General features: G+C 42.1%; 1 protein-coding gene across 1 annotated transcript; it reads right to left on the minus strand.

The window, feature by feature from the left end:
- Nucleotides 1-6,428: 6,428 nt before the first annotated feature.
- On the minus strand, nucleotides 6,429-59,444 carry LOC121856646 (motile sperm domain-containing protein 2-like). Its single transcript, XM_042352317.1, has 5 exons — nucleotides 59,185-59,444; nucleotides 27,621-27,798; nucleotides 22,412-22,575; nucleotides 6,807-7,012; nucleotides 6,429-6,597 (listed from the first exon to the last, which is right to left on the minus strand). The coding sequence occupies exons 1-5, from the start codon at nucleotides 59,414-59,416 to the stop codon at nucleotides 6,454-6,456; spliced, it is 924 nt and encodes a 307-aa protein (XP_042208251.1). The 5' UTR covers nucleotides 59,417-59,444; the 3' UTR covers nucleotides 6,429-6,453.
- Nucleotides 59,445-69,047: the final 9,603 nt, after the last annotated feature.

Raw genomic sequence — 69,047 nt, forward strand, 5'->3', positions numbered from 1 at the left:
ATTAATGAGGCGACCCTTTGGAAGGGGAGGCGCGGTCACTTTTACCCCCCAATTTACCCTTCTCCCTCTCTTCCTTACAGCATTTGTTATAAAGTTTATTTGTGTTAAAGAAATGAATTAGATACCATAATGATCCTCTAGGAAATGTTTCCAATATGATATCCTTAAATGACATGTTGAAGAATATGTTAAAAATAAGTATTTTACTGTATATGAAGGGAACTGGTATTAATAAGCTCAAATTATTAGTTTGTATCCCCAAGTCTCTTATGTACAGAACTAAACAAAGAATTTATTTGAAATACTCTGTAACATTCAATACCATAATATCCTGACCACTGGGGCTAGTTATAGACTTGTCCCTGTGAAAAATCCATAATTTTGAGCAGCATATTACTGTACTCATTTTGTACTCAATGTACTGTGCTAAAGGATTAAAATTGTTATCTCTTTTGCAAACTATGAGATGTTTTTACTGTATTCATGTTAATTGCTATCAAACTGCTCATTTATATTCCTTGAATTATCACAATCTCCCTAAAAATACTTTAGCTTTTGTGTTTATTCAAGAGACATGAGAACCCTCTAATCCACCCCTTTGTTCGCTAACTCCGAGGTAAGTGAGACAGAGTAGACCGAGGCAAGCCAGGAGAGGCAGCCCGTGGCAGAAACACTAATGGACACAGTGGAGGCAGCGCGCTCAGTCCCAGCACCAGGATTTTCAGGCTGAAGATTTTTCAAGAAATCGTTGGTCAACTTCAGCAGCAACTGACAATTGAAGAAATGTTGGAGGATGATGAACAAGAAGAACAGCAACCAACATAAGAGGGCGACATTAAGCCTGGTGAACCTACAACATGCCAGCTGACTGAGTTGCTCACAACCATCGCACGTCTCAGTGAACAGCTAGAAGAATACGATACCAGGCCTCATCCTCGGAACCTTATCTGCTCTGTCCTTGATAAGGGTATGGAGGAATATAAGGCCTTGTACACGTCCCGTGTTAATGCTCATCAGCAGGCCCATATTACTCGGTACCTGCGCAAGGCCCAGCCTGATAATGCTTTGGAAAACATTGCTTTAGGAGATGATGATGATGATGATGATGATGGCACCACCGATGATGATATTGAAGTGTTGGGTGACTTACTGGTGGAAGGTGCTACCTCAAGACTTTGAGGGATTTGATGCTGAGGTGTAGAGGAAGGAGCAGGGAGGAAGCAGTAGCCGGCCCTCCCTGCCTCGGAACTCATCAACTAGCACCGTCAAGCATTTCACTGATTCTATCAAAGTCAGTTATTCTACAGTATGACTGTATATAAATATTGTTATCAACAATACAGCTCCTCCCTTACTTACCACCTACTCGACTTACGACCACCCGCACTTACGACCTGCCTGTCGCACCAAAATTTTGTCAAATTACGTATTTTCGAGTCCCAACGTCAGTGATTGCACTGTGTACTGACAAAATTTTCGTTTGTAATTCACTTTAAAATGGCTGGCAAACTTAAAAGTGAGAGTTTTATGGTGCTGAGAAGAAAAAGAGACACCCATTTTAGATTTTATATGTATTATTTAAGCATTTTCGACTTACGGCCTGGATTTGGGTCCCTAACCCCATCGTAAGTTGGGGAGGAGCTGTATGTACAATATAATATGTATGAATACATTACTGTAATGTCATTTTCTTGGTGCGTTGTAGGTCATTATAGGGGGGTTTGGGTGACACCACGCAACTGATTAGGCTTATTTGCATGAATTTCAATGTCACTCATTTTGCGATTTTAAATTTTGCGACACTAAAAGCGGTACCACTTGGAAGCAAAACTTGAGACCCTACTGTACTCTAATGTGGCTAAGAAATAAAGAAATTTCAATATAAAACTATAAAAAAATTAAGATCTTTGGTGTGTAATAATAATAATTAATGGTTTATTGAAAGAGCATGGCAGCCATAAAGCTAAAAATATACAGTTACTTAATTGGGAAATGAGTCACTTGATTGACAAATAATATATTGGTAGCATAAGTGACACAAATACAGTCAACCCTCACTTTACGCGGTCCCACATTCCGCGTTTCCACGTTTACGCGGTGCCCTGCCAGAACCCAGGATGCTCACATTCCGCGGTGGGTGTACCCCTTTACACGGTGAAGTATAATTTTTTTATTTAGCTCATAAAATTCATACAAATTATCCGGCCAGAATATAATTTACATTGCTGGAATTCTTACAATTTGATGATCATTTTGAATATAAACATCATAGATTTTGCATTAGACATACAAATTTTAGATATAATGTTTACTCTTGAGTAAATATGTTATCTTTTGTGCAAAATATATGATATTTATATTCAAAATATTCCTGGTCTTACAAGGAATCCAGCAATGTCAATTATATTATCCTAACTTTAGTCTGATTTATTATTTATTACTAAAAAGGTAAACAGTCTGGTATTCCCACACATTTATCTAGTAGGGACGTTGGTGGGGGGTGGGGGGGGAGGGAGGGAGGGACCGGCGACCGACCATCTGTTACCGTGTGAAGAATATTTTTTTTTTCATTAACTGAAGATTTTTATTTTAGCTCATAAAATTCATACAAATTACCCGGCCAGAATATAATTTACATTGCTGGAATTCTTACAATTTGATGATCATTTTGAATATAAACATCATATATTTTGCATTAGACATACAAATTTTAGATAAAATGTTTAATCTGAGTAAATATGTTATCTTTTGTGCAAAATATATGACGTTTATATTCAAAATATTCCTGGTCTTACAAGGAATCCAGCAATGTCAATTATATTATCCTAACTTTAATCTGAGGTATTATTTATTACAAAATGTTAAAATTTATTTTTTTCACCCAACCTTTCTCTTGAAGGGAGGATTGGTGGGGGGTGGGGGGGAGGGTTGGGACTGACCGCGCGGTTGGAAGAGGGGGGGAGGCAAGGTGGGGTACTTTGATTGACAGATAGTGTCGTGAAGAATATTTTTTTTTTTTATTAACTGAAGATATTTGTTTTAGCTCAAAAAATTCATACAAATTACCCGGCCAGAATATAATATACATTGCTGGAATTCTTACAATTTGGTGATCATTTTGAATATAAACATCATATACTTTGCATTAGACATACAAATTTTAGATAAAATGTTTAATCTGAGTAAATATGTTATCTTTTGTGAAAAATATATGACATTTATATTCAAAATATTCCTGGTCTTACAAGGAATCCTGCAATGTCAATTATATTATCCTAACTTTAGTTTGAGGTATTATTTATTACTATACCTGGTTTTCCCCCCAAAATTTCTCAGAGGGAAGAGCCAGCAGTGTAGTGTGAGAAGAGGGGGAGGGAGTCGTGTCCATTATTTGAATGGACATTAACTTGGCGACTGTATTTCTCTATTTCTCTTAAGTATTAATTGTGTGCATGTACCATCATAAAATTAAGATGTTATTTTTACTAGAACATAGGTATTGTGTTGGAAAAAGTGGAGTTTGGGGGTCAGCTGGTCTCTATTTCATTTAATCCCATATGTTATGTTATTCACTTTACGCGTTTCTCACTTTCCGCGGTACCCTGTGGGTTACATTAACCGCGTAAAGTGAGGGTTGACTGTATGATATATAATAACTAGGTGGGGAGAAGGTTATACTACAGGCCATTTCAACATAGTGACAGTGCAAAAGGTCAGATTGACTGGGAGTGAATACACTGGTTGATTACGAGTTGTTGATAATTTTTACAATGATTGGGACTGGGCTGTTCTTATAGCGATTAATGCGTGCTCACATGGGCTGGATGCGGTTGTAGTGTTGAACAGCAATTCGCGGACCAGGGATCTTGGGTAGAAGTAGGAGCCGGTGTCGAAGATGGTGCAGAAAAGACTCACCAAATTTGCAAATAATATGTGGGTGTTTCGGTTGTGTGGCATTTTGGGAGGATGACAAATTTGAGCTTGGGAAGTATGAATGTTGAGTAACCAGTGAGAAGCTCGGGAAGACATGACTACCCCAGCAGACTCCCAGGGGTGTGCAATATGAATTTTTGCCAAGACCCAAATTTGTATAAGCAGGGGAAGCTTTCGTATCTCAAAATAGTAGAGTCAATTCAGGAAATTTGTAAAAGCAAATATTGTATTTCAAACGTTTGGATCTCGAGGGATACAGTATTTTCTCGATATAACGAACTATTTCGAGCCACCCCTTTCGGTTAAATCAAAATTTCCGCTAAATTGAATTTCCGTTACCTTTGCTCGATTTAGCAAACTAGTTCGCTAAATCGAACATGATTCCATTAAATTTTCGCTAAATCGAATTTCCATTATTTTCGCTTGATTTAGTGAACTAGTTCACTAAATTTAGTGTAATTCCATTAAATTCCATTCCAAATGCGCTGCTTGGCACGTGGGGTTTGTTTACATCCACATAGTCTGTGTCCTGCCGCCACTACGTGTGTTGTTCACTGCTACCTCTCGGTCTACATCTCGGTCAACTAACTACTGTGCTTAGACACCATGCTGAGAGTCTCTCAGAAAGGAAGTGGTGTGGGGGAGAAAGTCAAAAGAGTGCAGCTATCATTTGGAAAAAAGTTTGCAAATTATAAAAAAAAATTGAAAACAAACACCGAACCCCCTAGTTTAAGGTAAGCCATGAATAATGTTTCTGATGTTTATAGGTACATATCATGTGTCTGAGGTGTCTCTCCGTAGGTGTGATCGTGTTAACAAAATTAATCTCAATTTAGCAAACTAGTTCACTAAAACGAATGAAAAATACAGTATAGTCTCCATTTACGCGAATTTGGTTTACGCGTTTGGTCATTTACGCGGCACCTTGCCAGACCGACAATTTTTATTTACACGGTTCATTCCATCATTTACGCGGGAAGCGGCGCGGGCAGGATGCGCACAAGGTCGTCGAGTCAACAGAACATTACCGAGTTCTTCACCCGCCACCCACCACAGCCAGCCCAAGTCAGTGATAGTGAGGATATGGACTTTGAGGGGTTTGACAAAGAGGACCTGCAAGCCTCTGTGGTGGATAGTGATACAGGTGAGGGCCAATAATCTGCCCTCTGCCTCAGAACCAATCCCAATCCCCGTGTACCCAGCCATTTCTTTTACTAAGTAAGTGTTAAAAAACCTAATATTATTGATATGTCTCTTAAATATTAATTGTGTGTGCATATCATCATAAAATTAAGATGTTATTTTTCCTACAACGTAAGTAACGTATTGTGTCTGGGTGAAGTATAATTTGTTTATTTACTGAAGATATTTGTTTTTAGCTCATCCAATTCATAGAAATTACCCGGCCAGAATATAATTTACATTGCTGGAATTCTTGTAAGATAGTGAGTAATTTGAATATAAACAAGCTAAAATTTCATTACACATCCAAATTTTAGATCTAATTTAAGAATTTTATTAGAGAGCAAAAATTTTAACTTTTGTGCAAAATATATGACGTTTATATTCAAATTATTCGCAGTCTTGCAAGGAATCCAGCAGTCTCAGGTATTATTTATTACTAAACCTAAAAACCTAGTGTTTTCACCCAAACATTTCTCAGGGAGGGAGGGGAGTCAGCGAGCGTGGGAAGAGGGGGGGAGGGGGAATTGAGTCCATTATTTGAATGGACATTAACCGGTGACTGTATTTCTCTTAAATATTAATTGTGTGTGCATACCATCATAAAATTAAGATATTTTTACTGCAATGTACGTATTGTGTCGGAAAAAGTGTAAAGTGTAGTTTGGGGGTCGGCCCAGTCTCTATTTCAATTAATCCCATATGTTCTGTTATTTCGTTTCCGCATTTCTCGGTTTACGAGGACCTCCACGTGTTCAATTGACCGCGTAAATCGAGACTATACTGTATGGAAAAAATTCCTTCCGCTATATCGAGAGTTCGTTGTATCGGATTCCGTAAAATCTAGAGCACTGGTTCCCAAACTGGGGGCCATGGCCCCCCCAGCAAAATTTAGGGGGCCATAAGCTGAGGCTATGTACACATAAAAATCCCAAGCCCCACCACACTAGAACAGCCAGTCAGCAGCTGACCCAGCCAGAGATATGGATTGGGAGAGGGGGGGGCCATGGATAAGGATCATATATGAAAAGTGGGTAATGATCAGAAAAAGTTTGGAAACCACTGATCTAGAGTATACTGTACAAGTCTCTAACATTCAATGCCACCATATCCCGACCACTGGAGTCTGTTAAACACCTTTTGTGATCTTTGCTCTGTAATACTTTTTGCACAATAAATAACACCCACTCTTAAATCTATACAGTACAAATTACTGGGGTATTGTATTACCTTACTGTAAATGCTGTATAATTATAAAGAAGATTGAGAAAATATATACTGTATATATTATTGTAAACAATGTTCATGCCCAGTCCTCCCCTCCCCCCTGGGTCACTGTTAGTAAATATCAAGTGACAGTAACCCAACAATTACTGAATCAAAATAAAACTGACTTCCATTGGCAGATGCTGCTTGGCGGACCTTTGATTTACCCTTCAATGGGGAAGCTGGAGGAAGGGAACTCCCTTCTGCAAAGTGCACCTGAAAATATAAATTTTGAGTTTTTTAATCAGTAATAAACTAAGCAATATATTGTAATCAATTATTTTTTTCTTCTTAATTTAGACAAAATAACATTATTCCCAGAATTATATAAGACTCACTTATTGGTACTGTATTCAACATCACTAAACCAAATTGGCTTCCCTCCCTTTTCAATAACAAACAATCCTAAACCAAACCAGTCTCACTTTGCGGAAATCAACGTCGCCATTCAAAACTGGCTCATCAAGTGGTGTCACCTCTGGTTCAAACTTGTACTCATAGTTGTCAGTGCCACCCCAGTTGATTAGACATTGATCAGGATCCACAAAATCCTTTAATGATTTCTTGTCAACAAATTTGATCTTCTCTACCGACTTTGGAGGCAACCAAGTTTTGATGATTTTCCACATTGCTGAAAAGTAAATATGTAAACTAAACTTTAATTCATATAGAGTAATAAACTTCTTTACTTCATATGCATAAGACAGATTTTTAGCTAAGTAAACACTGAGAAGCAATATAGAACATATTTTTTTTTCTATTCAAGCATTACCATTCAAAAGAGTTTTTTCTATTAATCATTAAATCAGTTATGGAAAGTGTAATCATTTGCCTGGCAATGCAGTATAGTACTGTAATGTATTCTGTAACTCCTACAATGCAGCTTTTCACTTCATAACAATGGCTGTAATTTTATATGTTTGTGCATTGTAAATCAATTTTATTACAAATATTTTTTAATCGAGCATTAATTTATTTCTGAAAGTGTAAAATCCGACCATTTACCAACATACGTATGGAAGTTTGTGTATAAACAGGAACAGAGTAAACAGTAGTTGCTGCCTGCCAGGTCAGTGACACTGAGTGATCAGCTGAGTGAAAGTTTACCCGACATCTCACGAGGGTTGTAGCGTATGTGGCCAGTTGTCTAATTTTTCTCTGTGTTTGTCTATTTTCTCTTTGTTAGGCTCACATACATACGTACATGTAGGAGATCTCAGAATAAGAATGGAGGTGAGAAAAGAAGCTCACAATGGCATTTTCTATATATATATATATATATATATATATATATATATATATATATATATATATATATATATATATATATATATATATATATATATATATATATATATATATATATATATATATATATATATATATATATATATATATATATATATATATATATATATATATATATATATATATATATATATATATATATATATATATATATATATATATATATATATATATATATATATATATATATATATATATATATATACACAGTCATGTAGTTAACATCCTAGGCTCGAAACGTGGCAAAATGGACGTTGTCCGATCATCACAAACTTTTATTTATACTTATGTGTATGTGGAATACTATATACGATACTATACACTTTCACTGTTAAATCACTACTGTAATGTGATACAGGTGATTAATTTTTATCTCTTGTGCAAAATACATGGCGTTTATATTAAAATTATTCACCGTTTACAAGGATTCCAGCAACACCGAGCAGATGGGGGAGAGGTGGGAGCGAGCAAGGCGTGGGGGAGGGGAGGTAGTCGTTTGACAGTTGGCACAGGCCCAGGTCTAACAGCGTGTATATTAATCAGTTCTTAGGTGACTAAGCTTCTCTCTTATAAAAAGCCAGTGAAATGACCTGGGTGAATATAATTAACATAGCTGGGATTCTTGTAACATACTGATTAATTTGAATATAAACATGCTATAATTTGCACTAGACAAAACAATTTTAGTACCGTAATCAAATTAGTACATGTGCACTCCAGCTTTGCACTAAGAAATCTATGTAAATCTACCCAAAAATACAATTGAGAAACTTTTTATAAAATGTACTACAGTACTGTACACTAATGTACAACAATTTTTATCTCTTGAGCAAAATATATGACGTTTATATTCAAATTATTGGCTGTCTTGCAAGGATTCAGCAATGCAAATTATAATTCCTAACTTTAGTCTGAGATATATAAAACTGTAAGCCTAAAAGCCTGGCTGGGGGGGACGTAGCCAGCCACCCAGCGAGGGGTTGGGGGGGGGAGTGTAGGGTTGAGGTGATAAGTTTGAGGCGAAGGTCTCTGTGTGTTTATTTAACAGTCCTACTAGGCTTCTCTCATTTTAAAATGCCAGTGATATGACCTAGGAGAATATAATTAACATAGCTGGGATTCTTGTAAGATACTGATTTATTTGAATATAAACATGTTGTAATTCGCACTAGACATAACAATTAGTACATGTGCACTCCAGCTTTGCACTAAAGTCATTTACAGTATTTCTTTTACGTTTCTTTTAGTATGGTGTGTGCATGTAAATGTATGAAAATAAATGAAGAAATTTATGTAAATCTACCCAAAAATACAGTAGAATTTTTTTTTACAAAATGTACTACAGTATTGTACACTAATGTACCGGAACTACATTTTTTATATCTTGAGCAAAATATATGACGCTTATATTCAAATTAATCTCTGTCTTGCAAGGATTTCAGCAATGCAAATTATATTATCCTAACTTTAGTTTGAGATATTATATAAAATAAACAAAGAAATCACCAATCTTTTATCTTGAACACAAGGGTGGTGGGAAGCAGGGTTGCCAGATGGCCGTTTTCACGGCCAAATTTCTCTAATTAGGCTGTAAGAACTTCGCCTGGCCGTGAAAAAATGGATAGTCGCGTGGCCGTATTTTGGCCGAATTTTGTAAAACCCGTATTAATTCCTCATTTAGTGGATCGTGAAGAAAAGTCTAGCAGATTTTCAAATTTCACAATGAAAATGCTGGCTAGGTGATCTCACCTTGTCGTGACCTCACCTCTTCACATGTTTACGTGACCTACTGAGCTGACTGATCTTTCTAGTTACTACCTTAGTTGTTAGTTCTCATATTTGAGTTGTTCAGGCTGAACGTGTCCAGCATATGGGTTAAGCTTCAGAGCTTACAAAGCCATTTGAATTACTTTCTGAAATTCCGAGTGCTAGTTTTCAAAATGTCCACTAGTAAATGAAAAGGGTCCTACGACAGTGGTAGAAAATATAACAAACAAGGGGACGATGACGAACTAGACGTTTTTGATAACGCCAACTAGTGTTATCAAGTTCTCCACCAATATCGTTCTCCACCACCATTTCAGATTAAGGTAAATCTTCACTGTAGATTATGGATATTATGTTTATGTAATTATTGGGCTCTCAATTCTAAGTGAAAATTTGGTTTTATTACGACATTTTAAGTGGATATTGTAGGGGATACTTTTATTTTGTGAGGATTGCAAAAATTGCCTTGTGCTTCCCATCCAAAAAGTTTTGGCCGAATCTTGGGCAATTTGGCCGTGAGATGGCGTGAAGTTGGCCGTGAAGCTTGTTGTACATCTGACAACCCTGGTGGGAAGACGGCGGAGAGGGGGGGTGAGGTGACAATGTCTGGCGTTTGTTTGTTTATTTATTTGAGATAAGATTTGACAGTTGGCGCTGAAGGCCTGCCTGCGTGTTTATTTATCATTACTTAAGAGTGACTAAGCTCTTCTCATAATTTTCCACCCAAACGACCTGGGTGAATATAACTTACATTGGAGGGATTCTTGTAAGATAGTAATTTATTTGAATGTTTTTTTTTTTCAATTTAAATTTAAATTGTTTATTCCTTGATAGAGGAAGCGGGATCCTAGTGCTGTCACTTGGTACCCCTGTACCATAACAACAGAAGCAACTGGCCAGTGTCACAAGTATATACAGTACAGTACAGTTATCCCTTGGTTATCGCGCCTAATTGGGACCCCACCGATAACGAAAGTACAGAACCTATGGGATTTATTCTAATTGGTTAAAGGCACCCAAGACCCAACCCCAAGTTTCTCATTTTACGACCATTTAGACCCACTAAATATATATATAATGTTATGGTAAATATCATAAACACACACAGGCATGGCTAGGTTTATTACAAAGCGATGAAAAGGGTACGTTTAATACTGTAGTCCACAAAACATGTAGCTATGCTTTATTTATTTGGTCCCCCATCACACGAGTCAGTTTTCTCTTACATCAGGATGCCTGAGTCCTCCGTTTTCTCTCTTAATCTTAGAGCGCACCAGAAACTTTACTATTTTTAGTAATGCCACAGAATTTGAAATTGCAAACCCCAATTGCAACTAGGGTTGCAATTGTTGAGGCAACTAGATATGTCTGATTACAGCAAATGTGTTATTGTCAATTTGTAGGTGAAAGATTTTATCCTCAACAGATGTAGGTTAACATTTCACCTGTAGGCAAAAGCTTAAAAAAGTCTAAGTAAGGAAACATATTCCTTTAACACATAATATCTGATCAGTACGGGGAGGATCATCGTGTCTCTGTCAGGGGTGCATTAGGTGGTGGTCAGCAAGCGTCACACTTTTTTTTTTGGGGGGGCCGGGGCGTTGTTCAGTTGGGCGTTAACCGGCACACTGACTCTCTGTGTGTGTGTGTGTGTGTGTGTGTGTGTGTGTGTGTGTGTGTGTGTGTGTGTGTGTGTGTTTGTGTGTGTATATATATATATATATATATATATATATATATATATATATATATATATATATATATACAGTTGTACCCCGCTTAACACGGTCAATTGAACCCACAGGGTACCGCGTTAAGTGAAAACCGCGTTAAGTGAACAACAGAACATATGGGAGTAATTCCAAAAGAGACTGGCCGGACCCCCAAACTCCACTTTTTGACGACACACAACTATGTTCTAGTAAAAATAACATCTTAATTTTATGATGGTACATGCACACAATTAATACTTAAGAGAAATGGAGAAATACAGTCGCCAAGTTAATGTCCATTCAAATAACGGACTCAACTCCCTCCCCCTCTTCTCACACTACACTGCTGGCTCTTCCCTCTCTGAGAAATTTTGGGGGGAAAACCACTAGATTTTAATAAATAATACCTCAAACTAAAGTTAGGATAATATAATTGACATTGCTGGATTCCTTGTAAGACCAGGAATATTTTGAATATAAATGTCATATATTTTACACAAAAGATACCATAGTTACCTAGAGAAAAATTTTTATCTAAAAATTGTAAGTTTAAAGCAAAATATATGATGTTTATATTCAAAATGATCACCAAATTATAAGAATTCCAGCAATGTAAATTATATTCTGGCCTGGTAATTTGTATGAATTTTATGAGCTAAAACAGGCAGTCAGGCAGGGTGGAGGGTGGGGCAAATCTAAAAATAGCGTCTCGGACACTCACCGCGTATATGTGGAAAAAATCCGCGTTAAGTGAAAGTTCAGCTTTGGCAAGGCACTGCGTATATGCGAAAACGCGTTAAGTGAAACCGCGTTAGGCGGGGTAAAACTGTATATCTAAAATTTGTATGCCTAATGCAAAATCTATGATGTCTATATTCAAAATGATCATCAAATTGTAAGAATTCCAGCAATGTAAATTATATTCTGCCCGGGTAATTTGTATAAATTTTATGAGCTAAAACAAATATCTTCTGTTAATACAAAAAAAATATTCTTCACGACACTATCTGTCAATCAAAGTACCCCACCTTGCCTCCCCTCCTCTTCCAACCGCGCCAGATGGTCGGTCCGTGCCAACCCTCGCCCCCACCCCCCACCAACCCTCCCTACCAGAGAATCTTTGGGAGAAAATAGTAATTTACATTTTTAGTAATAAATAATAACTCAGATTAAAGTTTGGATAATATAATTGACATCGCTGGATTCCTTGTAAGACCAGGAATATTTTGAATATAAATGTCATATATTTTGCACAAAAGATAACATATTTACTCAGAGTAAACATTATATCTAAAATTTGTATGTCTAATGCAAAATCTATGATGTTTATATTCAAAATGATCATCAAATTGTAAGAATTCCAGCAATGTAAATTATATTCTGGCTGGGTAATTTGTATGAATTTTATGAGCTAAAGCAAATATCTTCAGTTAATAAAAAAAAAATTTATTCTTCACACCGTGCCAGATGGTCGGTCGGTCCCTTCCTCCCCCCACCCCCCACCAACCCTCCCTACCAGATGTGTGGGAAAACCAGAATATTTACCTTTTTAGTAATAAATAATACCTCAAACTAAAGTTAGGATAATATAATTGACATTGCTGGATTCCTTGTAAGACCAGGAATATTTTGAATATAAATGTCATATATTTTGAACAAAAGATAACATATTTACTCAGAGTAAACATTATATCTAAAATTTGTATGTCTAATGCAAAATCTATGATATTTATATTCAAAATGATCATCATATTGTAAGAATTCCAGCAATGTAAATTATATTCTGGCCGGGTAATTTGTATGAATTTTATGAGCTAAATAAAAAAAATATATATTATACTTCACCGCGTATATGAGTAGATGAACCGCGTTAAGTGAAAGTTCGGTTCTGGCGAGGCACCACGTATATGAGAAATCGCGTTAAGTGAAACCGCGTTAAGCGGGGTACAACTCACTGTGTGTGTGTGTGTGTGTGTGTGTGTGTGTGTGTGTGGTGTGTGTGTGTAATAATAATAATAATAATAATAATTAACGGTTTATTGAAAGAGCTTGGCAGCCAGAAGGCTGAAAATATACAGTTACATATTTGGGGAATGGGTTACGAATTACAAATAATATACAAGTGACATAAGTGACACAAATAAGACATATAGTAACTTAGATGGGGATCAGCTCAAACTAGTTCATTTCCAACATAGTGACAGTGTGAGGAGCTCTATTATTAGCGATAGCGATGGCGATGCGTGTGTATATATATATATATATATATATATATATATATATATATATATATATATATATATATATATATATATATATATATATATATATATATATATATATATATATATATATATATATATATATATATATATATATATATATATATATATATATATATATATATATATATATATATATATATATATATATATATATATATATATATATATATATATATATATATATATATATATATACAGTTAACCCTCACTTTACGCGGTTAATGTAACCCGGAGGGTACCTCGGAAAGCGAGAAACGCGTAAAGTGAATAACATAACATATGGGATTAATTGAAATGGAGTCCAGGCCGATCCCCAAACTCCACTTTTGACGACACATAACTATGTTGTAGTAAAAATAACATCTTAATTTTATGATGGTACATGCACACAATTAATACTTAAGAGAAATAGAGAAATACAGTCGCCAAGTTAATGTCCATTCAAATAATGGACACGACTCCCTCCCCCTCTTCTCACACTACACTGCTGGCTCTTCCCTCTCTGAGAAATTTTTGGGGGAAAACCAGGTATAGTAATAAATATAACCTCAAACTAAAGTTAGGATAATATAATTGACATTGCTGGATTCCTTGTAAGACCAGGAATATTTTGAATATAAATGTCATATATTTTTCACAAAAGATAACATATTTACTCAGATTAAGCATTACATCTAAAATTTGTATGTCTAATGCAAAATCTATGATGTTTATATTCAAAATGATCACCAAATTGTAAGAATTCCAGCAATGTAAATTATATTCTGGCCGGGTATTTTGTATGAATTTTATGAGCTAAAACAAATATCTTCAGTTAATAAAAAAAAAAAATATTCTTCACGACACTATCTGTCAATCAAAGTACCCCACCTTGCCTCCCCCCCTCTCTTCCAACCGCGCGGTCAGTCCCAACCCTCCCCCCCTCCACCCCCCACCAATCCTCCCTTCAAGAGATGTTGGGTGAAAAATTTAGATTTTAACATTTTGTATTAAATAATACCTCAGATTAAAGTTAGGATAATATAATTGACATTGATGGATTCCTTGTAAGACCAGGAATATTTTGAATATAAACGTCATATATTTTGCACAAAAGATAACATACTTACTCAGATTAAACATTTTATCTAAAAATTTTATGTCTAATGCAAAATATATGATGTTTATATTCAAAATGATCATCAAATTGTAAGAATTCCAGCAATGTAAATTATATTCTGGCCGGGTAATTTGTATGAATTTTATGAGCTAAAATAAAAATCTTCAGTTAATAAAAAAAAAAATATTCTTCACACGGTAACAGATGGTCGGTCGCCGGTCCCTCCCTCCCTCCCCCCCACCCCCACCAACGTCCCTACTAGATAAATGTATGGGAATACCAGACTGTTTACCTTTTTAGTAATAAATAATAAATCAGACTAAAGTTAGGATAATATAATTGACATTGCTGGAATCCTTGTAAGACCAGGAATATTTTGAATATAAATATCATATATTTTGCACAAAAGATAACATATTTACTCAAGAGTAAACATTATATCTAAAATTTGTATGTCTAATGCAAAATCTATGATGTTTATATTCAAAATGATCATCAAATTGTAAGAATTCCAGCAATGTAAATTATATTCTGGCCGGATAATTTGTATGAATTTTATGAGCAAAATAAAAAAAATTATACTTCACCCGTGTAAAGGGGTACACCCACCGCGGAATGTGAGCATCCTGGGTTCTCGCAGGGCACCGCGTAAACGTGGAAACGCGGAATGTGGGACCGCGTAAAGTGAGGGTTGACTGTGTGTGTATATATATATATATATATATATATATATATATATATATATATATATATATATATATATATATATATATATATATATATATATATATATATATATATATATATATATATATACATACATACACCTAAACCCCGACTTACGACTATACGGACTTACGTCCAATGGTACTTACGACCTGCTTTGACCGTACGTCCATACGGGACATACGACTGCGACCGCCGTGACCAAAATTTTTTTCAAATGACGCGCGCATTTTCTATACCGAAACGTTTCCGTCCCGGGCGAGAGGGAGGGGTGTCTTGGGTCGCCTCGTGGCTGCACTCACTCAGTGGAGCGCTTTGTTTGTGTTTGGCTATCGTATCCTATACTGATCGCGCTGTGAACTTTCGTTATTATTGTATTTAATTGACTTTATAATGACTGGAAAGCGTAAAAGTGAGAGTGCTGGTGGTACTCCAAGGAAAAGGAGACAGGCAATTACTTTTGAGATGAAACTGAAGATAATAACACAGTATGAGAATGGAAAAACAGTAGCAACAATCTCACGCGACCTAGGTTTCTCACACTCGACTATATCCACTATTCTGAAGGACAAGGAACGTATTCGTGAAGTAGTGAAAGGAACAACACCTATAAAGGGAACTATAATAACAAAGAAAAGACAAGGTCCTATCCACGATATGGAAAAATTATTGGTGATATGGATAGAAGACCAGATGCAGAAGCGTGTACCCTTAAGTGTTCTAACCATACAGGCTAAAGCAAGAAGCCTGTTCCAAAGCCTGAAGGAGCAGGCAGGAGATGAATGTGATCAAACCTTTACAGGAAGTCAAGGGTGGTTTGATAGATTTAAAAAACGCTACAGTCTACACAGTGTTAAGGTGAGTGGAGAGGCAGCTAGTGCCGATGTTGGTGCTGCCGAAGCTTTTAAGGAGGAGTTAGATCATGTGATTGTAGAAGGGAATTATTTGCCAGAGCAAATATTCAATGTGGATAAGACTGGATTATTGTGGAAACGCATGCCTGACCGGACATACATCCACAAAGAGGCAAAAAAATGCCCGGATTCAAGGCATTCAAGGACAGAATTACACTTCTGTTGGGGGGGAATGTTGCTGGTTTCAAGCTAAAGCCCTTCATGATCTATCATTCAGAGAACCCCAGGGCTTTTAAACATGTCAGCAAGCACACACTGCCAGTGTTTTATCGCAGTAACAAGAAAGCCTGGATGACCCTAGTACTATTTGAGGATTGGTTCATGACTTGTTTCATTCCACGAGCCAAGGAGTATTGTCTGCAACAAAGGATTCCATTCAAGATTTTACTGATTTTGGATAATGCTCCGGGACACCCACCACACCTGGACGACATGCACCCTGATGTTAAGGTAGTGTACATGCCACCTAACACTACCTCTATCATCCAACCCATGGATCAAGGTGCTATTTCTGCCTTTAAAGCATATTATTTACGCACGACCTTCGCTCAGGCTGTTGCTGCTACTGAAGGTGAGAAAACGCTCAGACAGTTTTGGAAGGAGTACAACATTTTGTCATGTATAAAGAACATTAGTGCAGCATGGGATCAGGTTACAAAACATTGCATGAATGGAATATGGAAGAAAATCCTGAAAAGATATGTGAACAGTTTCAAAGGATTTAATGAAAGTGAAGTTATTTTGGATATTAGTAACAAGATAGTGGACTTAGGTAAACAGCTGGAGTTAGAAATTGATACTGAAGATGTTGGACAGTTGGTTGAAAGTGTAGCAGAAGAGCTCAGTAACGAGGATCTTATTGAACTAGATGCACAGAAAGTTGCAGAGGAAGAAGAGAGACAAAATGTAGAAGAAGAGCCTGCACCCCCCAAAAAGTTTTCAGTGAAACATATGGCAGAGGCATTTGCTACAATTAATAAAGCAATGCAAATGTTTGATGACATGGATCAAAATTATGAGCGTTATGCCAAAGTTGACAGAATGATCCAAGATTCACTTGCTTGCTACAGAGAAATTTATAATGAAAAGAAAAAGCAAACTGTGCAGTCTAAATTGGACACCTATTTCAAGAAGTCCCCCAGTACTGGCTCCTCACGCCCCACCAGTGCTGCCTCTTCACTCCCTCAAGATGATCCAATACCTTCAACCAGCAAGTTACCACAGTACATAAACCTGTCTGAAGGAAGCGACATTGATGACCCACCCAGCCCTGTCTCCTCTTCTGCTTCTTCCAATTAATATAGTCTCCATGTATCCTGTAAACAGAAAATTATGGGGGCCCTGTGTGCATTCAGCTGACTACATTTAAGGTAAGTGCTCAGTCACACTGTATCCATTCCTCATTATTTATTACTTTTACTGTACTGTATCCATTCCTCATTATTTTTTACGTTTAGTGTACTGTATTTCATTGTAGATTTTTAAAAAAAATTTGAAAAAAAAAAAATGTGAATTTTTATTTTTTTTTATTTTTTATCTATATCGGACTTACGACCTGGATTTGGGTCCCTAACCCCCGTAAAGTAAGAAGTCGGGTTCAGAATATTATATATATATATATGTATATACAAGTAAATCACTGTAGGTGCATCTGATCTAGGTATATGCTGATAACCACAAGGAAAAGAAAACAAAAGAAGTTCCCAAGCTTTAAGTGTAATTCACATCTTCAGCGCTTAGGAACCGTGTTTTCTTCTTTCCTTGTGTGATTTATCAGCATATATATATATATATATATATATATATATATATATATATATATATATATATATATATATATATATATATATATATATATATACAGTATTACCCCGCTTAACGCGCTTTCACTTAACGCGTTTTCGCATATACACGGTGCCTTGCCAAAGCTGAACTTTCACTTAACGCGGATTTTTCCACAGCAACGCGGTGAGTGTCCGGCTCGGATGCTATTTTTAGATTTTGACCACGCGCCACCCGCCCGCCCGCCCTCCTGCCTGCCTGCCTGCCTCTCCCTCCTCCTCCCTCCGCTTGGGCAAGCGGCGCGGTAAGGTTGCGCAGTGTGTGTCTTTGTTGCGTTATCACTGACGTCATATGACGTCTCGGACTGTGATTGGCCATGCAGCCCTACCCCCCTCTGCTGCTAGCTGTAATTGGCTTAAAGTATTATGACGTGACTACTCCGGGGAGGGAGGGAGGGAGGGAGGAGAGACGACGCTTGACCTAGCCGCGGCAGTTTCATCCCTCAAGGCCACGCCGTGTTAACGCGCATCCATTGTTCCGTAAAATGGCTTCCGCTGGACCACCACCCCCAGAGAGAAACCTTTCCTTACCTGGACCCAGCGGCACTAAACCAAAGAAGACACGACGTTCATTAAGCTACGAGCTGAAGTACCAAATTGTTCAAGATTTGGAGAAAGGAAGACGCCAAGTTGATCTCGCGCGCCAGCATGGCGTCAACGAATCTACGATTCGTACGATCAAGAAGGATGCAGCCAAGATAAAGGAGCACATGAAGCTCACAAAGTCTGCAGGTGCTTCAGCTATCAGGTATTGCCAGAACAGGGTGCTGGCAAAAGTGGAAACTTTGCTGGTGAGTTATTTGGTGCGTCAGGCGCGACGCAACATGGCGGTGGACACGCGCTCAGTGCAGGAGTACGCACGTGAGCTATACACAGCAGTGACACGTAAAATGGGAATTGCAGAGCCCAAACCCTTCAATGCTTCCCATGGTTGGCTGCATAGGTTTAAGAGGAGGAACAAGGTCACCAACATCAGCATTGTTGGTGAGGAAGCGAGTGCTGACCGTGCGGCGGCTAGAGATTTTCCTCCGTTTTTACGTGAGATTATGGAGGAAGGACAGTACAGTGACGACCAGGTGTTTAACATGGACGAATCTGGTCTTTTCTGGAAAAAGTTACCTTCCAAGACCTTCGTTGTCCAGTCTGCGAGCAAGGTAAGGGGCCGGAAGATGCAGAAGGAACGCATCACTGTCCTGTTTACCACCAATGCCTCCGGTACCTGTAAACCAAAGTTATCGGTGATTCACAAAGCCCGCAAGCCGCACGCCTACAAGAATATGGACATGAACAAGCTTAATGTCCACTGGCTAACCGCACGTAAGGCGTGGATGTCCTCTTCTCTGTCCCTCTTCTGGTTTGACAACTTTTTTGTTCCTGACGTGCAGAAATTCTGCGAGCAACAGAATGTTCCATTCAACATTTTGTTGCTCCTTGACAACGCACCTGGACACTCGCCCCTACTAATGGATCGTCACCCCAACGTAAAAGTGGTCTTCCTTCCTCCCAACACCACGTCATTAATCCAGCCTATGGACCAGGAGTTAATCTGCAACGTTAAAGCTGCATACTCGGCAAAGAAATTCAAGCTCCTGAACGACTCTACCAACACCAAGGATGAGTTGCGTAAGCTGGGTGACACTGACAGCGAGAGTAAAAGCGACGAGGACAAGGAACAAGAGGCGGCGACTCAAGAAGTTCTCGTCAAACAATTTTGGAAGAAGTTTAACGTCAAACAAGCTGTAGACTTCTTGGTGGAGGCATGGGATCTGCTGTCTACTACTACGATTCGTCACGCATGGAGACATGTGTTGCATGGCATACCAGGTGAGAGGAGGAGTCAATCTGTTACTGGTCAGGTTCAGACTGTTGCAGTAGCAGTGGACCTTGCCAGAGAAGCTGCGCAGACTGTTACAGCTGAAGGCTTCTCCGAGACCACCAACGAAGACATCATGGAGGTGATCAGAGATCCTGAAGTGACTGCCGACGAGATGTTGGAAGAAGAACCCGCCAGTGAAGAGGAGGAAGAAGGTGCGTCATTCTCCGAAGAACCTAGTTTAAGTCATAGTGATATTAAGTGTGTCATAGAGTTAACAGAAAAAATTAAGTCCATCGTTTCCCGCGACACTGATGATGAACGCCATGACGTCTTCCATAACCGACTGGTGCAGGCTATGGAGCCGTACATCAAGGTGTATCACGACAACATCAAAGCCAGCCGTCAGCAAAGCATAACCGAGTTCTTCGCCTGCAACCCACCACAGCCAGCCCAAGGCAGTGATAGTGATAGTGAAGGTGATTTTGAGGGATTTGTCAGGGAAGCCATGACAACTGTAAGTGACAGTGATATTGATTCACCTAGTAATGGTGATTCACCTAGTAATGGTGATTCACCTGAGGGGCAGTAATCTGCCCTCTGCCTCGGAACCAGCCTCCATCCCCATATGCCGACCCATCTCTTCTACTACCGTGAGTGTTCCTTAAAACTTTTCGTTTTTTAACCTATTCTTTATTTTTCCTATGTTAACCTTTATCTTTCCTAACCTAACCTCTTCTATATTACTTGTTTTTCATGCCACCATAAAGTTAAGATAGAATTTTTACTACAACATAGTTATTTGTCGTCAAAAAGTGGAGTTTGGGGGTCGGGCTGGGTTCTATTGGAATTAATCCCATATGTTCTGTTATTCACTTAACGCGGTTTTCACTTAACGCGGGACCCTCTGGGTTCAATTGACCGCTTTAAGTGGGGTACAATCATATATATATATATATATATATATATATATATATATATATATATATATATATATATATATATATATATATATATATATATATATATATATATATATATATATATATATATATATATATATATATATATATATATATATATATATATATATATATATATATATATATATATATATATATCTTGATAAAATCACATGGGAAAATGGAAACACAGTGGTCCCCCGGTTAACGAACACAATTCGTTCCAGAGGGTCGTTCGTTAACCGAAAATTATGTTAACCGAATCCATTGTTTCAATGGGACATTGGGTAATTGGTTCCAGCTCACAGAAAAGTACATACTGTACAAAGTGAAAAAAATGCAGTAAAGTACACTTACTTTGAGGTGTGTATGTAGAAGGTTCCTGGTTGATGATAATGATGGAAATTAGAAGAAGGGGTGGAGGAGAAGGGAGAAGAGAAGGAAGTGGGGATGGAGGAGAAATCACCTTTCAGGGGACCCATGCTTGATGCCGTCATTTCACCAATAAATTTTTAAGTTCACTAGGTGTAATTCAAGATTATTTTATTTAAATCAACACTGCACTATATATTATCAATATGTTAACTAAATTTCAAAATGACCAATATTTCAATGTAAAAATGCAAAAATATTCAAGACACCAACAAAATCGATGTTCACTCCACTGTCAACAAAGCCCAATTGACGCCTGGTGGCTGAGTCAAGCATCTGATGGGCGATGAAAAAACTAGTTCCCTGTACTGCATATATTATCAATATGTTAAATAAATGTTAAAATGACAAATAATTTTAATATAAAAAATGCAAAACTATTAAAGAGCACAACTTTCTTGATATTTACTCCACTGGAAACGAATGTAAACACAGAACAGATTACTGAATTGGCAGACTAGCCCATCAGCTGATCAGCTGATGCTCACAAAAAAACGTGATGTTCATAAGGATTTCGTTAATCGAAGTTTTGTTCGTTAACCTAATTGAAGATCCTTATGGGAGGTAATTCGTTAACCGAAATTTCGTTAATCGAACCGTTCGTTAACCGAGGGACCACTGTATTTTCGTAGCAAGGGTAATGGTCTTACATTGCCTCTTCACTACACTAGCATCAGTAGCACTTGATGGGCACTTGGAAGCCATTTTGAATGGTTAGAGTACAGTTTTAGAGCAAAAGCACTAAAGCACACATGAATGATGTGAAGTCGTAACAGAGACTAGCTTGGCATCGCTTGGGGACACTGTGACGTTCCGTGAGTGACAGCAGCACGCCGAGCCAAGACAGCGTGGCATGGCCAGACAAGAGCAGGAGATGTGCCATAGAAAGTAGTCCGTGATGGCGCAAAACGACGTAGTATCGGATCACTGGGACGTTAAATGAATTTTTGGTCTAAAGTTCAGCGACGTACTACCAAAACAAAGTTATGCAGGACGACATTAAACGAGGACTTACTGTACTGAAAAAACTGAGGCATGGCAAATTACAGTGCATTAAATTCAATTATCATGCAAATAATATTTTCTCGTAATAGCAACAATACGAGTAGGTTACAGATTTTTATGTAACACAGATCGATTTATATTTAAAAAAGAAAAAGGTTCTTCTTACCGCTCAGCAACCATGGCATTTCAAATACAACGATATAATTGAGGAACCATGGGTAATAATTCTTGAACAGATTGATCATATACTGAATGAACTCCATGTCCATATTCTTCATCCCTGTCTCACACATGTCAAAGAACACTGTTATCCATTCTCCCTTTTCCTCTCTGCAAGGAAAAAAAGAAGAGTCATTAACACTTATTAAGTACAGGTGCATGTGGTCAAATGAAAAAGATACCTTCATCTCAAATCATTGAAAATTGCTATACAGTCGGCCCTTAACATACGCGGGGGTTAGGTAACAGAGATACCCGTGAATGTTAAAAATCCGTGTACTTTTGCTGCCCCCCCAAAAAAAAACCCTGGCCCCCCCATGTCCTTATTTACCGTATATACCTGTGTGTAGTTCAAGTTTTTAAGACCAAATTATTTGGCAAAAAATTGGGGGTCGACCTCTAAACGGGCAATAGTTTCGTTAGGTTGAAAAATATTTACCAGTAACTACCAGAAAACAATGGAAACGACGCACCAACACACCACCAGCTGTGAGTGTCGGTACAGTTGCCAGGGCAGATCTCTTGCGTCATCATAGCAAGCCCAAAGTAGCCAAATGCATGGTATGGTATGCACAGGACAGTGTAAAACATAAAGCATTCATTTTTTAAAGTTTATTTATAGATACTGTACATAAATTTTTGTTCATTACATTTGAAACATCAATCTTTGTTAATTAAATTTGAAACAAAAGAAAACTACGATACCGTATTTCTAAATACCGGGTATTTTCATTACAATATTACATCACAAGTATATTTTACCTTAACTATGACTGAATGAATATATTATCAGAAATAAATATGGAAATGTAATATCTTTGCTGAAATGACGTATGTATTACAGTCGAAAGTGGGATAAAATCATGACGAAAACAATGACTTTCGCTTTCTTTCGTTGTTCAAAAGATTTTACCGTGGAACAAAGCTGTACTGTACATGTACTAAATGATTACGGTACTTAAATTGTTGTCTATTGCAAATATAGACTGTTTATACAGGTATTCAAATAAATCACTATCTTACAAGAATCCCAGCAATGTAAGTTATATTCACCCAGGTCGTTTGGGTGGCAAATTATGAGAAGAGCTTAGTCACTCTTAAGTAATGATAAATAAACACGTAGGCCTTCAGCGCCAACTGTCACATCTTATCTCAAATAAATAAACAAACACCACTCTGTCACCTCACCTCCCCCCCCTCCCATGCTCGCTGGCTACAAAAGATTGGTGATAACTTTATTCTTTAAGGTGTTTATTTTATATAATATCTCAGACTAAAGTTAGATTATAATTTGCATTGTTGGAATCCTTGCAAGACAGCCAATAATTTGAATATAAACGTCATATATTTTGCTCAAGATATAAAAATGTAGTACATTAGTGTACAATACTGTGTAGTACATTTTATAATACAGTATAAAGTTTTCAACTGTATTTTTGGGTAGATTTACATAAATTTCTTCATTTATTTTCATCCATTTACATGCACACACCATACTAAAAGAAATAAATGACCTTAGTGCAAAGCTGGAGTGTACATGTACTAATTTCATTACGGTACTAAAATTTTTATGTCTAGTGCAAATTAGAGCATGTTGCTATTCAAATTAATCAGTGTCTTACAAGAATTCCAGCAATGTTAATTATATTCTCCCAGGTCATTTCACTGGCATTTTAAAATGAGAGAAGTGTAGTAGGACTGTTAAATAAACACACAGAGACCTTCGGCTCAAACTGTCAAACATATCACCTCAACCCACCCCACCCCTCGCTGGCTGGCTGGCTCCGTCCCTCCCTCCCTGCCTCCCCTATCTGCTCAGCCAGGGGTTTATTAAGGCTTAGTTTTTATTTTATATAATAACTCAGACTAAACTTAGGAGATTATAATTTGCATTGCTGGAATCCTTGCAAGACAGCCAATAATTTGAATATAAACGTCATATATTTTGCTCAAGAGATAAAAATTGTTGTACATTAGTATACAGTACTGGTTTTCAGTTAAAAAACTGTTGTGTTACAATAATATTCCATCCTAATTGACTTGAATAAATACTTGAATGGAAATATGCAATATTTTTGTTGAAACTACCCGCGTTTCAGTGTAAAGTGTCATAATAATAAATGGTAAACAATTTGCCTTCGGCACTCTGTGTTTCAGGCACGGCGAGCCTCAGTTTCTAGGACGTAGAGTGTTTTTACTGAAGGTTTTGTTGTTCCAATACCCTCAAAAACTTGGGTCGACCTATAAACAAGGAATATTATAAATTAACGATTTTTTGGTAAAAAAATCAGGGTCGACCTACAATGCTGATGTCAACACAAGCGTGGTTACAGCGAGACTGACTGAGTGAGGGAGCACGGGGTGGCGCGATGCGTGTGTGTGTGTGGGGTGGCGGGCGGTGTGCAATGTGTGGTGCTGCGCGCGATTTGAATGTACTTCAATTACTTCAATGTACAGAATATTCCTCCGGCGGGGCAATCCGCGTATTTGCGAATCCATGTATGCTAAACCCGTGTATGTGCAGGGCCGACTGTATTCAGAGGATCTATAAAGTTTACACTCTAAGTACATGAAAACCATTTTCTTCTGCAACTGTAAAATTTTCTAGTTATGATAAAGGGAGGCCACACAGATATGAACCCTTGATTCTTACCATTTTGCAGCTAAAGGGTTACTCAATCCCTTTTGGAGGTTATTGTGTAATGTGCAGCATATGAATGTCTGGTGTTGAATTTGTCTGGGTATGAGTGCTGCCTCTTGTGGTGTGAATCATGTGTGTAAATATGTACACTATGTAAGGTAATTGTGTCCTCAGTAAAACTGCAGTTCCACTAACTATTGCTTTTTTACCATAAATCTAGGTTTTTCACAAGGTGCTTTGTGTAATTCATTCGAATGTGACCTTAATTTCCATTGGAAATGTGTCGTTTCTGAGTTATCACTCCAACAATCTTGGGAGTGAAATTGCATTAACACTGTTTCCTCTCTTTATGTCACTGTGTAGAAGGCACCTGTGTTCATGAGAGGTAACCTCCAGTTGGAGAGACACACTTAACTCACTTGTTTTCTGTACCTCCACCTGTTGTTACACTTTGACCCTTGTAGAGAAAACGTAAACTCCAAGTTTACTTAAGCCATGCCATGAGACTGCTATCAAATGTGATGCAGTGAATAAGATCCAACTGCAATGATCCTAGAGTAAAGTTTGTGGAGTAGCAAGATGTCTCTAAGAAAGAGAATCAGATGGAACAGTGGACAGCACTCATGGTAAGGCACAGGAGCAAGAGGATTGCCTTTCTGGAGAGGATGATGGCACCACATCAGGGCTGAGTAATGCCAGTAACAATGCATCAAATGGCAGTGACAGAACCAAGGGCAGTGGGTGCAGTCACAGGACAAACTCCCTCACATACTGTAGGTATTACTGCTCAACACCTGCTATCCTCTGTCTCTTTTGACCCCCTCACTACTGGATGGCACTTTTAACATTTTGTTTGGCTAACGCCAAATTAATTTACTCAGCAGAGAGATCCCTCGTACTCAAGAGGTTATACAGTGAACCCTCGAAGATCCAGACTAAAATGGGGGACCACCTGTCCGGAAAAACCGATAGTCCGAATTTTCCGGGGAATAATAAATGATATAAGAAACGCCAAAATACAGTACTAATGTAGTGATAAACAAATTACCATACTGTATATAAACCATGAATTTACCTATGATAACATAATAAGAAACATGGCATCTTTACTAGAGTGAATGAAATAATATTCCCACAAACAACAATTGTGAACTCTGTTTATGTTTCCCACCTCCTCGGGCACCTGTGTCCAAGCAACTGACGGGTCAAGCAGCGCCCACGGGCCTAAAATGTTCTTTGCTCTGATATGGGTCCGGATCTTCGAGGTAAGTACAGGTAACTCGCGTTTTACGTGCATTTGATTTAAGCATTTTTGGAATAATGCGACTGTTCAATTAATACCATAACCTAATTTACACGAACCTATTTTTTAAATAACGCGCTCAAGACAGTTTAAATTTGCCACACGTATTTGCCTGGTCGCCTGGCAGTGGAGTCGCGTGTGATGCCTGGTGAGGTGCTTGTAAGTTATTACTATAAAGTCTCAGTCATATCAACATGAACGATTTTAATATTACAGTGGTCCCTCGGTTAATGAGCACAATCCGTTCTAGAAGGTTGCTCGTTAACTGAAAAACTCGTGAAACCATTGTTTCAATGGGTTTTTGGGTAATTGGTTCCAGCTCACCAAAAATTGCCTAAATTCAACAAAAAAGGTAGAAAAGTACACTTACTTTGAGGTGTGTATGTAGAAGGCTCCTGGATGATGATGGGAATTAGAATGGGAGTGGAGGAGAAGGGAAGGCATTGGGGTGGAAGAGAAGTCACCCCATGGCACCATTTCACCCATAAATTTTTTGTTCACTAGGTGTAATTCAAGATTATTTTCTTTAAATCAACACTGCACTGTGCTATATATTGTCAATATGTAAAATAAATTTCAGAAGGACCAATAATTGTACTGTAAAAATGTAAAAATATTTTATGTTCAAGAGAGCCACAAGAAAGATGTTACCTCTACTGACCAGAGATACAAACAGACGCCTTTGTGGGTGAGTCAAGTGGCTGATTGGTGCACCAAAAACTAGTTTCCTGTACTGCAATTATATTAAATAAGTGTTAAAATGACTAAAAATTTTAATATAAAACTTGGAAAATTATTGAATAACACAACCTTCTTGATATTTACTCAAATGGGAACGCATTTAAGCCCTAGAACCGGTTACTGTATTGGTAAGGTAATTCATTAACCGAAATTTCGTTAACCGAGGCGTTCGTTAGCCGAGGGATCACTGTATTTTGTCACAACAGCAAAAAAAGCTCATGTAAAAGTGTTTACTGCAGTAGGTAAAGTGGTCATGATGGTAAGGTGGTGAACAATTTAAAATGGTTATTGTGGTACAACAGACAGTGTGGTAAGAGGATGACTGTAGTAAGGTGTTCTCAGTTGTTAGATGTTTCCTACAGTGTGGTGGTAATTGTCTCTAAAGTTAAACAGGTCTTTTATATGTAATTTCAAGTGTGTATGAAGAGAGAAGCCTGTAATAACTTAATAAATAATTGAATGATGGATTACCTTTCTAGCCTCTCAAGCCAGTATATGAAAAATTTGTTGAGTAGATCCATGTCGAGAACCCCCTTCTGATGCAAACGCACGACAAATATTAGCATCTTGCAACCATCTCTGTCACGATTGTGTATATACATGGCTCCTTTCACAAAGAAATCATCTGGGACACTCTCCTTTGTAATTGCTGAAACAAGAAAAAAGACTATATAAGAATAATATACAGTGGAGTACTACATAGTATATCTAACTATCTCTCCCTCTACTGCCAACAATAAGATGTGAAACAAGTATACCTGTACCAAGCCTCACACTGGATAAAAAACTATCAAGTCCATGTTGCTTTCATAAAGGATAATTTCACTTTGTTCATTTAAAATGACTTAACAGCAATAGTTCTTCTTTATCCACTTGGAAGGACATTATAAATATATACTGCAGTTATTTTTTATATAATGATAATGATAATAATAATAATAATAATAATAATAATAATAATAATAATAATAATAATAATAATAATAATAATAATAATAATAATAATAATAATACAGTAAAAGTCCGAAAATCCGGACTGCTTGGGGATTGGGTCGGTTCCGATTTTCGGATTTTCCGGATTCTCGGGCAGTACTTTTAAAATTCAAATTTAAGGAGGAATAAAGAAGAGATGAACAGGTAAATTTTGATAGTCTATTCATTAGCAAATACTCAGACGAGGCTGTGAATTCTGGAATTTTATTCTTTGCCTTTTTATATCGTAAATTGTAGACTTTCCGATGTCGTATGTTTCCATTAGATCAGTATTGCTCATGCCACGTTCTAGTTTCTTAATTATTTCAAGTTTGTCACTCAATTTCAACGTGTTCTAACTTCATCCCTCTCGAAGATTTTCGAAACTATCTTGAACTCCCATTTTCTCCGTCACCTTGAACGCCTTTCTCTTTTGTCGGATCACCAGTATGGCTTTCACCAGGCGAGATCTACTGGTGATCTGCTCTCCTATTGCACCCATCTTTGGTCATCCTCTCTTCGGGATTATGGGGAAACTTTTGTCGTGGCTCTCGACATTTCCAAAGCATTTGACAGGGTATGGCACAAGTCTTTGCTATCTAAACTTCCCTCTTTTGGTTTCTCTCCCCCACTTTGTTTTCTCATCTCTAGCTTACTTGAGAACGGATCCATGGCAGTTGCTGTCGAGGGATCGATTTCTGGCTCTTTCTCTACCAGTAGTGGCGTCCCACAGGGTTCTGTTCTTTCACCAACTCTCTTCCTTATTTTTATCAATGATTTACTTCACACTACAACCAATTCTATCCATTCTTATGCTGATGATTCTACTCTTCACTCTTCCTCCAAACTCTCAAACTAGATCTGTTTCTAGAACTGATATCATTACTTCTATCAACGTGGATCTGTGCAGCATCTCTGAATGGGGAGGTACAAACTTGGTTAAGTTCAACAGTAATAAAACTCAATATTTACCAATTACACTTTGTAAATTAGACAATCTCCCACCAATTACATTTCAGGACGCTATCATCCTCCCAAATTCTGAAATAAATATGTTAGGCCTCACCATTTCCTCCAATATATCCTGGAAATCACACATCCTTAGGATAACTAAAGCTGCCTCCCGAAAGTTGGGAATGCTGTACAGATGCCACAGCTACTTCACTCCTGAGCAGTTGCTCCAAGTATATAAGGGATTCATTCGTCCTAACTTGGAGTACTGCTCTCATATCTGGGGTGGCTCTTCTTCTTCTCCAACTATTAGATAGGGTGGAATCTAAGGCATTTCGTCTTATTAACTCTCCTCCTTTAGTCGACCATCTCTCTTCCCTTTCTCTTCGCTGCAATGTTGCTTCACTCTCTCTCTTTTACAGGTACTCTAACGGGCAATGTTCGGTGGACTTGGCACCCTGTGTACCGCCGGCAAGGCCGTGGGTTCGCAACACATGTCTTGCCCGCAGTGCCCACCGTTTCTCTGTGGATGTCGGTCACACGAGAATAACCCGTTTTAGTACCTCCTTCTTTCCTCACACAGCCAAACTGTGGAATGCTCTGCCTTCTTCTGTGTTTCCATGCTCTTACAATCTGACTCACTTTAAAAAGCTGGTTTTCCGGCATCTTCGTGGTGTAGATTAATACAGCATAACCTTTTTTTCTATATTTACAATTTCTTTCCGTTCTTTTTTTTTTCTTCGCCCCCCAGGCTCCGTTGTGGGTCGTTTGACCTGTGCCTGGGTGGGCTAATTCCTGTAAAAAAAAAAAAAAGTATGCTATACAGTGGGTATGCTATAACGAACGGATCCTACTACGAATATTCCTATAATCTAACGGTTTTACCTATAAAATTGAGAATGCTATAACGAACGAAACTCCTACAACGAACATTATTTTAATTTTTTTTTTTTTTCTAATTTATTGTTTTTTTATTACAAATTTTAATGATATTCTTTATTTCAGGGGTTTAGATGCATATTTATGCACTTTTTTACAATTTTTACAATTTTATATTATATTTTTCAGTGTTAAGTGGTTGTATTTGGGGGCCTGGAACGGATTAATCCTATAACGAACGAATGCTATAACGAACAAGGTTCTAGAACCAATTAGATTCGTTATAGCATACCCCACTGTATATGGCAAATGGAAAGAGTAGGACAAAATATTACATACGTTGTCACAGTTTGATTGCTTGTTTTAAAATAGCGACCGCGTGGTCGCTTGTTGTCGCTGTGCAGCTGTGGCGCTCACGCATGCGCACACACACACAAAAGCCCGCTAAATTTAAAAAGTTTGAGTTTTCAAAAAGTCCGGATTCTCAGGTGGTCCGGATTTCTGGCATCCGGATTTTTGGACTTCTACTGTAATTCATTTTACATAAAAGTATATAATAAATATGTAGAGTATGTAATATTAAATTTTCCCTTTTCTTTTCATTTGATGAACTGAATATTCATGGACCACAGGATTTTTTTTTTTTTTTTTTTGTGCAAGGGACCATTTCATAAGACTCAAGGGACCATCTCAAAAGACTTTTGTGCATCCAGTGGATCATGTGTTGAGAAAGCCTATGTAGCTGTGATTGCATGACAAACAGTTTGAAAGTTTGGGTATATGGCAGAAGGCATTCTGTGTAATCCTAAAGACCTAACTCCAGAAAAAATGTGTAACCAGTGAGTCCAAATGGCACAAGAAGTGATACAACCAGGTTTCAGCCAGGTTTTTTCAAAGGGAACAGGTTAAAGTCCTTCAACAAGCAACATCTCAAGATTCACCCGAGCCATTACTGTCACAAGCTATCGTGTCGACTGTCACTCCAGGAAGGCTGACCAGTCCGTCTACCATTGACACTTGTATTACTTGTGGGAACTCAGACAACAACCTCTACCATGTATCAACATCATCCCAGGATGCCAACATTAAGCTGGGAATTTAGATCCTCTAGAACTTAGATATCATGGCCAAACTGTCACTTGGAGGCAATCTTATGGCAGCTGATGTTTTGTATCATTTTCAGTGTTTGACAACTTTAACAACTGATTACATAGCAAACAGTGAGAGGTGGTCTGCAAACCCAAAGATCAAGGTAAAGCGGCCAGATTTCAGACTCTTGAGGAGCTCTATAGTGATAACTGGGAAGTTGGTGAAGGAAAAATGTCTTTTATGCTCTGAGAACTGATGGAACGACTGTCTGAACACACTAATAAAACAGGGCTGTGAGGCAGATTATGTTTATCACACTGTAGCCGTTTCCAGTCACCTGAGCTTGACTGATGACAGGTAACTTAGCTACATATAAAAATGTTTATGGGTTAAGTTTGCAAAACCCAAATGGTCTTTTCTCCATTTACTTAGAAGAATAGTCTCTGCACAGTTAACAAGGATATCACCGGAAGCTGTGTGTTAGGAAATTGACAGTAAGCTTATCTGGGATAGCTTGTGAGTCAACGTCTATGCTTTGTGAGGGTCGAGTGATGACTGGGGGACAGAAAACCGGCTCGAGGGAGCTGACCTGGCATCCCTAGAGAGCTGCTCTCCAGTGGAAACTACTGATCACATGTTCAATAGATGATCACTCACTGCTTATGGAAAATCGAGGGGGAGGGGTGGGTGGAATTATATAAAACTGATGCATTAACCCATATTTATATAAGTACTACTGTCTATTAGACAGGGGCTAGTACAACACTCATTTTCCTGGCTTGAAAGAGGAGACTCATGGGAAGAATGTGATCTTCCTATTCCCTGACACCATGAAAATCATCATAAAATCAACCAATATGAGCATTGCAGAAAGCGATTCTTGGATCCTTGTAAAAGCAACGCGCATTCTTCGCTGAGAGATTGGGCAGGGTCCATTATGGTCTTTCAGTGGTGAGTTTGAGGATGGCTTCCCTTGGCACTAAAATTCTTCTTTTGGATGATTCTTGAAGGACGTTCATTGAAAGCTGAATCCAGCCAGCCAGCATTGACAGCTGATGGGCTTTCAACATGGTTTCGAAATGGGCTACGTCTAATACAGACAAACCTCGTACTCTCCCGGTGATTTCCTTCCTTGGCTTATACTGTCACTCACAATTCACAAACAGGGTATTTGTAAGTTTCCACAAAAGACTTGGCCTCATTCTTGTCCAAACAATTCACAAAGAAAGGTTGGTTTGACTTATGAATATACAGAAAGGTGTCTTTACGATGGAGAGATAGATAATATCAATCATAACCCAACGGCGACTACATTGAAAGAAGCTTTCCACTGGACAGCCATAAGCCTGTTTCAGGCCAGATCAATACATGAACCAGGAACTCCTCGTGAGAAAGGATCATGTAAGGAGGTTGAGACGGAAGGTCTGCCAAAGTCACATAAATTAGCACCTCAGCCGGATGTACAGTAGATACAGGTACACCATCGATTTTCCGGGAGCTGATGGTCCCGCACCTCCTTTAGTCCAGACAAAATTATGAGGACGGCACTTAACTTCCTTCCCTTCCTCCCATCCAGGGTGAAGGTAGTTTTAGGCTTAAAGTTTTTAACTTATAAAATGTGGTAGACTAGACTTAGCAGAATATAAATTGCATTGCTGGAATCCTTGTAAGATAGTGATTAATCTGAAAAAAACATCACATAATTTGCACAAGAGATAAAAATTTTTGTCTAGTATAACACACTAAGTCCTCGCTTAACGTTGTTTCGGTACTACTTTGCTGAACTTTAGAGACCAAAAATTCGCATAACATCCCGGTGACCCCATCCGATAAAGATGACTGGTGAAGCTGCCAGTTCAGATACGGTTGCTGCCGAGACATTCCCACCAGAATTCAAGCAGATTATCTAGGAAGGAGGATACTCACCGAAGCAAGTCCTCAATGTGGATGAGACTGGTCTCTTTTGGAAGAGGATGCCTGAGAGGACCTATAACTCCAAGGAGGAGAAAACAGCAGCAGGTTTTAAAGAGGAAAAAGACCGCTTGACGCTGCTGCTTGGCGCGAATGCTGCTGATGACTTCAAGCTGAAGCCTATGGTGATTTCTCAAGCTGCCAACCCACAGGCCCTGAAAGGTTACTCTAAGGATCTCCTTCCTGTCATCTACAAGGCAAATAAGAAGGCATGGATAACCGGCTCCATACTTAGCCAGTGGTTAAACGTGTACGCCGTCCCTGCACTGAAGGAATACTGTGCCAAGGAGAACCTTAACTTAAAAAATTCTTCTGATCCTTGACAATGCTCCAGCTCATCCTCCCAATCTCAACAACTTGCATGACAGTGTAAAAGTTGTATTCCTGCCTCCCAACACGACAGCACTGAGGCAGCCTATGGACCAAGGCGTCATCACCGCATTCAAGGCATATTATTTATGCCCTACCATGGCCCAGCTGCTCAAGGCTACAGACGGAGAAAATAAACCAACGATCCGAGAATATTGGCGCGGCTTCAACATTCTTCATGCAATTGACAACACTGGCAAGGCATGGGAAAGTTTCAGAAAGTTGCCTGAATGGTGTGTGGGGTAAATTGTGGCCCGAGTGCGTGAACAGTTTTACGGGATTCACGGACTTAGTCCCAGATGTGAATAGGGATATCCTCTGCTTGGCTAGACAGGCAGGCATTGATGAGCTGGAATCAGAGGATATTGAGGACGTCCAGGTATCCCATACAGAAGAGCTCACCAACGAAGATCTGCAACAACTAACAGAACACAGTCCCGTTGAAGACGACGACGACGAAGAACCTCAACGAATGATAACTTCCAAGAGGATGGCAAAATCGTTGAACATGTTCCAGCAAGCAATGCAAATGCTTCTAGATGACGACCCAAACAGAGATGTTTGGGTTTACACCGAGATGTATAATAAGAAGATGAGTACAGTCGGCCCTTAACATACGCGGGTTTATAATACACGGATTTGCAAATACGCGGATTGCCCCGCCGGAGGAATATTCTGTACATTGAAGTAATTGAAGTACATTCAAATCGCGCGCGGCACCGAACACGGGACACCGCCCACTCCCGCAACCTCTCTCACACACACACGCATAGCCCTCCCTCACTCAGCCAGTCTCGCTGGAACCACGCTTGTGTTGACATCAGCATTGTAGTTGCAAAAATATTACATTTCCGTGAATGTATTATATCAAGCACAGTATGAATAGAATATCACTAATATAAGAGTATTTTAACCGAAAACTACTAAAAAAACGAGTAACATATCTTGAACATCGGAAGGTTAGGTAAAGTCTTTTGTTTTCATGTAGTTTATCCTAATTTACATTGAAATGCATTACGTTTCAGCAAAAGTACTATTTATTTCTGAGAATATGCAAATGTAATATTTTGCTGAAATGACGTACGTATTACAATGGAAAGTGACGAAAGCAATGACTCGCTTTTTTTCGTTCAAAAGATGTTACCGTAATCGCTTTTAGAATGGTTTTCAGTTAAAAAACTGTTGTATTACAATAATATTCTATCCTAATTCACTTGTGATGCAACAGTTTTTTTAACTGAAAACCATTCGAAAAGCGATTACGGTAACATCTTTTGAATGAAAGAAAGCGAAAGTCATTGTTTTCGTCACGATTTTATCCCACTTTCCACTAATACGTCCACCATTTCAGCAAAATATTACATTTCCGTGAATGTAGTATATCAAGCACAGTATGAATATAATATCATTGTAATATAACAGTATTTTAACCGAAAACTACTAAAAAAACGAATAACTTCTCTTGAACATTGGAAGGTTAGGTAAAGTCTTTTGTTTTCGTCATGTATTTTATCCTATTTTACATTGAAATACATCACGTTTCAGCAAAACTACTATTTATTTCTGAGAATACAGTTGTACCCCGCTTAACGCGGTCAATTGAACCCACAGGGTACCGCGTTAAGTGAAAACCGCGTTAAGTGAACAACAAAACATATGGGATTAATTCCAATAGAGACTGGCCCGACTCCCAAACTCCACTTTTTGACGACACACAACTATGTTGTAGTAAAAATATTATCTTAACTTTATGATGGTATGCACACACAATTAATAATTAAGAGAAATATCAATAATATTAGGTTTTTTAACACTTACATTAGTAGAAAAGATGGCTGGGCAGAGGGCAGAGGGCAGATTATTGGCCCTCACCTGTATCACTTGTATCAATTGTATCACTATCCACCACAGAGGCTTGCAGGGCCTCTTTGTCAAACCCCTCAAAGTCCATATAAGTCCATATCCTCACTATAATTATCACTATCACTGACTTGGGCCGGCTGTGGTGGGTGGCGGGTGAAGAACTCGGTAATGTTTTGATGACTGGGCGACCTTGTGCGCATCATGCCCGCGCCACTTCCCGCGTATATAAGTAGATAAACCGCGTTAAGTGAAAGTTCGGTTCTGGCGAGGCACCGCGTATATGAGAAATCGCGTTAAGTGAAACCGCGTTAAGCGGGGTACAACTGTATACTCATTCAGGCACAGTTTAGGTAAAATATACATGTGCTGTAACATTTTTCTAATTGAAAACGATTAAAAAAACACATACCCTCTAGCCCTGTTCAAGGAGAAGACTGGGAGGAGCTGTTTGGTGCTTAAGACGATGACAAGGAAAATGATTTTGATGGATTTTAATGAAAATATTCAGAAAGACCCTGGCACTGTCAAGGAAAGTGGCTGCTGAAGGCTTCCAGGACATGGCAGAGGATGAGATTAGGGAGCTAATTGAAGAGCACGACACTGAGCTGACCGAGGAGGATCTACAGGAGTTAGTAGACTCAGGCAAGGAAGAGGAAGCGAAAGGGAAAGAGGATGAGGAAGAGCACCAAGAAATAACGTTGGAGAAGTTGGGGGAGATGACCAGGAATATTGAGGCACTGAAAAACCTGGCCTATAGTATGGACCCCTCCATGGTGCGTGCCCTGAAATTCATGCGAGGGATGGATGACGTTTTCACTCCATACAAAAACATCATGGAAGAAATGAAAGAAAGAGATGACAACTCCCCATCACCATGTTCTTTGATCACCGAAGGAGAGATTTAACACCATCAATCACTGGCGGCAGTGAGGAAGCAGCTGAATCCACCGTCGCCCCCACTTCACCACCCGTTATGGAATTGAGTGACGATGAGCCCGATGACACCCGTCCAGTCGCCGAGGATAGGTACTGTACAGTAAAGTGAAATTTTTATCTCTTTTTTTTTAATAGCTTTTCTTGCCATGTTTATTGTTTGTAAAAATGCACAGCACAGTACAGTTCAGTACTGTACATAGGAAGTGGAGGTGCAGTTATTCACAAAACATTTGTGTTCGTTGTCAGCAGTAGTGACGGTGAGGAGGGAGCGGAGGGAGCGAGTTGGGAGGAGTGGTGACCTTGGACGCGGGAGCAGGGACAAGTGGAGATGCCAGCCAGTACATTACAGGTGTATTAATTGTTTTTATAGCTATTTTTGCATTTTAATATTAAATATTGTACATTACGTTTCAACAAAACTACCATTTATTTCTGAGAACATGGAAATGTAATATTTTTGCTGAAATGATGTACGTATTACAGTGGAAAGTGGGATAAAATTGTGACGAAAGCAATGAACTTTCTCTTTCTTTCGTTCAAAAGATGTTACCATAATCGCTTTTCAAATGGTTTTCAGTTGTGGGGTTATAAGGCTAATGATAGGATAGAATATTATTGTAATACAGTACGAGTACAACAGTTTTTTAACTGAAAACCATTCGAAAAGCGATTACGGTAAAATCTTTTGAATAACGAAAGTCATTGTATTCATCTTTCCACTGTAATATGTACATCATTCCAGCAAAAATATTATATTTCCATATTTATTTCTGAGAATACTTATATTCATTCAGTCACAGTTAAGGTAAAATATACTTGTGATGTAATATTTTAATGCAAATACGGTATCGTAGTTTTCTTTTGTTTCAAATTTAATTAACAAAGATTGATGTTTCAAATGTAATGAACAAAAATTTATGTACAGTATCTATAAATAAACTTTAATAAATGATGACGCAAGAGATCTGCCCTGGCAACTGTACCGACACTCACAGCTGGTGGTGCGCTGGTGCATCGTTTCCATTGTTTACTGGTAGTTACTGGTAAATATTTTTCAACCTAACGAAACTATTACCCGTTTAGAGGTCGACCCCCAATTTTTTGCCAAATAATTTGGTCTTAAAAACTTGAACTACACACAGGTATATACGGTAAATAAGGACATGGGGGGACCAGGTTTTTTTTGGGGGGCAGCACATATACGCGGATTTTTAACATCCACGGGTATCTCTGTTACAACCCCCGCGTATGTTAAGGGCCGACTGTAGTACCAAGCAGTCAACACTGGATTCATTTTTCGTCGCGGGACGGCAGAAGTAGCTTCTCCACAACAGCTGGCACCCGAGGAGGAGCAAGCAGCGGCGGAGGAACCCCAGTCAGAGAAGGAGGAGGCAGCCGCAGAGTCTCAATGACCCACCACCCTCCTCCTCTCCCGCCGTCCTCCGCTCCCACTACCCACCACACGCTCACTCTACCACCTCCGCCCATCGGTGAGTACCAATAAAAACTTAGTACTGTAGTTCTATACAGGTACTCCTCGACTTACGACCTACACGACTTACAACCACCCGGACATATGACCACCGCAGTCGTATAAAATATTTTCCAAATGACGTAATCTCGAGTCCCGACGTTAGTGATCGCGCTGTGTACTGACAAAATTTTCGTTTGTAATTCCCTTTAAAATGGCTGGCAAGCTTAAAAGTGAGAATTCTCATGGTGCTGAGAAGAAAAAGAGGTACCCATTTTAGATTTTCTATGTATTATTTTAGCATTTTCGACTTACGACCTGGGCGTCAGTCCCTAACCCAGCGTAAGTCGAGGACTGACTGTATACTGTATATATACTATTTTCTATAGAAATGGCAATGATTTTCTGCATATGTAATGTTCTTCTTGGGGCAAAGGGAGGCTCAGGAACATAACTCCCATATTTTATTTATTTCTTATGGGGAAAATTGATCCACTTAACGTCGTTTCGCATAATGTCGCGCTTTCAGGAACGTAGCCCCAGCATTAAGCGAGGATCCCCTGTACATTTGAGTACAAAGTGTGTACAGTAATGTTGCTAAAAAAAAATTTTTTTCACATTTAACTTACATTTAATATTTGTTTAATTTAAGTTTGTAGCAGTCCATGGTGCTTTTGAGACACTAAAGGTGTATAATTAGTGGGTCAGAGGTGTATTGTTAAATTATTACTACGTGACCTCGGTTGGTCAGGCAAAATGGATAATCCGGCAAGGCTTTGGAACCAAGGGTGCCGGAAAATCCGTGGTGGACCTGTACAATACGAACTGCGATACCACTCCTACTTCCAGTCACCATTCCAGGGAAGATGCCAGTCTTTGAAAAGGCATTCAAAGAGGAACAAGATTGGCTGAACCTTATCACACAATCACAAGCTCATGGGTCCTGCAAAGAAATGTCATGGCTTGGAACACATAGCAGAACTTTGGTAAAGAACTAACACAGACAATGAACAGTTTTACAATGATGGGCCTCTGACCTGGAACAACTCAATCTCCTAAGAGAAGCACTTTTTTACCACAAGTCTCATTGTTTCAAAGAGTGGAGTGCCTTGCACCAACAACAGACTATTCCTTCATTTCAACACAGCCCTATATCAAGCCTTCATTTGGACCAGAAGTGACACTCCTCTACTGAAGATGCCATCACCATTAGATTACGAATGGAAAGACTCGGACACCTCCTCATGTAGCCCCCGGTGGCTCTCCCAGCCACCACTTGCACCACCTCAGCAGTGTAGATGTAAAAACCATGTAACTCCTGCACCAAGTCTGCACTCCCTGCACTTGTTTGTGCACTTGCTCCTGGAATAAATGATGACTAGTACCTCATGAACGACTAATGCTAGCTCTAAATGTTTGGCGAGAGGTTTTCCATAAAATGCGCCATGTGTTATAAATTCCTAATAATTTTTAGCAATTGCTGTAATCATCTCACTAAGCTGTGAACCAGTTATGCCAGTGTTAATATTATATGGACAGGATCAAGAGATGTTTCAGTAGTAACATGTATCAATTGTGCATTTACAAGTTCAATAAAAAACATTACAAACATATTTTTAAATGTCCCCCTATATTGTTTTTTGGCAGCAACGCAAAAAATTTTTTACCACGAGTTTGGTCATTACGCAAGGTCAATATTCAGTTTAGGTCATTAGCAACACTATAATCACCTTTGTTTCATTATGATGATTCATATGATAAGTCATACATAATAGTTTATGTCTAGTGTCCTTCTATGAATAAGCAGAACTAGCAGTCATGTGATTGACCTTATGACCCCATGTGTATGGCCAGGTCACCTGGTGTGTTGCATGTGCCTAGAGTGTAGCTTTGCTTTATTACAAAGATCATTTTGACACCAAAACCATCCTTCTGCACCTTCAGGGAGTTGTTTTAGGGCTGTTTTTATCATCTGACCTTGATACCACAAGGTACAGTCCCCTTCACTAGTGTGTTTACAGGGGCTCGTCAGGTTTTGTGCAATGTGACAACCCTGTGTTTGTTTACATTCAACAGAAGGAAAATTGTAAGATTAAACATAGTTCGGTATCAAAAAATAAAACAAATATCACAATGATGATGACTTGTGGAATGTTTATATGACGAGCCCCTGTAAAGCACTGGTGAAGGGGACTTTATATATGCTCCAATTTCAAGTTTTTGTCCAGCTGCAAATATATATGCAGATTTTCTCAACTATAAATCGTTTTTGGACAACCATTTAAATGTGATTTTTTTCATGAGTGCTTGCTCTACGGAACCTTAGTTACCCAGAGACTCTGGAGCGCCTGCAACTACCTAGCTTATATTACAAATGGATGAGGGGCAACCTAAACGAAGGGTGTAAACATTTCAAAGGGCACAACTCGGTCGAATGTTCATATCTGGAGCTGGCAGACGTCTACCCCACTTGGGGGTCACAGCTCAAGGTTGAAGAAGCCACAAGTCCAGAAAACTGTGAGGACAATTTTTTTTTTGAGTGAGAATTGTGAACTCTTGGAACAATCTGCCAGAAAGTGTTGTGACGGCATCGAGTGTGAGCTCACTCAAGGCCAGACTTGACCAACACTGGAGCAGGTTCCGATATATTCAGGAGCCAGTGCATGCCCAGTATCTGCCAACAGTGAGTAACGAGATGTGACCAACTGCCCAATTGGCTAACGAGCTGATCAGTGGCAAAGAGGATCACCAAGTGGCTAAAGAGCTAATCAGTGGCAAAGAGGATAAAAGTATAAGAATATGTCAAATTCAGGGGGTTAGAGACTGGCCACCACCCAAAAACTGCCATGTACCTACCCTACCCCCCTGCCCTAGGTAGGCAGCTACCAAACAGGGAGGTACTACTGCCTGGGAAAATATTGGAAGCATAATGCGTTGTCTAATGGTGGACCCTGCTGCCATATGGCATCACAACAATTGTGACCAAGTCCCGGGTTACTGATCTGACTTTCTGCATCATTTACGCACAATTGCAGGGTCTCAATTGTTTCTCACACTATTGACAACACAACATACATATATTGTTTTTCACTTTCCATCTTTTTTTTATTTTTTTGTATTTCTGATTATAAAATTTATTTACTATAAATTATTATTATTATTACTATTATTATTATTATTATTATTATTACATTTTCGCCCCCCAGGCCCCGATGTGGGTCAGTGATCTGTGCCCGGGTGGGCTAATCCCTGTAAAAAAAAAAAAAAAAAATCTGTTGTTTACATCTTGGAGCTCTAGGGGAACATTAAGGAAGTTAAAATTCACAAAGGTCGAACACTAACAACGTGGAAAGAGCAGCTCTCTTTGTTATTTTGCACTCTGTCAATCGGAACCAAGTGCTCTGTTTACAGTACAATAAAAATTTTTGCTTACATTGTGGATATATTCTTGTTGACTTGCCAATATTTTGATATTAGTGACTAAATTTTTACTCATCATGTCTGGAAAGTGGCCTGCACAATTTAATGCTGCTAATGCATCTAACTTAACCTTGGATGTAAAATTACAAGTGTTGAAGCATTTGGTGAGCGTCAGGTGGATGTCGGTGCTGCTTTCATTATTAAGAATCCAAACAAGATAAAAGCTTCAGCCATGACAACCACGAATTTGTTACATTAAGTGTAGGTGTTATTATAATACATAAAATTGTATGGTTAGCTGAAGCACAAAGCGTGGTGGCAGGTTGGGATCACCTGCTGAGGACCACTTCACAACACCCAGTGCGTGTTACCACTCCATCTTTCTAATCACCCATACCATTCTGCTTTCTCACTCCATACTTTTTAAAATGTTATGTAACGTAACAATGAAGGGATACAACGTTCCTCATTTATACTTACACTCAATTTTGTGGGTAGATATCAGCTATTCAATCAAGTCAAGGAGTGCTGCAGGCGTAGTGTTACCAAAGAATCTGATAGGCGCATCACCTCCTCATCACTTACTACAATCTCCCTCACCACCACCACCACCATCACTCCTAATTAATAATGGTTTTCCCTTGTGTAACGACGATGACCAGCCCAAGGGCCACCTAGGCGTGAATTTTTTTAAGGTGTAGAATCTGTTGCTAACACAGCAACCACACCCAGTGTCAAGGAATAGTCCAAGACGACCAGACAACTCGCCAACTGCACTGGCTAACCATTACCTCGGAATATAATCCGCAAATCGATTAACATCCAGGTTCCGAATTATTGCTGGGTAGACAGAGGCAAATGGCATAAATAAACTTGCACAAAGTTTCACCCTGTCCTGCCCATCACTACTACCTCTATTATCACCACCTACATTATAACTTCAGTGATGCAGAGATAGAGTAGCATCGACCAGAGCGAGCCATACGATATCCACTACCTCTTGCCTGCTTCCCACCCACACACTGCGTCTCACACTCATTCATCAAACGACGGGTATTCATGACACAATATTGTTTATTTGTTATTCATTAATTAAAAAAAATATGTTACTATTATAATCTGGGATTAATAATACTTCAACCCTTCAAATAGAAAATAACATCAGGAATGCCTCTCCATATATACAACGGTAAAATGACCCCTTAAAGCACTGTTTTGGACAGCTCTCTATTATCCAGTTAAGCATCCCGAACACTGATGGAGGCATTACTGTATATGCTGCTGTGATATTGCTTAGTAGCAATAGCTTAGTCGCTATACAGGTGGCATAGCAATGGGGTATAATACCTATGCCACTACAGTAGGTCACCGGTCACCACCAGCAAGTCCCTCACCCCAACCACCAGTAGTTCCCTCACCATAAAAACCAGCAGTTTCCCCAACCACCACCACAACCACCAGTAGTTCCCCCAAACCACTACCACGACCACCAGTAGGTCTCTCACCATAACCACCAGTAGTTCCCCCAAACCACTACCACCAGTAGGTCCCTCACCACAACCACCAGTAGTTCCCCCAAACCACTACCACAACCACCAGTAGGTCCCTCACCACAACCACCAGTAGTTCCCCCAAACCACTATCATGACCACCAGTAGGTCCCTCACCACAACCACCAGTAGTTCCCCCAAACCACTACCACAACCACCAGTAGGTCCCTCACCACAACCACCAGTAGTTCCCCAAACCACTACCACGACCACCAGTAGGTCCCTCACCACAACCACCAGTAGTTCACCTATCATAAAAACCAGTAGTTCCCAACACCCACCACCACAACCACCAGTAGGTCCCTCACCACAACCACCAGTAGTTCCCCAAACCACTACCACGACCACTAGTAGGTCTCCCACCACAACCACCACCACCAGTAGGTCCCCACCACCACCCAGCCCCACAACCACCACCAGTAGGTCCCCACCACAACCTCCACCAGTAGTTCTCCCACCACCACCACCACCAGTAGGTCCCCACCACCACCACCACCACAGTAGGTCCCCCACCACAACCACTGTCACTTGCCTGTAACTCTTAGGAACACTCATGTCTTGTGGTATCTGTTTACGCCTCTACTCCATACAAGCTATTTATAACTTGTTATTTTTACTATTATCTTATTGTTCATAGTTACTTAGGTTAATTGTATATCTATGTTTGTCATTAATATGCATCATTTGTGTTACTCTGTTAAGTCAAACCAAGAGTAGTATTAATTAGTTATAAGACTATTTGGCAACTGTCCTGGGTCACATGAGCTAAGACACTTCTCACTCATATTCTGTGTGGCCAGAGACTCTCTCTCTAGTAAACCGTGGTATAGGCAGGACGTGTCCACACCGACTCTAGCCTCGGCACTTGCCCAGTACAGACGTGCCTTGTTCAGTCATCTACAATACCCTAGTGGTATCTAGTAATTAGTGACACGTTAAGTTAGGCTAGGAAGGGATCCTGGTGTTAAGGAATCTCCTTTTGGTAGGAAATAACCAGTTGGTTGTGATTGCTGTGTATATATTGTAATGTCTGTTTAATATAGTTAATGTTAAGTAGTATTCATTTGATCTAACTCCCTAACGGTATATTTTCACCCTTCCGGCATCACTCTTATTTTATATAATCACTTATTCCTTAAATTCCATGGTTGCTAGACAGTACTCCTTTAAGAACATAAATTGAATTATTTAATTATCTTCCCATTTCTGACTCACTTACTCCAACTTATTCTTATTTATTCAAGTACTTTCAGTTGAGTCAGTTTTTGTGGGGATAATTATTGCCGTGTTCCCTGTTTATTCCTTTATTTGATGATAACTTGGGGTAGGTTTCACTCCCCAGGTATAAAGGATATTGGGATCACGACAGTCACCACCAGTAGGTTACCCACCACAACCACCACCAGTATGTCCCCCACCACAACCACCACCAGTAGGTTACCCACCACAACCACCAGCAGTATGTCCCCACAACCACCACCAGTAGGTCCCCACCACAACCCCAGTAATTGCACCACCACAACCACCACCAGTAGGTCACCCACCACAACCCCCAGTAGTTCCCCACCACCACAACCTCCAGTAGTTTCCCCACCACAACCACCAGTAGGTCACCCTGCAACCACCACCAGTAGGTGACCCACCACAACCCAGTAGTTCTCCCACCACCACAACCACCAGTAGTTCCCCACCACAACCACCACTGCAGGTCCCCAACACAACCCCCAGTAGTTCCCCACCACAACCACCACCAAGTAGGTTCCCCACCACAACCACCAGTTCTTCCCCTACCATAACCACCACCACAACCTCCAGTAGTTCCCTCACCACAACCACCAGTAGTTCCCCAACACAACCACCACCAGTAGGTTCTCCACCACAACCACCAGTAGTTCCCCACCACAACCACCACCAGTGGGTTCCACAACCAGTAGTTCTCACCACAACCCCACCAGTAGGTTTCCCCACCACAACCACCAATAGTTCTCCCACCACAATCCCCAGTAGTTCTCACAACAACCCCCAGCAGTAGGTCCCCACCACAACCACCACCCAGTAGGTCCCCACCACAACCACAGTTCTTCCTACCATAACCACCACCACAACCTCAGTAGTTCCCCACCACCACCACCAGTAGATCACCCACAACCATCAGTAGGTCACACAACCACCACCACCAGTTGGTCACCCACACAACCACCAAGGTCCCACCACAACCACCACCCAGGAGGTCCCCACCACAACCACCAGTATGTCACCCACCACAACCACCACCAGGAGGTCCCCACACCACACACCAGGAGTTCCCCACACAACCACCAGTATGTAACCCACCACCACCAGTAGGTCCCACCACAACCACCACACCAGTAGGTCACCCCACAACCACCACCACCAGTAGGTCACCCACACAACCAGTGGGTCACCCGCCACAACAGGTCACCCACCACAACCACCACCACCAGTAGGTCACCCACAACCACCACAACCAGTAGGTCACCCACCACAACCACCACCAGTAGGTCACCCACCACAACCACCACCAGTAGGTCCCACACCACCACCACCACAACCAGTAGGTCCCACCACAACCACCACCCCAGTAGGTCACCCACCACCACCAGTAGGTCACCCACCACAACCATCACAACCAGTAGGTCACCCACAACCACCACCACCAGTAGGTCACCCACCACAACCAGTAGGTCACCCACCACAACCACCACCAGTAGGTCCCACACCACCACCACCACCACAACCAGTAGGTCACCCACCACAACCACCACCACCCCAGTTGGTCACCACCACAACCAGTAGGTCACCCACCACAACCACCACCAGTAGGTCACCCACCACAACCACCACCACCAGTAGGTCACCCACCACAACCACCACCACCAGTAGGTCCCACACCACCACCACCAGTATGTCACCCACCACCACCAGTATATGTCACCCACTCCAGTAGGTCACCCACCAATAGGTCCCCACCACACAGGAGTCCCCACCACAACCAACAGTAGGGCCCCACCACAACCATAACCACCAGTGGTCACCCACAACCACCGGGACACCCACCACAACCACCACCACCAGTAGGTACCCACACCGACCACCAGTATGTCCCCACAACCAACAGTAGGTCCCCAACCTCCAACCACCACCATCTATATGTTCCTCCACCACAACCGCCATTCCCACCACCATAACCACTAATAGTTCCCCACCACCAGTAGTTCCCCAACACCACAACCACCACTAGTTCCCCAGCCATATCCACCACCTTAGTTCACCACACCACTAACACAGTAGATCCCCAACACAGTAGTTTCCCCACCATAACCAACCACCAACATAGTTCCCCACCATAACCACCACCAATAGGTCCCCACCACAACCACCATCACTAATAGTTACTCCACCACAACCACAGTACGTCCCCACCATACAACCGCAGTAGTTCCCCACCATAATCACCACCACCACCAGTAGTTCCCCACCATAACCACCACCACCAATAGGTCCCCACCACAACCACCATCACCAGTAGTTACTCCACCACAACCAGTACGTCCCCACCACCACCACAACCGCCAGTAGTCCCACCACCATAACCACTAATAGTTCCCCACCACCACCAGTAGTTGCCCCAACACCCAACCACCACTAGTTCCCAGCCATAACCACCACCACCTATAGTTTCCCCACCACAACCACTAACACCAGTAGTCCCACCACAACCACCAGTAGTTCCCCACCATACCAAACCACCAACACCAGTAGTTCCCCACCATAACCACCACCACCAATAGGTCCCCACCACAACCAACAGTAGGTCTCCCCAACCTCAACCACCACCATCTATATGTTCCACCACAACCGCCAGTAGTCCCACCACCATAACCACTAATGTTCCCACCACCACCACCAGTAGTTCCCAACACCACAACACCACTAGTTCCAGCCATATCCACCACCACCTAGTTCCCCACCACAACCACTAACACCAGTAGATCCCCACCACAACCACCAGTAGTTCCCACCATACCAAGCCACCAACACCAGTAGTTCCCCACCATACCAACCCACCACCAATAGGTTCCCACCACAACACCACCATCACTAATAGTTACTCCACCACAACCACCAGTACGTCCCCCACCATAACCACAACCGCCAGTAGTTCCCACCATAATCACCACCACCACCAGTAGTTCCCACCATAACCACCACCACAGTTCCACCACAACCACCATCACCAGTAGTTTACCACAAACCACCAGTACGTACCATACCACAACAAGGTAGTCCCACCACCATACCACTAATAGTTCCACCACCACCACCAGTAGTTGCAACACCACAACCACCACTAGTTCCCCAAGCCATACCACCACCACCTATAGTTACCACAACCACTACCAGTAGATCCTCACCACAACCACCAGTAGTTCCCACCATAACCAAAACCACCAACACCAGTAGTTCCCCACCATAACCACCACCACCAATAGGTCCCCACCACAACCACCATCACCAGTATACTCCACCACAACCACCAGTAGGTCCCCACCATAACCCCAACCCAGTAGTTCACCATAACCACCACCAGTAGTTTACAACACCACTAGTACAAAACCACCACCACCACAGTTCCACACACCACCAGTAAGTCACCCACCACAATCACCACACAGTAGGTCCCACACACCACCAGTAAGTCACCACCACATTCACCAACACTAATAGGCCCCCACCACAACCACCACCACCAGTAAGTCACCAATAGGTCCCACCAACCACCCACCACTACACAGATTCCCCCACCACAATCACCACCACCAACAGGTTCCCCACCACAACCACCACCACCAGTAAGTCACCCACCACAATCACCACCACCAGTAGTCCCCACCACCACCACCAGTAAGTCACCCACCACATTCACACACAGGTCCCACCACACACCACCACCAGTAAGTCACCACACACACCACACAATAACCACAACCACCACCACCAGTAAGTCACCACATTTACACACATAGGTCCCACCACAACCACCACCACCAGTAAGTCACCCACCACCAATAGGTCCCACCAAACCACCACCACCAATAGATCCCCACCACTCACCACCACCACCACCAGTAAGTCACCCACCACAATCACCACCACCAGTAGGTCCCCCACCACAACCACCACCACCACTAAAATACACTAGCACATTTTATGTACAAAAAATAACTTTTTCCACACTCAAACTATCCGTTGGGCAATGCAATATAGTTCAGGCAGTCAACCAGCTGAATCACAGACATGTGGCTGCCACGGTGGCTGTACGTATGCCGTAACGTCACATCAGTCACTTCCCACATATACACACGGATGTTTTAATTTTTCTTATTTTATAGTCTTAAGTTACATTTTCTTTATTTCTAAGCAACATTAGAATATTGTAATGATTTTTGCACAAATTTTATAATTTCATTACAAGTAACAATATAAGAGGCTGGCGAGTCAGCCACATAAATATAGTCAAGGCCTTGCTATAACCGCCTCCACACACATTCTCTTCCTCGAAACTCGCTTATTAAAAAAAAATAATAATAATAGATTAAAAAACAAAAGCCTTAATCAGCCTCTTGACCAAGGAATATTGGCTCTTTTGAGGTTATATTACCTCCAAGATGAGGGGCAGTAAACATCATCATCATTGATACACAGAGCAAGAGTAGAGTTGGCAGGGGGCCATGAAGCAGGGGTCACAGAGGCATGGGCAGAGATGGCAGGGGTCATGAGGCAGGGGGAGAGTTGACAGGGGTCATGTGGCAGGGGAGAGTTGACAGGGTCATGAGGCAGGGGAGATTAGGGAAACATGGGGTCATGAAGAAGGGGGTCATAGGAGGTCACGAGGCGTGGGCAGAGATGGCAGGGGTCATGAGGCATGGTGAGAGATGGCAGGGGGTTATGAGGCATGGTGAGAGATGGCAGGGGCTGTGAGGCAGAGGAGAGAGACAGGGGTCATGAGGCATGGGGAGAGATGGGGGGGTTATGAGGAGGCGGGGAGGCAGAAGAGGAGGCATGGGAGAGTTGGCAGGGGTTATGAGGCATGGTGAGAGATGCAGGGGGTCATGAGGCAGGGGAGAGATGGCAGGGGTTATGAGGCATGGGAGAGTTGGCAGGGGGTCATGAGGCATGGGAGGGAGAGATGGCAGGGGTCATGAGGCAGGGGAGAGTTGGCAGGGGTCATGAGGCATGGGGAGAGATGGCAAGGGGTCATGAGGCAGGGGAGAGCAGGGGGTCATGAGGCAAGGGGAGAGATGGCAGGGGTCATGAGGCAGGGGCGAGGCATGGGGAGAGATGGGGGGGTCATGAGGCAGGGGAGAGATGGCAGGGGTTATGTGAGGCAGGGGAGAGTTGTCAGGGGTAATGACACAGGGGAGGGGCAGGGAGAAATGACACAGGGGAGAGTTGTCGGGGGTAATGACACAGGGGGAGACTTTAACAGAGTAATGACACAGGGGAGAGTTGTCAGGGGTCATGACAGGAGAGTTAGCAGGGGTTCATGACACAGGAGAGTTGTCAGGGGGGCATGAAACAGGGGAGAGTTAGCCAGGAGTAATGACACAGGGGAGAGTTGGCAGGGGTTCATGACACAGGGGAGTTGTCAGGGGACATGACACAGGGAGAGTTAGCAGGAGTAATGACACAGGGGAGAGTTAGCAGGAGTAATGACACAGGGGAGAGTTGGCAGGGTTCATGACACAGGGGAGAGTTGGGGGGTCATGACACAGGGGAGAGTTGGCAGGGTCTATGACACAGGGGAGTTGTCAGGGGCACAGACACAGGGGAGAGTTGGCAGGGTTCATGACACAGGGGGAGAGTTGTCAGGGGTCATGACACAGGGGAGAGTTAGGGAGAATGACACAGGGGAGAGTTGGCAGGGGTTCATGACACAGGGGGAGAGTTAGCAGAGTAATACAGGGGGAGAGTTATCAGGGGTCATGACAGGGGAGAGTTAGCAGGGTTCATGACACAGGAGAGTTGTCAGGGGTCATGACACAGGGGAGAGAGAAGAGGAGTAATGACACAGGGGGAGAGTTGGCAGGGGTTCATGACACAGGGGAGAGTTAGCAGGGAGTAATGACAGGGGGAGAGTTATCAGGGGTCATGACAGGGGAGAGTTGTCAGGGGTCATGACACAGGGGAAGAGTTAGCAAGAGTTCAGACACAAAGGGAGAGTTGGCAGGAGTAATGACACAGGGGAGAGTTAGCAGAGTTCATGGACAAGGGAGAGTTGGCAGGGGGCAAGGAAACTGAGATTTAGCAGGGTCTGCCACAGGGGAGAGTTGGCAGGGGGCAATGAAACAGGGGAGAGTTAGCAGGAGTAATGACACATGGGGAGAGTAGGCAGGGGTCATGACACAAGGGGTCATGATGCAGGGGAGAGTTGGCAGGGGTCATGATGCAGGGGGAGATTGGCAGGGACTGCGAGGCAGAGGGAGAGTTGGCAGGGACTGTGAAGAATGGGGAGAGTTGGCAGGGGATCATGAGGCAGGGGGGAGAGTTGGGGAGGGTCATGAAGAATGGGGAGAGTTGGCAAGGGGTCAAGGAGGCAGGGGAGAGTTGGCGGGGATGTGAGGGGAGAGTTATGGGGTTTATGAGGCAGAGGAGTTGGGGGATCATGAAGAATGGGGAGAGTTGGCAGGGGGTGAGGCACGAGGAGAGCAGGGGGTCATGAAGAATGGGGAGTTGGAGGGGTCATGAGGCAGGGGAGAGAGTGGGACAGGGGGCTGGGAGGGGGAGTTAGCAGGGAGATGAAGTAGGGGAGAGTTAGCAGAGAGTAATGACACATGGGGAGAGCAGGGGTCATGATGCAGGGGGTCACGATGCAGGGGAGAGCATGGGATCGTGGAGGCTGGGGGGGAGGGAGCAGGAGTCATGATACAGGGGAGAGGCAGAGGATCATGATGCAGGGAGAGTTGGCAGGGGGTCATGATGCAGGGAGAGTTGGCAGGGGTCATGAGGCAGGGGAGAGTTGGCAGGGCTCATGAGCAGAGGAGAGTTGGCAGGGTCATGACACATGGGGGAGTTGGCAAGGGCATAAGGCAGGGGGAGAGTTGGCAGGGTCATGACACATGGGGAGAGTTGGCAGGGGAGAGCAGGGTGTCATAATGCAGGGGGAAAGTTGGCAGGGGTCGTGACAGGAGAGAGTTGGCAGGGGACATAAAGCAGGGAAGAGTTGGCAGGGGTCATGAGACAGGGGAGAGTTGGCAGGGGGTAATGAAGAATGGGGAGACAAGGGGTCATGAGGCAGGGGGAGAGCAAGTAAGGTCTATGAAGAATGGAGAGAGTTGGTCAGGGGGTCATGAAGAATGGGGAGTTGGCAGGGGTCAGAGGCAGGGAGAGTTGGCAGGGGGGCTCGAGAATGGGGAGAGTTGGCAAGGGTCATGAGGCAGGAGAGTTGGCAAGGGGTCATGAAGAATGGGGAGAGTTGGCAGGGGGTCATGAAGAATGGGGAGAGTTGGCAGGGGGTCAAGGAGGCAGGAGAGTTGGCAGGGGTCAAGTGAAGAATGGGAGAGTTGGCAGGGGGTCATGAAGAAGGGGGGAGTTGGCAGGGGGTCGAGGAGGAGGGAGAGTTGGCAGTCATGAGGCAGAGGGAGAGTTGGCAGGAGTGGCAGGGGTCATGAAGCATGGGGAGAGTTGGCAAGGGGTCATGAGGCAGGAGAGTTGCAAGGGGTCAGTGAGGCAGGAGAGTTGGCAGGGGTCATGAGGCAGAGGGGAGAGTTGGCAGGGGGTCAGGAGGAGAGTTGGCAGGAGCCGAGGCAGGGGGAGAGTTGGCAGGGGTCATGAGGCAGGGGAGAGTTGGCAGGAGTCATGAGGCAGAGGGAGAGTTAGCAGGGGGTCATGAAGCAGTGGGAGAGTTGGCAGGGGAGAGTTTGGCAGGGGTCGCGAGGGGCAGGGGAGAGTTGGGCAGGGAGTGCGAAGCATGGGGAGAGTTGGCAGGGGTCATGAGGCAGGGGAGCTGGCAGGGGGTCAGCAGGGGCATGAGGCAGGGAGGAGTTGGCAGGGGACGAGGCAGGGGAGAGTTGGCAGGGGTCATGAGGCAGGAGAGAGTTGGCAGGGGGTCGCGAAGAATGGGGAGAGTTGGCAAGGGGTCATGAGGCAGGGGAGAGTTGGCAGGGGGTCATGAGGCAGGGGAGAGTTGGCAAGGGGTCAAGAGGCAGGGGAGAGTTGGCAGGGGGGTCATGAAGCAGGGGGGGCATGAGGCAAGGGGAGAGTTGGCAGGGGGCCGGAGGCAGGAGAGTTGGCAGGCAAGGCAGGGGAGAGTTGGCAGGGGTCAGTGAGGGCAGGAGAGTTGGCAGGGGGTCGCGAAGCAGGGGTCATGAGGCAAGGAGAGAGTTGGCAGGGCAGGAGGCAGGGGAGAGTTGGCAGGGGGTCAAGGAGGCAGGAGAGAGTTGGCAGGGGGTCAAGTGAAGCAGGGGGTCATGAGGCAAGGACGAGTGGCAGGGGGTCATGAGGCAGGGGAGTTGGCAGGGGTCATGAGGCAGGAGAGAGTTGGCAGGGGTCATGAGGCAGGGGAGAGTGCGGGGTCATGAGGCAGGAGAGTTGGCAAGGGGCAGCTGAAGCAAGGAGAGAGTTGGCAGGAGTCATGGGCAGGGGAGTTGGCAGGGGTCATGAGGCAGGAGAGTAGCAGGGGGTCGTGAGGCAGGGGAGAGTTGGCAGGCCATGACATGGGGAGAGGGTAGGGGGTCAAGGAGGCAGGAGAGCTGGGAGGAGTCATGAGGCAGGGGAGAGTTAGCAGGGGTCAGTGAGGCAGGAGAGAGTTGGCAGGGGGTCATGAAGCAAGGGAAGAGATGGCAGGGGTCATGGGAGGGGGAGAGCAGGGGGTCAAAAGCAAGGGAGGGAGACGGGGTCATGAAGCAAGGAGAGCTGGCAGGGGAACATGAGGCCAGGGGAGAGTTGGCAGGCGGGCCACGAAGCAAGGAGAGTTGGCAGGGGTCATGAAGCAGGGGGAGAGCTGCAGGGGTCATGAAGCAGGGGAGAGTTGAAAGGGGATCATGAGGCAGGAGAGCTGGCAGGGGTCAAGTGAGGCAAGGAGGAAGCTGCCAGGGGCCGTGAGGCAGGGGAGAGTTGGCAGGGGGCACAGGAGGCAAGGGACCAAGCTGGCAGCCATCAAGAGGCAGGAGAGAGGCAGGGGGCCATGAAGCAAGGAGTTGGCAGGAGTCATGAGGCAGGGGAGCTGGCAGGGACTGCGATGCAGGGGAGAGCTGGTAGGGGTCGAAGCAGGGGAGAAAGGCAGCGGTCATGACACATGGGGAGAGCGAAGGGGGTCGCGGAGGCAGGGGAGAGTTGGCAGGGGTCATGAAGCAAGGAGCAGTTACAGGAGTCTTGAAGCAGGGGAGTTGGCAGGATCATGATGCAGGAGAGCTGGTAGGGACAGAAGCAGGGAGAGTTGGCAGCGTCAGACACAGGAGAGAGCAGCAGGGGTCGAAGCAAGGAGCAAGTAGGCAGGTGAGAGTTGGCAGGAGGCCAACAGGAGAGCTGGCAGGGTGTCAGAGGCAGGGAGAGCTGGCACGCTCATGAAGCAAGAGGAGCTCAAGGGGACAAGAGGCAGGGAGACCAGCAGGGGTCAAGGAGGAGAGTTGGAAGAGGCAGAAAGCAGGGCTCATGATCCAGGGGAGAGCTGGCAGGGCTCATAGGCAGGAGACTTGGCAGGGGCCAAGACATGGGGAGAGCTGCAGGCAGGATGCAAGGAGAGAGTTGGCAGAGAATCAAGATGCAGGGGAGAGCCGGCAGGGTCATTAAGCATGTCAGCAGGGGTCATGACACATGGAGAGAGTTAGCAGGGTCAAGAGAGGCAAGGAGAGAGTTGCCAGAGACCACGAGGCAGGGGAGAGTTGCAGGGTTCATGAAGCAAGGGAAGAGTTGGCAGGGCTCAGCGAAGCAGGAGAAAGCAGTCAGAGGCAGGGGGTCATGAGGCAGGGTCAAATGAAGCAAGGAGAGAGCAGGAAGGCATCGAAGCAAGGAGCAAAGCAAGGGGTCAGCGGAGGCAGGGGGAGAGTTGGCAGAGGGTCAAGACAAGGAGCAGCTGGCAGGGCTCAGAGGCAAGAGAGCTGGCAGGGTCAAGAAGCAAGGAGAGAGCTGGCAGGGGTCAGAGGCAGAGGAGAGTTGGCAGAGGGCCAGAAGCAATGATGAAGCTGGCAGGGGTCATGAGGCAGGGGAGAGCTGGCAGGTCATGAGGCAGGGGAGCTGGCAGGGCAGTCAGCAGGAGAGAGTTGGCAGGGGTCATGAGGCAGGAGAGTTGGCAGGGGGTCAAGGTGAGGCAGGAGAGAGTTAGTAGGGGTACTGTTATATCTCCATTGAAACAGAACAATTGGTGGAGAGCCTGGATGAGAGATTTCGGTAACCAGACGATTTTTTCAAAACCTGGAAAAATTCCTTTATACCCGAATCTTTTCCAGTTACGGAAAGCTTGAGGTTCAAACTAGACATTTTGCAGACACAGGAACACGAAGTCGCATCCCTGGTGAACGTTTTCGGTGCTAGATGTTTTTCTGACCTAAATAACTGAATCTACCAAATACAGTTCTAATTGGTTAGAAATCTCCATTTTCTTTCTCTATAATAATCCAGAATAGTTTATCTAAAAGTTTGGTTAAATAAATATATTTGAATATTAAAAAAACTTATGGGATATATCAGAGTGAAGCTGTGTGTGTGTTACAGCAAAGACTGGTATTTTCCAATTCCGCATGTAGCCGTGGGGGATTAGTGGGTCTCATGTAACCGACCTGATGCAATGTCAGGATAGGGATTAGTCTTGTATTACTGACCTTCTGATGGAATGTCAGTTCACCCTTTCTTGGGTGGGGGGGATTAGTGTCTCATGACCTGGAAGGATGTCTGAATGTAAAACATGAAACCTAAAGTATTTTTTAGTGAGATTGGTGGATAGGTAGGTATAAATGAGCCAAGTTGGTTCCTTCAGTACCATGCTACATCAACATTTTAAAATATGGAAAAAAGCAGAAAGAAATGACAAGAGATGACTGAAATGACCTGCAGCCAACCCTCAACAGCCGATAAAACCCTCTACCATGCAGTCACACACACGCAGATGTGTCATACAATAAGACCTTCACCCTCGTGCCTGCTGTCTTAATTCCCTTGTTTGAGAGAGAGAGAGTTGCACAACAGCACCCAGTCTGAGTTCTTCCCCATCCAAACAGGGGTTAAATAGGGTGTACTGGCACCAACTCTCTTTTCCATTTTCTTGGCTGCCATCCTTACTCGTGCCAGTGTCAATTTAGGCAGCGAGTGAACACCGAAAACCGGGTGAAGGGGGGTCTTTTCAACATAAAACAACTCCAGGCAAGAACAAAGGTGTCAGCAGCTTCCATTACTGTAATTCAGTATGTAGACATCTCACCCTTGTTGCTCACACCGAACACGACCTACAGGAGATCCTGAACACCACTTCAGCCTAGAGGTGAATGTACGCAAGACGCAGATTCTCTTTCAACCTGCCCCTGGTTCAGCTACACCTCCACCATCCATCCAGCTTAACGGTACTACCCTCTCTAATGTTACCCACTTTCGGTATCTTGGCTCCCACCTGTCCACCACCGCAGACAGCCCACTCCTCTGGTGTCTCCAAACATCTGGTGGGGACCAAGTAGATCCTCACCAGACACCCTGAGATGTTATCCCAACAGAAGCAGCAGCCAGAAGTTATGTTACAGCCTGGTTGAGATGTCGACCTCCTTTCTCTTCTTAGGTCTGCCTTTGCTCTGCCTCAGAGGAACGAGCATCAGCCCCAAAGCCGCACAACTGCTGCAGATATTTACAGCGCAAATACTGAATGCCGCATAGACCTGCGGCTCAACTAACTCAACAACACAGCTAGGGTAGCTACTATTTATTAGGATAGTTAATTTTAAGGTAATAAAATGGCGGCAAAGGTGTAGCTATTAGGGAGCTGGAGGCCACAAAAAATAGTAGTAGTCGTGTGTGTGTGTGTGTGTGTGTGTGTGTGTGTGTCAGGAACATACCTCAGCATCACATACCCCTCTAACATTTATTATTATATATTCTCACATGATCAGTAATTTGCATAAAAATTAAATGACAAGCTGATTAATAAGGGAAAAATAAGTACACTTTACTGTATATGAAGGGTACTGGTATTAAAAATCTCAAATTGTTACTGTGTTCCTTAATAAAAAATTTTTTCGTTAAACAAGTGATTTATTAACACCAAACTTTTATATAAATGATGTGTGATATCACATTGAGTTATCAGGGCTCATGGCCACAGCTGCCAAGACTATGTGTGACTGACAGACAGACAGACAGACAGACAGACAGACAGACACAAAATTATATTGTTATTTTATAGTTTTAAACTACTGTATACAGTATTATCTTTATTTCTAAGTCACATTAAAGTATTTTAATGATTTTTCTACAACTTTTATAGGTTTAATGCTCCAGGAATGTGGAAGTTGTGAGAAATTTGGCAACAATGCATCAGCTGTGGCTTTGAGGGATGGAAATGCATGTTGCCATTGTTACAGGTAATAAACTATAAAAGTTGTGGAAAAATCATTTCAATACTCTGTGACTTATAAATGTAGAAAATACATTGTAAACTATAAAATAAGAAATACGAAGAGCACGAGTGTGTATGCTGTGTGTAGTTTGTCAAGCACATCTGGCGCCAGCTGGTCAGTGGTTAGGTCTATGTATTTCAGTTTAAATACTACCGCACAACCAGATTTCAGAAGGTCAAACTTTGATAGTTTGAAAAGGCAGCTCAGAGAAGGGGTATCATGTTTGGGGGTGAATTACACACCTCATGTGAGGTGACTTCACACAATGTACCCACGATAACCTCACAAAATACGATGGTTGAGGATGACCTGATCACGAGATCTGAGGTTGACGAGTTCTAAGACACTTTAAATAATGAGTTACTTAATGCACAAAGGCAGAACATATACCATACATAAAACTCAGATCAAATAACAATGACCCCAAAAGGATAAAAAATTATTTAAAGAATATTATTGGACAAAGGAAGGCTATAGGTAGGAGAATAATCGTGGTGAAGTTTACCTCCGAGATTATTACGGTAGGTATATAAGGTATTGGCCAGTAGGGTTAAGACCGAGATAAGAAAAGCAAAGAGAAAAATGAACTGAAGGTAGCAAGGGAGACTAAGTCAAACCCCAAAGGATTCTTCGAAATGTATCAAACTAAAACACGAGATAAGATTGAACGAATACAGTCATATACCGGTGAGCTAACTGATAACGACGGAGAAATGAGCAATAATCTGAACAGATATTTTTCAACAGTTTTCACCACCGAAAATTTAAACATGATACCCAAAGCACCGACTATATACAGAGATGGTGAAGAGAATAGATTAAGCGAGATAGTAGTGACTAGTAACGATGTTAGTAAGCAAATAGACAAACTAAAGCCTAATAGGTCATCAGGTCCCGATGAGATATTTGCCAGAGTATTAAAGGAAGCTATGGAAGAGCTTAGTATGCCCTTAGCAAATTTGTTTAACGTCATTAAAAACAGGTGTAGTGCCAGAATCCTGGAGGTTAGCAAATGTGATACCGATTTTCAAGCAGGGAGATGGATCACTATCCCCCAGCTACCGTCCAATCAGTCTAACATCAATTGGAGGCAAATTGCTGGAAGAAATATTTTCACTCTATTAGAAATCACCTGGAGAAGCACAAGTTGATCGATGATTCCAAACATGGCTTCACAAGTGGGTATTCATGTCTGACTAATCTGTTAGCATTCTTTCGAGCTGTTTTCAAATCAGTAGACGACGGGCACAATTATGATGTGGAATACCTCGGCTTTAGCAAGGCCTTCGACAGGAAACAGCGAGTAAGTATTAAAGGCACTAAATCAGATTGGGGTAACGTCACTAGTGGAGTACCCCAAGGCTCAGTACAAGGACCATTATTATTTATCAACACCTAACATTGTCTCCTGGAGATACATGCATAAAGGGGAGAATTTGCTCAGAAGAAACTGGGGCTCCTCCCAGTTGGCTCGTAAGCTTCAACAATTCCATTGGATTATGGTAACCATGATTATTGGGGATCTAGGTAGGGGTATGCGAGTGTGCAGCCCCCAACAGCCATTTAAATTTGGGCTTAGTTTGGGTGTTGCAGCCTGGAGGATGCACCATGACATGCCCTATTGAGGGGGGTCTTGTGAGGGGCTGGGCTTGTCTGTCCTACCCCAGGGTTGATAGATGTGTCTGTGGCTTGGTAGCCACAGATGACCCAAATGTAGACCCATCTGATGGACCCACAGCAGAGTTAACCCCTGGAGATGGGTCCCCTGATGAAGAATCCGTAGAGGCGACCGCCATACCAGGGGTCCCAACTGTCAGCTCAACTTTAGCTGGGGAGAGGAGTAGGTAGTGGGTTGCAGAGGAGGAGGAAGAGAGTGTTGGTTGGACTGAGGGGACAACTCTCCCACGGTCATCAACCAGAGATTCCTTTATAACAACAGTATTCAGTTTCACCCATTTCATCATAATTCCCTTATCATTAAGGTTCATTTGGTACCAGATTAATATTATCGTAAAATTATCAATTTCCCCCTCAAAAAAATCCACACTCAACCACACTCTCGGTCTCTTGCTTATAGAGCGGGATCAGCTGATCTTTCGTGCTCTCCTGACAATGTAGCCAGCACTCACCATCTTTCAAGCACTGATGTTGTCACTGCTCAAGAGGGTTGGTGGTCACCACAGGATCTGTTTTCAGTGCTTAGTAAATAATATTATAGCATATTTACCAGAACTTATTAAATATTGTTGTAGTGTATGAGACATCTCCATATGCCCTGGTATATTCACTGTAGCCAAATCGAGCCATCATGTATCATTCAAAAGTAATAAATAACGTTGGTATGAACACATTTCAATATTAAATATTATACAGTATGTTCTAATGACCCCACTGTAAGCTGATTTAATGAAGTGTTCTCTCTCCAGGAACACACCCTGATCATATATCCTAAATTTCTTTAATTCTTGTGATGAATTTCCTCATTATAAAACGTTTCACTTTAAGCCGCATTTCTCTGGAACACATCCCCAACGAATAATGAAGACCCCCTGTAACTGGCATGGCCTCAGCCCAATATGTGCCGAGTTATGGAGGTTTAACTGTATATAATCAATTTGACACAGTTAAATTTTGCATGACAATGCTTGGTTCCACTCTTGTGTTAAATCTGGGATCTACTGTACCAGTAAAAATAAATACTAAGTGTACTCTAGTAGAACAATGGTAAAAATCAAAAGAATAACAGTTAACTGAAAATAAATATCTTTATGCATATTGAGAAAAGTGACCTGGAAATAAAAGTGTTAAAATACTCCTACAACACCTTATATTAAATGAGTGCCTAACCAAATAATTTAGTCATCAGGTTTAAGAAGCAATTTTATAATGGCATTACTGTAGTGTATGAAATTGAAGAAAACCAATTACAGAACCAATATAAGTACCATTGCACTGATTCTCATATCTCCACTTAAGCGTGTCCATCACCATCTCCAAAGCTAACTTCTGGTCATTGTCGTGGTGCATTAAAAACCGTCTGATGTATTTATCATCACTTCTTATCCTCTTCACATCTTGTGGATCATAAGTTACGCCTTCTGTATCAATCTTTTGCACAGCAGCAGTACGAAGTTGGTTAATTTCAGCTTTTGTTGGTTCGGGTGGCATGGAACTCATGTCACTGGAGGATGAAGGCGTATAACCTGTAACTATAAACAGAGGAATATGTTATATTTCAAAAGTTGTGTTTTCCAAAAAACATATCAAATCTAGTGATGATTGAAGAAAATAAATCAGAAAAAGATACAAAAAATTTGAAAAAAAGGTAAAACATTAATAACTCACCACAGACCAATTGGACTGACAGCTGTTCCCCTCCAATATTCAACAAAACTTTACATCAATAGTTGCAGACTTTAAGATGCATACAGTACAGTATCTCAAAAGTGAGTCCAGTACAGTACAGGTACAGGTTGACAACCCTTTATCCGAAATTCCAAAAACCGAAAAGCTCTAAAAACCAAAAGTTTCTTGTGGGGCTTTTTTTTTTCTTTTTTTTTTTTTTAACAGGGATTATTAGCCCACCCAGGCATAGATCACTGACGCACATCGGGGCCTGGGGGGCGAAAATGTAATAGTAATAATAATTATAATAATAATAAATATTCATAGTAAATAAAATTTTTAATAAAAATACACCAAAATAAAATAATAATGATTACAATAATAATAATAATAATAATAATAATAATAATAATAATAATAATAATAATAAAATATAATAATAAAATTAATAATAATAATAATAACAATAATACTGTAATAATAAAATAATAATACAGTAAAGAAATACAAGAATGAAAAAAAGATCAAAAGTGAGAAACACGACCTAGACCTATGAATTATTATTATTATTATAATTTTTATTATATTTTAGACCCCCAGGCCCCAATGTGGGTCAGTGATCTATGCTCGGGTGGGCTAATACACATAAAAAAAAAACCTAACCATTCTGAAAACCGAAAAATTCCGAAAACCGAAATGCCTCTGGCCCCAAGGATTTCGGATAAAGGATTGTCAACCTGTATATAAAATCAGCCCAAAATTTGGGGAGGTTATTGCTTTCACACTCATGGACACATAATATTTCAAACATTATATATTGACTAAAATATTAGTAAATACACCAGATAAAATCTAAAGAATGTTCTGATCACAGTTCAACATGACATAAAACAAGTGATTTGTCAGAGAAAATAAGACATACAGTAATACCCCGATTTACACGATCAATTGAACCCGTGGATTACCGTGTAAAACGAGAAACTCGTAAATGGAATAACAGAACATATGGGATTAATTGAAATAGACTGGGCCGACCCCCAAACTCCACTTTTTGCCTACACAATACGTACGTTGTAGTAAAAATAACATCTTAACTTTATGATGGTATGCACACACACACATAATATAGAAGAGAAATATCAATAAGAGAATAATATACTGTACCAGGTAAAAGAAAAATCAAGGTTTAACACTTAAGTCAGGTTAGGTTAGAAAAAATCAAGGTTTAACACTTACGTAAGGTTAGGTCATGTTAGGAAAATCAAGGTTAGGTTTAACACTTACGTTAGTAGAAGAGATGGGTCGGCGTACGGGAACGGCGGCTGGTTCCGAGGCAGAAGGCAGACTACTGGCCCTCAGGTGAGTCACCATCACTGTCCTCCACATTTTTCGGGGCCTCCCTGACAAATCCCTCAAAGTCACCATCACTGTCACTATCACTGGCTTGGGCTGGCTGTGGTGAGTTGCGGGCGAAGAACTCTGTTATGCTTTGCTGACGGCTGGTGTTTATGTTGTCGTGATGAACCTTGATGTAGGGCTCCATAGTTTGCAACAGCTGGGTAGTGAAGATTTCATACCTGTTTGCGTCAGGGTCGTCGGAAAGGAGGAGCTTGACTTTCTCAATACACTCGATGGCACCCCTTACATTACTATGGGATAAGCGGCATTCTTCTCGGGATGACGCACCACCTGCCTCTTCACTGACGTCATCATCATCTACCATCTCGTCGGTAGTCACATCAGGATCCCTTATCACCTCCACGATGTCGTCGTTGGTGGTCTCGGAGAAGCCTGCAGCTGTAACACTCTGCGCAGCTTCTATGGCAAGGTCCACTGCTACTGCAACAGTCTGAACCTCACCAGTCACAGATTTACTCTGCCTAACATCCGGAATGCCTTGCAACACATGTCTCCATGCGTGACGAACAGTTGCTACAGACAGCTGATCCCATGCCTCCACCAAGAAGTCCACAGCTTTCTTGACGTTGACTGTTCTCCAGAATTGTTTCAAAAGTACTTCTTGCTCTGCCAACTGTTGATCCTCGTCTTCTTCGCTCTTGCTATCGGTGTTGGTGTCACTCAGGTTACGCAACTCTTCCTTGGTGTTGGTGTTGGTGTAGTCGTTCAGGAGGTTGAATTTTTTAGCAGAGAATGCAGCTTTTACTTTACAGATCAATTCTTGGTCCATGGGCTGTATTATAGACGTAGTGTTGGGAGGAAGGAAGACCACTTTTACGTTGGGGTGACGATCTAACAGTAGGGGCGAGTGTCCTGGTGCGTTGTCCAGCAGCAACAAAATCTTGAATGGCACATTCTGTTGCTCACAGAATTTCTTCACATTGGGAACGAAACAGTCATCAAACCAGGAGAGGGACAGTGTAGAGAACATCCATGCCTTACGTGCGGTCAGCCAGTGGACATTTAGCTTGGTCATGTCCATGCTCTTGTAGGCGTGTGGCTTGCGTGCTGTGTGGATCACCGATAACTTGAGCTTACAGGTACCGGAGGCATTGGTGGTAAACAGGACGGTGATGCGCTCCTTCTGCAGCTTCCGGCCCCGACACTTGCTGGCATTCTTCACAACGAAGGTCTTGGAAGGTAGCTTTTTCCAAAAAAGACCAGATTCGTCCATGTTAAACACCTGGTCGTCGGTGTACTGTCCTTCCTCCATAATCTCACGTAAAAACGGAGGAAATTCCCAAGCCGCAAGACGGTCGGCAGTCGCTTCTTCACCACCAATGTTGATATTGGTGATCTTGTTCCTCTTCTTAAACCTCTGTAACCACCCAGAGGAAGCATTAAAGGGTTTGGGCTCTGTAATTCCCATCTTTCGTGACACTGCAGCATACAGTTCACGTGCGTACTCCTTAACTGAGCGCGTGTCCACCGCCATGTTCCGTCGCGCCTGACGCACCAAGTACCTCACAAGTAATTTTTCCGTCTTGAGAAGCACCTGGTTGTGAAAATACTTGATCATAGAAGCACCTGTAGACTTTGTGAAGTTCATGTGCTCCTTTATCTTGGCTGCATCCTTCTTAATTGTCCTGATAGTTGATTCGTTAACACCATGCTGGCGCGCGAGATCAACCTGCCTTGTTCCTTTCTCCAACTCTTGTATGATCTTATATTTTATTTCGTAGCTTAAGGAACGCCGTGTCTTCTTTGGCTTAGGGCGGCTGGGTTCAGGTAATGCAAGGTTTCTTTGTGGTGGTGGTGGTGGTGGTGGTCCGGTGGAAGCCACTCTTATGGAATAATGGATACCGATATACACGGGGTAGCCGGGAGGGGTCTAACTGACGCGGTAGGTCAAGGGGCTTGAATGCTCCCGCGGCGGGGCACGTCATAGTACTACATTAAACCAATCACAGCTAGCAGGGAGGGAGATAAGGATGCTTTGCCCAATTACAGTCCGCTACGTCATATGACGTCACCGATAACGCAACAAAGACATACAGTATTACCCCGCCTAACGCGGTTTCACTTAACGCGTTTTATCATATACGCGGTGCCTCGCCAGAGCTGAACTTTCATTTAACACGGATTTTTTCCACATATACGCGGTGAGTGTCCGGCTAGAGACGCTATTTTTAGATTTGCCCCACCCGCCACCCTGCCTGACTGCCTGTTTTAGCTCATAAAATTCATACAAATTACCCGGCCAGAATATAATTTACATTGCTGGAATTCTTATAATTTGGTGATCATTTTGAATATAAACATCATATATTTTGGATTAAACATACAATTTTTAGATAAAAATTTTTCTCTAGGTAACTATGTTATCTTTTGTGCAAAATATATGACATTTATATTCAAAATATTCCTGGTCTTACAAGGAATCCAGCAATGTCAATTGTATTATCCTAACTTTAGTTTGAGGTATTATTTATTAAAATTTAGTGGTTTTCCCCCAAAAATTTCTCTGAGAGGGAAGAGCCAGTGAGTGTAGTGTGAGAGGGGGAGGGAGTTGAGTCCATTATTTGAATGGACATTAACTTGGCGACTGTATTTCTCTTAAGTATTAATTGTGTGCATGTACCATCATAAAAGTAAGATGTTATTTTTACTACAACATAGGTATGTGCCTTCAAAAAGTGGAGTTTGGGGGTCGGGCCGGTTTCTATTGGAATTAATCCCATATGTTCTGTTGTTCACTTAACGCGGATTTCACTTAACGCGGGACCCTCTGGGTTCAATTGACCGCGTTAAGTGGGGTACAACTGTACACTGCGCAACCTACTCGAGCCGCTTACACAACATGGCGGATGGCGGGAGAGGGCGGGAGGTTTGGATACAAAAATAGCGCGGCGCGAGAGGACCGCCAGCCGCTCTCCGCGTAAAGGGGTACACGCACCGCGGAAAGTGAGCATTCCGTGTTCGGCAGGGTGCCGCGTAAACGTGGAAACGCATATAGTGGAACCGCGTAAAGCGAGGGTTGACTGTACAGTAGGGGGCAGGGAAAAAACACTTATTTGAGTTGCAGGCTACACTTTTCAGGCATCGTTTGTATGGCTGTAACAAACACCTGTGCAAAATTTCATGCCATTTCATGCATACTTACCCTGCCGCATCGCGAACGACTTTTTGTCAACTTTTAGTGTATACCAAAAATTAGGTGTCATTTAATGTTTTCCAGGATAATGATAAATTTTACATGGGTGACATCGATTTAATTCACTTGTTATTTTACAGGTACACCATATAGAAAATCATTACAAGTTCATATTGAAATTCTTTTTTGTGCAGAACCTTGGCATCATTTTCCTAGACAATAATCTTTGCCTAATATATCCATCTCTCGATTCGTATCCCGTCACTTCAGTGCAAGCTTCAGTCATCACTTTTATGCCTCTCGACCGCCTGAGTGCTGTTTGGCCACTTGGGCACCACTAATGGTGTCTCAAGAATGTCATTAACCTGTAGATTTGACAGAGAAGCAATGTAAGGAGGCTCAGTCTTGAGTTCATTCCTCCAGTTAATCATGGAATGATAGTTTTTTGCTTGCCACTTTAGTTTCGGAGTCACCACCTTTCTCATGTTGACTACAGGAGGCACATCCTCATTCCCATCTCCATCTTTACCCTCCTCATCAGTATAGTTTAACAAATTCTCGTCAACAGCAGCATCAGAATCTTCCTCTTCAGATCTGCCAGTGCATTCTTCCTTTTGCTGATTCTCCTCTCTAATTTTTCTTATCATTGAGACAGCTTTTTCTCTAACAGTCATGTCCTCATCTGCACACATACCAAGAAGAGGTTGATCTGTGTGGGCGAAGTATGCATTTCTCTGGACAGCCTTCTTCACTATCGTCTCCTCCTCACTATTCAGGTGTTTCATATATAGCAGGGACTGGAATACGTTCCTTGAGCCGTGTGTTACGTAAGGGTGTATCTTGATGTAAAACCACATTGGAGCATTGAACTTTATTATTGTAATGACAATTCTTTTCAACTCATGGCTGGGTCTTGATGTTGCTACATACAGCCTGAGGATTCTACTCCATAAGGTGTTCCACCTTGACACACAGGGAGGACCTGGCTCAATAGCAGCCAAGTCATCTTCACCAACACCTGTGATAACTCCTTTACAAATCCTATACAGGTATTTCTGATCCCAGGACAGATCTTTCTCCACTTCATCATTAAACACAGGGAAATCAGGGAAACTGACTGGCTGGAAGGCGACAACTGGAAGCTCAGACAAAGACTCCTTGATCTGCTTTCCAATGGGACCACGCCAATGCTCAGGACCACTTGGTTTACCATCATAGTGATAAAAAACTGCGCGGAAGGGCAGCTCATTTCCGTGAAGCTGATATATGAAATAATGGAGCGGGTGACCAAGTAACATTTCAAGATGATGAATGACTCCATTTTCTGATCCTACATTTACATTGGTTCCATCACAACCAACACACACAATGGGCTGCTGGGTTAGATTTTTCTCCACCAAAAACTCGTGAATAGTTTTGGCAATCTGCTTTCCGTGTCCAGTCTTGGGAGTCACATGTGTGAGATATTCATTGCCAGGCTCAACCATGATGACATAATGATCTTTCACCATCATCCTCGAACTCCATTTCTCGGTCTTCTCATTCTTTATCATCACACGAGTGGCGGTCTTCTTACCATCAAAATAGAGTGACGCCAAATTATCTAAACTAGCCATCTCAATTTCTTGCCTCTTAAATCGGTATTTTTGTCTCGCATCCCGCAGCTTATGTGGTCCAATAACCTTACTCTTGTCATCCTTTGTGATAATGCCATAGTCAGTTAAGGTGGCAGTAGCAATGGCAGCTCCAGCATAATCACTAATCAAGTATCGGTCACAAGCGGCAGCCAGTGTAGGGAGTCTTGTCCGGTTCTGTGAACTGGTGTCTGTCAGAGCCCTTGGATCAGGAACAAAATCAGCATCAGTATTGACGAGAGGAATATCTCTTGAATCATCTGAATTATCCTCAACATAAGGAATATCTCCAGCTACCAGATATCTACATTACAGTACAGTAACACAACATTGAGAAATGAAATGAGAAAAGGCTGATAATCAATATAGACATAGCACCATACTCATCTGCAACAAGACAACTTAAATGAAATAAGAGATATGAAAAAAAAGTTGATAAACACTGAACAGAACATTGCACCGCCACAGTGGCTGTTTGGCTAGTACTGTAGGTAAATTTAAAAATTTCAGTAGAAAATGCGGCAGACTAAACCTCGACATATCAGCTTCAAATTTGGCATGGAGTCTTAGATATGTATAAGGAACAATGCCTGAAGAGTGCAGCTTTGAGTAAAATTTCACTGCCTACTGTACAGTATTATTGTTATTATTATAAATTTTATTATTATTATTATAATTTTTATTTTGGTGTGTTTTTAATTAAAATTTGTATTTATTATGAAAAATTATTATTATAATTAGTATTACTGTACTACTGTATTACATTTTCGCCCCCAGGCCCGATGTGGTCACTGAACTATGCCTGGGTGGGCTAATCCATGTTTATAAAAAAAAACTTTTTGCTCACAAAAAAAAATTTCGGTTTTCAGAGCTTTTTCGGTTTCGGAATTTCGGATAAAAGGGTTGTCAACCTGTATAAAACTGAAGAAAATAAGACCTGATTGTAGCTGTAGTAAAATTAATGTAAAAATAATTGTACGCCTGTTTGATAATGTTATTTAATGTAATAAATGGAATATAAGTAGCTAACCATTAATGGTAAAAAAAAAAAGTGAGACTCTTGCGTATGAAAGTGCGAACATGTGAAAACATATACGTCATTACTCTACATAAGAATAAAGCAACACTTATTTACTGCTCATATATATTGAAGGGTTAAATGTTGTACTCTGTATAGACAAGCAGAGAGAGCAGCCAGACTGCATTATGTAAACAAACCTTAATTTCCACGGCTTTGTTTTTTATGGGATTAGCAGGCGCAGGTCACTGACCCACATTGGGGCCTGAGGGCAAAAATTTAATACTCCTGTAATAATAATAATAATGCAGATAAAAAAAAAAAAATAGATCATATGTTGTGAAGGCTGTCCTGGGATGCGAGATGTCAAAAGCGCTTGGTTTGCTGGCAAGTGGTGACATTTGGCAACTAGAACAAGTCACGGCTTGTAGTTAGTGTGCCTCTGGCAACTGTGAGGAAGATTTATTGTGCAGGTTCCTGCGCCATGGGCCATGTTTGTTAAGTTTAAGGTGCATTAACCCGACATAGTGACCATCAGAGATGTCAGGAGGTTACTAAAGGCGATATGGCAGCAGTGATTGCATTGTACAAATCAGACATGTACCGAGAAATTTCGCTCAGACTGGTGTGGCATTACGAGTTGTTAAAAATCTAGTCCAAGCGTTTCGTGACCTTGGAAGACAAGTTACCAGCTCCATTACCTAAGTCTGGTAGGCCTAAATTATTGTCTCCACAGACATAAGTTATTTCTCGACAAGTTCGGTCCAATCCCTCACCTCACAGCACGTGAAGTGAAAGAGAGAAACCCGTCTTTGAGTCACGTCTCGTTCGTTGTGTTCAACAAGTCCTGCATGATGACCTGGGATTTAAGAGCTTTGCTGCCGCCGTAACCTCTGTTGACAAAGAGACAGAAGGAAAATAGTGAAATTTTGCAAGAAATATGAAGTATGGGATTTAGAGTCCTGGAAAAGTGTATTGTGGTCAGCGAGGCTACGTTTCTGTGACTGGGAGTAGTGATGGGAGGGTGTACGCCGCCCCACTGAGCGCACATGTAGGGTTTCTTGATATTATGTTGCCTAGCACTCAGGATGGATGGATGGAAACTCTAAGGTGGTGGTTTTCTTATATAATATAAATTATATGAAAGACAGTCTGGTGCTGGAGATGCCGTGTGGTGAGGCTGCTCAGTAGACACGTTCATTGAGTAAGCGTGCTGAAGAGGTAGATGTGCAGGAGCTTCGTTAGAGAAGATGTTGCCTGTTGCTGGCCTCAGGTTGAATGAGAGCTGGACGAGGGCTTGGCGAGGAGGTCTTGCGTGTTCAGGCAATAGAGTAGAATAAGAGAGCTGGTTGGTGGGAGACTCAGAGAAGGACAGCTGGTGGATCGCCATGCTTCGCCCGGCGGGAGGCAGGACCGCCAGGCAGGCCGGAGGAGGAAGTGAGGGCCGCCAGGCAGCGGCGGAGGAGGAGGTGTTGCGTGTTCAGGAACCGAGGCCAGAATGAATCTCAATGGAGAGACAGAGCTTATGTACACAGCAGCGGAAGTAAATCCGTGGGAACTCACGGTTTCTCGACTCCGTTGCTAGGGAAGACGTAGCAGGTGGCTGGTTGCTGGGATATGCTGTGGCATCTGGTGACGCCTCCCCCTGGGCGCTCGTTTGGTTGCTAGGATACTGTCGCACTGGAATGCTGGATCGCGGTTATGGGGAAGCGCCACTACACCTCCCACAGTACACACTGTAAAGACTATTACGCACCCTGCCTCGCTTATGGTTTGGGCTTCCTTTCGTATTATGGTGTTGGTGAACTAGTAATCCTCCCTAAGAACCAGATGATGAATCAATTACAACTATCTTGAACTGCTCAGTGATTTCTTACCTGAATCATTTGATAAAGCTAAGAGCAAAGCCTTTTCATGTAGAGGTGCTGTACCACATTCTTAAATGTGTCATACAGTGGCTCAAAGACTGTGAGGTACCTTTCTTTAATGACTGGCCTGTGTGCCCAGATCTCTTACCAATAAACTTTTGGTCCATTGTTAAGCGTCGTCTGGCGCTGACACTCATCAATCCAGGCGAAGGCAGCCATCAAGGATACCTGGACTAACTTGCCACCTGACCTCTTGCAAAACCTTGCAGCGTGTTCCTGTAAGGCTAAAAGACTGTCTGAAGTGCAGAGGAAACACTACAAAGTATTAATTGAGTAGTAATGTTACTTGACTTTATTTATATAACATAATCATAAATATCAATATTTTCTC

This window comes from Homarus americanus, unplaced genomic scaffold, assembly GCF_018991925.1.
Source record: "Homarus americanus isolate GMGI-L3 unplaced genomic scaffold, GMGI_Hamer_2.0 scaffold13371, whole genome shotgun sequence".
NCBI classification, from domain to species: Eukaryota; Metazoa; Arthropoda; class Malacostraca; order Decapoda; family Nephropidae; genus Homarus; species Homarus americanus.

Bases quoted from the DNA above. Each gene is read 5' to 3' on its own strand.
- LOC121856646 (XM_042352317.1), bottom strand. From the start codon at position 59,416: ATGAGTTCCATGCCACCCGAACCAACAAAAGCTGAAATTAACCAACTT. The intron at 22,576-27,620 runs GTAATCCATCAT...TTTTCCTTGCAG, and splicing joins TGGCTTGAGAGGCTAGAAAG to AGAGGAAAAGGGAGAATGGA. The intron at 7,013-22,411 runs GTAAGAAGAACC...TTTACTTTTCAG, and splicing joins AATGCCATGGTTGCTGAGCG to CAATGTGGAAAATCATCAAA.